Source organism: Podarcis cretensis (genome assembly GCF_951804945.1).
Source record: "Podarcis cretensis genome assembly, chromosome: 14".
NCBI classification, from domain to species: domain Eukaryota; kingdom Metazoa; phylum Chordata; class Lepidosauria; order Squamata; family Lacertidae; genus Podarcis; species Podarcis cretensis.
The window spans coordinates 12,188,852-12,260,391 of NC_137183.1; the positions used below are offsets into that span (position 1 = coordinate 12,188,852).

General features: G+C 46.4%; 1 protein-coding gene and 2 long non-coding RNA genes across 5 annotated transcripts; 1 reads left to right on the forward strand and 2 right to left on the reverse strand.

The window, feature by feature from the left end:
- Positions 1-1,296: 1,296 nt before the first annotated feature.
- TNFAIP8L3 (TNF alpha induced protein 8 like 3) lies at positions 1,297-59,149 on the reverse strand. 3 transcript variants are annotated; one of them, XM_079953516.1, is made up of 3 exons: positions 24,289-24,775; positions 22,664-22,770; positions 1,297-4,017 (listed from the first exon to the last, which is right to left on the reverse strand). In XM_079953516.1, the coding sequence occupies exon 3, from the start codon at positions 3,953-3,955 to the stop codon at positions 3,455-3,457; it is 501 nt and encodes a 166-aa protein (XP_079809642.1). In that variant the 5' UTR covers positions 3,956-4,017; positions 22,664-22,770; positions 24,289-24,775; the 3' UTR covers positions 1,297-3,454. The 3 variants fall into 3 exon arrangements, with proteins under 3 accessions (XP_079809642.1, XP_079809643.1, XP_079809641.1); XM_079953517.1 differs by having other exon boundaries at positions 24,259-24,775; XM_079953515.1 differs by lacking the exons at positions 22,664-22,770; positions 24,289-24,775 and adding an exon at positions 58,809-59,149.
- Positions 12,518-15,077, forward strand: LOC307203042. Its single transcript, XR_013833096.1, has 3 exons — positions 12,518-13,021; positions 14,314-14,727; positions 15,035-15,077. It is a non-coding gene; the product is annotated as an uncharacterized lncRNA (long non-coding RNA).
- On the reverse strand, positions 14,506-20,612 carry LOC307203066. Its single transcript, XR_013833123.1, has 2 exons — positions 19,316-20,612; positions 14,506-16,147 (listed from the first exon to the last, which is right to left on the reverse strand). It is a non-coding gene; the product is annotated as an uncharacterized lncRNA (long non-coding RNA).
- Positions 59,150-71,540: the final 12,391 nt, after the last annotated feature.

Consider the following 71,540-nt stretch of genomic DNA (forward strand, 5'->3'; position numbering starts at 1 on the left):
GGATGGAGGTTCACGACGGGAAATCTACGCAGGAGCATTACCGGTGTATATCGGCTTAAGGAGACCATCAGGAGAGACCATAAAGGACAAAGAGAAAATATTTGATTAAGAAGTGATGTGGAAACAGCAAGATAAGACCGGAAAGAACTATGAATATGTGTTTGGACTGTTTGAACATCTATTTGGACTTATTTGGACTGATTTGGACATTAATGCAGAAGTAATGATTAGATCAGAATCCCTCCTCGAATCTGGAAGTATGGGACCCCCCAACAAAATTTAAAAATTCGGCACTGTAATTTGGAATCTATGTGATGTGGTTTGATTCGATGTGATTGGCCGGTTAATAAAAATTTATTAAAAAAAAAAAAGATGGCAAGGGGTGTGGCCTGTGGAAATGGGGGTGTGGCTGACATGGGGGTATAGCTTGGGGAGAGTCCCACGATTCCTCACTCCTGAACGAGGGCCACAAATGAATGACAAGTAGCCGGCTATGATTATGTCAAGGGTGGAAAGTGTTTTGTTGGATTCGATAGGCAGCTATCGAGATCCCATCCCCTTAGAAGGTCCTCTGTAACAACACCAGGCATATGCTGTTGCTCCTCTCACTGGTGTAGCCTCCTCTTGTTCACCTGCCAGCCCTCCAAGCAAGCAAGGAGATGGCTGTAAGAAGGTGGAAATGGAAGAAGCCACCCCTGGAGTTTCCCCTCGTTGTTTTCAGGCAGATTTCCCAGTGACCAGGAACAAGACAGCAGTGGATTGCTCGACAAAGATGTCAGCCCACTGTGCAGCTGCTATGACAAAGGTGAATTTCGTGTTGGGGAATCATTAGGGTTGGAAATCAAATGGTCAATATCAAAATACACATTGTCAAATATATGGCCTGATGTATACAGCTCTGGCTGCTGTCTACGCCTCAAAAAGGATATTAGAGAGCTAGAAAGGAGCAACCCAAAATGGGTTGAAACAGCTCCACTATGAGGACAGAGTGTAATGTTAGGGACTCTCTAGCTTAGAAAAAATGATGAGTAAAAGGGAAGGCAAGATAGTGGTATAGAAGATTATGCATACAGAAAGTGGATAACAGAACTTGGGGCCGCCCAAGAATTTTTGGAAGATTTGGGACTGACGAAAGAGACTGCATAGTTAAAATTACGAAATTTGTTTCCACAAGATGTAGCAAAGGTCACCAGCTCAGACCACTTGCAGAGAGGACTGGACAAATTCTTGGAGGAATTTGGCTACTGTTCACTCACCGCGGTGAGAGGCAGCATGGCTCTGAATGGCAGTTTCGGAGGGGGGGCAGTGGGGAGGGTGCTGTTGCTAGTGGGCTTTCTTCCTGTAAACGTTTGGTTGGCTGCCGTGAGAACAGGATGCTGGACCAGATGGGCCTTGGGCCTGATCCACCAGGGCGCTTATACTTTTTGCAGATTAATATGGAAATGGGATGGAACAGATAAGCCAAACCGTGCAAACTGACTAAGGATCAGAAACATAGCTGTCAACTTACAGATTTGAAAAGAAGGGACCAGCAGCCTCAAAAATAAGGGATCAGCAGCCAAAATAAGGGATTTTCCGGGCACGGGTATGTTCAACTTCTGAGCCCCTCCGAGCCAAAGGCCGAAAGCCCAGCCAGCAGCCAAACGAAGCCTCAAGTGGTGGTTCCCACAGCGCAGCAACCCGGCAAAGGGGATGCAGCAAGGGAAACCACCGTCACCTCTCCGCTGGGAAGCGCTGAGAAAAGGCAAGTCCCCAGGCAACGCAGCCAATTTGATCAGCACAAGGCATGCAAGCTCCACCCCCCAGTCGTTCTTAGACTCCTTATTGGGTGAGCAACGCAGCCAAGCAACACAGTTGGAGCCTCCCTCCTCCCTGGCCGGGAGGGAGGGAGAGGAGTTGCTTCCTTTGAAACCGGGGAAATTTAAGGGACATCATCAATCCTGGACAGCAGCGAGACACAGCGCTGGGATAAGGGACTGTCCCGCCAAATAAGGGACGCTTGACAGCTATGATCAGAAATAGACGGATCCATCCATTCCTAGTGGGTGCAGGCCTTCAACGATATCGGTTGCCAGTTTAAGGCAGAGGATTGTAGGGGTTTTGGGGTTTTGTTTTTATCAAATGAAGCTTTTGAAACTGAGTGTAGTGTCTATTTCTATGCTTTGACAAGCAACAATCACGAGCTCTTCGGGCAACATTTTGGACAGCCTCATTCCTCGCAAAGCCCAAGGACCTAGAGAAACATAGATATATAGGAAAACACAGAGCTGTATATGGTACAGAAACAACAGAGAGACACCAGGCTTTGTGGGGACTCTGATTCAACTGTGGGGAGGTTACTGACATCATGCTTAAATTCAGGAGTGGAGGGACGAGCCCCAAAATCACCCCAGTTCACTGTGTTCTTCACCCCCTGTTAATGCACTCCCTTATGAATAATAGCTTCGACAATGCAGAATCTGCACAATCTTTCTGCAGCTCCCCATTTAAGAGTCTTTAAGAGATTGGCACAACTTTTTCATTCCTTTCTTGGTATAAAATGCTGACACCTTAAAAGAAGCAATATTCCTGCTTTTGTTGTGCTTTGCCCTCATTCCTGGCATATGGAATTATTCTCTGTTTGGATCATGTGCTATAAAGAGATTTTCAGTTTTAAAAATAATGATATTCAGAGCCCATTCTTTCCACTTCACCTTATAGGTTCCATTCTTCTACAATATAAACATGGGCATATTTGCTCAATGTCATGGAACTTCAGGTTTCATTTTTGGCACATCAAACTGTAACCACAACACAGCAATAATGAGATCATGGTATGTAATCATTTCCCTCCCCGTCACAAATGGCCTTGCATCATAAAATGCTCAGTATATTTGTGGTCTGAAGTGTGGCTTGCTTTGCTTTCCATTACAAATGCTCTGGAATGGCCTGGTTCACACATAACACTAAACCATGGTTAATGTTAAATGTTGAACCATGGTTAGCACTAACCGTCATTAATAAAACCATCATTAAAGTGGAAACATCTTAAGCCTTAGTTTATTACATCTCTCTATCAAAGAGACACAAGCCCAGAAGAGCTGCTATTTAGTTACAGCTGTGTACCTTTTGAGCGGTGATAACTCCATAAGCAGCATTAAGGAGGAGGTGTTGGGCTGCGTCCACATGTAACACTAAGCTATGATTTACAGTAACCATGGTTTATAAACCAACTACAAACCTTGCTTAACAAACAACTTTTAACCATAGTTAAGCTGCTGGGGTGATCCATAACACTAAGCCATGGTTAAAGAAACTGTAGTTTAACAAACCATGGTTTAGTGTGCAAACCAGGCCATTCTCTTTTGGGATTATGCACAGGAAGCTAACAGTTGGTCCCAACTCTCTGGTTACATTTCTTAAGTGAAACTTGTATAGTTGTGTTTTGTTTTGTTTTTTTAAAAAGGGCAAAGTTTCAAAGGATTTTCTCATCTAGCAGTTTGTTGATTCCATCACAGATCTTTTTGAGGTGTGGTCGGCATTCCCCATCAAGGCTATAGAGGGCAGTGAGGAACTCCACATTTGCGAAATGGTCGAAGACGTGATTGATTCGCGCATGAGACCTGGCTGTCAGGTGCCGTTCCACGAGTTCGTGAACAAGGTCTTTGCACTCGTTCAGGAGTTCCGAGAGGACATTTTTATCGAAAGTGTACTCCACCTCGTAAAAGCTAACAATCGTCATGGCCGCTTGGTTCAGCTTCTTGCGGAACTTCTCGACAATTTCCAGCTCTTCGGAATTGAACTGATTGTTTCGGTAGAGGATCCCGATTTTGATGGCCACTTTGATCAAGTCCCTCATGATTTTGTGGGCTTCCTTCTTGTTCTTCATGTGCTCCGTGGTCACTTTGTATAACTCGTCGAAGATTTCGCTGCTGGTGTCATCAATCAGCATGTTAGCCATGGTCTTGGTGGCCATTTTACTCAAGATCTTTTTCTGGGCTTGCAGTGCAAGGCTCTTTGAACTGAAGTTTTCGGGACCTAAGGGTAGTGGGCAGGGTGGGTGAGTGGGGGGGGGATGGGGAGAGATGGAAAAGGGGGAGAGAAGAAAGGAGAGAAAGAAAGGGGGGAAGGTATCTTTGAATAAATTGCAATGAACATTTCACAGTTCAAAGTGCCATTTACTAAATCATCTATCTATATCTATAGCTATCTATCATCTCTCTCTCTCTCTCTCTCTCTCTCTCTCTCTCTCTCTCTCTCTCTCTATCATCTATCTATTTATCTATCATCTATCATCTATCATCTATCATCTATCTATATCTATATCTATCTATCTATCTATCATCATCATCATCTATCTATCTATCTATATCTGTATCTGTATCTGTATCTGTATCTGTATCTGTATCTGTATCTATTTCTATTTCTATATTTATATCCACATTGTTTTGTAATTTATAATTATTATTAGAACAGATTTTGTCAGGTGGCACAAGATCCAAGCCCCATGGCAGGTTGCCAGGAACAGATAAGACAAGTGAATGTAACGTACAAAACTGTAACTCTTATTAGGGGGAACTGCTTGCAAAAATGTGTGCAAAAGGGGGAAATGCGCCTTTGGGGAAATATACCCTCAATGTGGAGGGTTTGATTCAATGAGCTGTGGGGTCCCTTCCAACTCTACCATTCTATGAGAAATTCACATTAACGTTTTCATGAGAACTAAAAAAAACTGATCTGGAAATGTGCAAAACTGAACTTAAAAGACTGGAAAAGTGAGAAATTGAGAGATAACTGAAATTCACAGATCCATCCATCCACCCCTAGTTTATACTATGCTAGCGTTGCAGAAGGATAAAGGGGGGGGGGAGGAAATACATTGGCTCTTCAAGCCATATGCTCTCCCTCCTCTTCAAAGAGCAGCAAAAGCTTCTGGAGAAGTAAAAATAAAAAAGCTGCAGTAGGCGGTGAGAATTGGCTCAGAAGCAGCAGAACGGGCCAAAAGCCTGTCACAGACAGCATGCTGACCCTGCTTGCTGAGAGGAGAAGTCTGTTTTGGTCACGGGGAGTCACTGTTGAGTGGCAGGTAGCTGCGTTGGGTCTGTTAGGAGGAGTTGGGTCTGGGGAGCAGCATGGTGGAGTGTGTTTGTGAGGCTATCCAAGAAGTCACAATACGGCACTGCTTCTGTCAGAAGCACCTAAAATGTTTCAAAGTCAGGAGCGAGTTCCTGAATTCCCACAAAACAATATTAATAGAGCATCTGATCAGATGTTAAAAATCAGATGTTAAAAACAGCTGGGAATGTGGGACCTGCAATTCAGAATGCAGTTTGAGCCTCCCAGTCTGATGGCTGTGCAGTCCCTGCTTCAATGCCCCTTAGGCATGGGTAGGCAAACTAAGGGTCGTGGGGCAGATCAGGCCCAATTGCCTTTTGGATCCGGCCTGCGGACGGTCCGGGAATCGCTGCATGGCTCACCAGTGCGTATGCATTCCTTCCCTCTCCCTCCCTCTCCCTTCCACGGCAGTGCCTCCTCCTCCTCCCTCCCTCCTCCTGGCTTCTCCCTGCCCTGCCTAGAGGAGGAAAGGGGCTGGGCTTTGTTGGTGCCAGCAGCAGCAGCGCTCGAGCGTCCGCCATTTTAAGCAGCCCCTCTCCGGAGCCCTTTCGTGCGCTGCTCATCGTCCGTCCGCTGCCACCACCAGCCCCTTTCACTCGCAAGACACAGGTAAGCAGCCTCTGGGGTTCGTGGTGCTCTTGAATCATCCCCCCCCTCAAAATATAGTCCGGCCCCCCACAAGGTCTGAGGGACAGTGGACCAGCCCCCTGCTGAAAAAGTTTTCTGACCCCTGCCCTCAGGGATGGAGAGCTCACCCCCTTGCCTTGCAAATCCCTCTTGAGAATACAGTGGTACGTTGGGTTAAGAACTTAATTCGTTCTGGAGGTCTGTTCTTAACTTGAAACTGTTCTTAACCTGAAGCACCACTTTAGCTAATGGGGCCTCCTGCTGCTGTTGCGCCGCTGCTGCATGATTTCTGTTCTCATCCTGAAGCAAAGTTCTTAACCCGAGGTGCTATTTCTGGGTTAGCGGAGTCTGTAACCTGAAGCGTCTGTAACCTGAAGTGTCTGTAACCCGAGGTACCACTGTAGTATGCATGGAAGTGCCCTTGCAACTTCTTTAAGAAAGCTGAGAAGCTTCAGACACCGGCTGTGCTTTGCTTCTCCAACACAGCTGCAAAGTTCTGCCTGGAGAATTCCAATGGAGAGGCCAATTTTGCGTTTACTGCCTGTTAATTCTAAAATAGCCCAGTATCTTTTTTTTGACTAGGGGGTTGGGGGTGGAGTGGGATGCAGACACAGCTATGGTTGAAATGATTCATCTTCAGCACATCTTTGACAATCTTAAAACAACGAGGGGAATTCTTTTCTTTTTTTAAGAATCAACTGCTGTCATTAATAAATGGTGTGCTCCAACCATGAATGCAAATTAGTTTCAATCAAACAATCCTAATCTTACAACTTTTTGTCACGTTCTCAGCACTGCACTAGTAATGGCAATTCTGTTTTGTTTGGGAGAAGGAACAGGTCTGCTAAGAAAAAATGTCTTAAGAGAGCAGCAATGGATGTACTAAACCACTCTGTGGATAGCTGGATCAAGGTAGGCCTATGGCTAATGGTTTTTATCCAATGCTAATCTCACTCTGCTCCTTCATGAATCACTGCCTTGTCGTGGCGAAAGCGCCTGAATAACTCCAAGAAGCAATGAGCTATGCTGTGCAGGACCACCCAAGACGGAACAGGTCACAGCTGAGAGTTTAGATTAAATGTGACCCACCTGGAGAAGGAACTGGCAAACCACTCCAGTATTTTGCCAAGAAAACTCCATGGACATAAAAAAAGGAGAAGCTTTGAGAAGAAAGAGTCTCCAAGGCATGCTCTGGTTCATGGGGTCATGGAGAGCTGAACACAACTAAGATGACTAAACAACAAAAAATTGCACTCAGAGTAAACATAACTGAAATTAATGGGCCTAAGTTAGTCATGCAATGTGCTCTTTGTGGAGCTACCTTTGAAGGTGACCTGGAAACTACAATTAATCCAGAATGTGGCAGCTAAACTGGTGGCTGGGAGTGGCCACCAAGACCATATAACACTGGTCCTGAAAGACCTACGTTGGCTCCCAGTATGGTTCCGAGCACAATTCAAAGTGTTGGTGCTGACCTTTAAAGCCCTCAAAGGCCTCGGGCCAGTATACCTGAAGGAGCGTCTCCACCCCCATCGTTCAGCCCAGACACTGAGATCCACCTCCAAGGGCCTTCTGGTGGTTCCCTCATTGCGAGAAGTGAGGTTACAGGGAACCAGGCAGAGGGCCTTCCCTGTGGAACGCCATCAGATGTCAAGGAAATAAACAACTATATGACTTTTAGAAGACATCTGAAGGCAGCCCTGTTTGGGGATTTTTTTTTTTAAATGTTTGATGTTTTATTGTGTTTTTAATATTCTGTTGGGAGCTGCCCAAAGTGGCTGGAAACCCCAGCCAGATGGGTGAGGCATAAACAAACAAAAAACAAACAAACAAACAAACAAACAAACAAACATGCCCATTAATTCCAATGAGTCTACTCCGAGTAGGACTAGCATTGGCTACAACCCAATAGCTACAAGTTTCCATTCTGTTCAATTTTCATTATGGTCAGCAGGAGAGTTATTTCTAGGAGAGTCCAGTCCATAAGGGCGTGGTAGTCCATAAGACAGGGCATTCTTGGTTAAGATACCTCCTTGACGTAACTCCCTGCTGGGGAGTATTTGATGTTTTCTCAACAGCAGACATTTTAAACAAAAGTCGATTTTTTTTTATTTCTCCAGGCATTTGGATCATAAAGGGAAATTGCTTTGGGTACAGTTCCACAGATACATGTCATTTCCTGTGTTGTGGTCTGATTTTTATGGTCCTGATGATGCTTTTATTATTGTGCGATTGCTTTATTGAATTTGTGTTGTCATTTGTCCTGTTCTCCTGACTGGAGAACAGTCATTTATCCCTTTCTCCACCACATTCTGAAGCAGTCCATTCTACTGTTGAAAAGCTCTTGCCATCAGAAAGTTCTTCCTAATGTTTAGTTGAAATCCCCTTTTTTGTAATTTGAATCCATTGTTTTGGGTTGTACCCTCTGGAGCAGCAGAAAACAAGCTTGCCCGGTCTTCCATGTGATGGCCCTTCAGATATTTGAAGATGGCCAATGTTGTTGGACTCCATCTCTCATCAGCCCAAATTGACAAGGCCAACGGTAATAGAATCTGAAGTCTAACACCACCTGGAGGACCACAGCGCCTCGTTCATCCCAGAGCTACAGGCATATTTTTCTATACTCCTGTCCTTTCCATCTGTGTAAATTTTGGCCTGGACTTCCACCAGCCACGATGAAGCCCAAAAGCTCAGAAAATGCATGCCAGATACGCTCGGAGTTATCATGGACACAGGAGCTACCGTCCCTGTATAATTATAGAAAGGCCAGAAATAATATGCAGTCTTCTTAAAATTCTCATCTTGAAATGGAATCTTCTTAAAATGTCTTCCTCCTCTCCCCCACCTCGGATTGTAAATGCAAACTCTGTGAGCATCTGCAAGATTCTCAAAATATTTTGCTTCCAGATGGCGAGAAGGGAACGTACCAAATTGTTGCCGATCTGGGGAGGGGCAATTGGGGCTCGACTATATTATCTGCATGCAAATATGCTTTTAATAAATGCAGGTCCTGCACGTATGCAGAAAAATGTGATGCACAATGCGAGTCCTGGGTTTCTATTCCTAGATAGGAAAATAAGACTTGAACCCTTGTACTGTGAGCTATGTGCATTTGGAACATCTGTTAGGCTAGATGGTTTCTAGAATTATTTTTGGATGCTAGGCATAAGCTATTGGCAGATGTAAATTGCTTATAGCAGAGAGGAGAATGCAAGATAAGCCCTGGATCACCTCCTTGTCCACTCATTCAATAACCACAAAACGTCCAACACTTGGGGCTTTGCAGAGAGGTTAAATTATAAATGGGAATAATAATAATAATAATAATAATAATAATAATAATAATAAGAAGAAGAAGAAGAAGAAGTTGTTATTACTTATAGCACACCCATCTGACTGGGTTGCCCAAGCCACTCTGGGTGGCTTCCAACATAATATACAGAAACATAATGAAATATCAGACATTAAAAACTTAACGGCTTGTTTTCACCAGATAAGAATCTTTCAGAGACTTGCATAGTCTACAAAGACTTTCAGAGACTTCATTTGGTTCTATGCTTTCAAGAGAATCCATCAAGAGTGCGTATTTTGTGACTTTCAGAGATTTATAGATTTTTGTTTAGTTGGTTTTGCAAGGAGTACATTTCATATATTTCATACTGTTCAATGCTCTGTATAGATTATATAAAGAGTTTACATTGACATCGTATTGTTGTACTTGGTCATCGTGTTGCTTTGGATATTACTGATTGTGCTAAACTGCCTGCATGTGCTTATTTATGTATATCCTGCTCATCCTCTCATTGGAGTGATAAAAAAATTAAAACATCTTAACAACAATTCTAGTGACAACAATAGTGATGCCAACTGAGAAAGATCTCAGAAGGCTTGCTGAAAGAGGAAAGTCTTCAGCAGAGGCTGAAAAGACAAGCAAAATGGTACATGTGTAATAGTCAACAGGCTTATATGACTGGTTCTGTCCCCGCACCTCCATTCTGGCAGACCTGTTTAGGGAAGTTTTTAGTTTGATGTTTTATCATGTTTTTAATTTTCTGTTGGGAGCTGCCCAGAGTGGCTGGGGAAACCCAGACAGATGGGCGGGGTATAAATAATAAAATTATTATTATTATTATTATTATTATTATTATTATTATTATTACTATTACTATCTGACAACTGATGGGAGGGCTTTCCACAAGGTGGGTGCCACTACTGAGAAGGCCCCCTGCCTGGTTCCCTGTATCCTTACTTCTCATCCTTGGAGCTGGACCTCAGTGTCTCGGCTGCTGGATGAGTTTATGAAAAGTGAACATGGCTGTTTTTTATTAATAAGGGATCATTTCTCTGCATTCCAGATACTTGCCGTTTTGACCATGCTTTCCTTTGCATTAAATGGAAAAATGCAAAAGGTGTACGTGCGGCGGATTCTGACCACTTCTGCCTGATCCGTTTATTGAATATTTTTCCTGGTTTGGTTGCAGGGAGGTTAGCTGAGAAAATATTATCTCACAACTTCCAGAGTGTTTCCCCATCACATTCCTTGTTGCAAAAAGTCTGATCTTGGAGGGAAATGGTTTCGTTGCACAAGACTGCTAAATCAACCCTAACTGTCCAACCTGATTTTGCTATTATATGGTTGAATCCCACCTGAAAATTGCAACAGCCTGAAACTGCCCAAATGTTGAGGCAACAAAGGGTACATCCAGCTCATTCTTGGCCTTTACCCGTCATTGGGTATTTACAGAGAACACATAAGATAAACAGAGATGATTTACTCTCGCCTCTTTGGCTGGAAATATACAATTATTGTCATGGCGACAATTGGCAATTGCCGCCTAGTCTGTTAGTTGACTAAAACTATCCACCCTTGGCTGAAAATAACCTGTTTTAATAGCTGAATCCTGCTCTTTGTGAAAATATTTAAATGCTTTTAACATTGCTGTAACTCGATGTTGATTTGGAGAGTAAACAAACGTCCGGAAGAAATATGTCCCTCAAAAGAACAGAGTGCAATAATTTTAACTAGAGTAAATAATGTTGATGAAACCTTTCTCGGTGCACTGGGAGGAAAGGCCCAGGCAATGGCTTGCAGTAGACTAAACACACCACCCACAAGCCTGTGTGTAAATTGGGAGCAGGGTGCTGTCGCTAGAAAGTTGGGCAGTAACCTGTGGGGAAAAAACAGGGTTCAAATGACTGTCATGTAGCTTAATTGGTGCTCTTGGGCCTGTCTAGAGATACACAGATTTGCCCATTTTGGTTTCTCTCCATTTCTGATTTTTCCCAGTCTTATGTCCAGTTCTCCACATTTCTGCATCAGTTTGCAAAAAAACAAAAAATCCTCATGAAAATGGGTCAGCATTTTAGCATAATTCCCCCCTTATATGCACATTTTTGTATGCAATTCTAACGCATTTTGGCAAGCAGATTTCCTTAACGAAATGCATTATTTGCACGTTAACTTCACTGATAAATGCTTTTCCCTGCACACTTTTCTCTGCTGTGTGGATTTTTGTAGATGTCTACTTGGAACTGCATCACAAAATTCAAAGAAGGGCTAATTTCAAAGGATGGCTGCGGTTTGATTTGCGCATTGTTTCGGAAAGTGCTGACTGAATTCTACTCCATCCCTCCATCTGTTATACCATCTCAGGGCCAAACTGCATGAGATGCCTGTGACCAACTGCACAGTTGGCTTTGAAAAAGTATATTTCAGATGCAAAGGGGGGCTCTGATCCAAATCGGGACCTTGGTGTGGAGTTAGAAATGTACGGTAATTCCTGCAATTCCTGTTGTGAAAGCTGACTTTATCTGCACTTTCCTGGCTAATTAATTATCCTTCAGATGTCATACATCCCCAGATTTTCTGATACAGTTCTTGGCTCAAGGAACATACCAAGATGCATTAAAGGTGAAATACATACATGGAAAAAACCTGGCATTTATATATCTATTTAAATACAATTTTTCATGCAGATTTTCCTCTCAATTTAGATTAATGAGGAAATGGAACTTATGACTAGAGGAAACAAACAACTATCTGACTTTTAGAAGACAACTGAAGGCAGCTCTGTTTAGGGAAGTTTTTAATGTTTGATGTTTTATTCTGCTTTTAATATTCTGTTGGGAGCTGTGCCCAGAGTGGCTGGGGAAACCCAGCCAGATGGGCAGGGTATCATCATCATCATCATCATCAAACCTTTTATTGGCAGTTGGATCAGTTAGCAGCCTATAAAGCAGCAATCCTTCTTTTGTGGTCTTGAAAGCTGCTTGACTGACTTTCTGGACCTTTTTGGTTCTGAAGATCTTTGTGCCGCTGGTAGCGTAGAAGGTAAAGTCATGGGAAAGAGGGGGGGCACAGTGGCGGAGGAAGGGGGTGGGGTGGGGGTGCGGTCCACCCCAGGTGTCATCACTGAATGGGGGGGCGGGGGCGGGGCGGACAATATTTTTTTTTAAAGGGCTCACGAAACTTTTTAGGAGTGATGTGGGATCTTAGGCGCCTGCAGGTTCCGCCAGTGGCGTAGCGTGGGTTGTCAGCACCCGGGGCAAGGCAAGTAATTTGCGCCCCCTAACCCGTGGATTTGCGCCCCCTAACCCTAACCCCCAGATGTTGCACCCGGTGCGGCCGGCCCCCCTGCACCCCCCACGCTACGCCACTGGGTTCTGCGCTGCCTGAAACAGCACCGTGGGACTTGCGTCTGCCTACTGCCTCTCCCTCAGCCACCTTACAGCTGTGGAATCCTGGGGAATGTTTTGTTTCCTAGGAGGCCAGGTGAGTTACTTGAAAGGATCCCTGGCTAAGTTGAAAGCCCAGTCAGTTGGAGCAGTTAGCAGCCATTCAGATCACTTCTTCTGTTCTTGTCTTGAAAGCTGTGCAGATGGATTGACTGACTTTCTGGACATCTTCGGTTTTCTACCCCTATGAAACAATGTGCCGCTGGTTGCACAGAAGGTAAAGTCATGGGCAAGGGGGGAGACATCCTGAAGATTTGTGCCCCCACCACATGCCCAGTTTTTAAAGATGCTTTTTGGTTATTTGACCTTTCTAAATCCCATGCTGGGTGTTACGTGAGCCAGCAATTTTCCCAGGGAGTTTTCTGATGATTTTTCTGAGTTTCCTTTTTTGTCATCATCCAAATTGCAGCAGAATTACCACTCCCCATCCCAAATATTCAGGACAATACTTCCCCACCCCCAATTTCACCACCCACAAATAGGATGGGGAATTCTGGGAGATCATTTTTCACTCAACCCTAAAATACACACCCCACCTCTTTAGGGATCCTACCTGCACCCTTGGGTGCTTTCTTCCTCAGCTACATCTCCAGGGTCTTGAATTAGTTTCCCAAGTCCCATCAGCCCCAGACAGCAGGTCCAGGGGGGCAGGGAGAGGGGGGAGGGGAGTTGGAGTCCCGCAGCAACATCTGGAGGGCGCCAGGTTTGGGGAGGCTTGATGTAGAAAACATCAGGGTAATTTAGCATCATAACACTGGGTGACTAGGGGACGCAGGTGGCGCTGTGGGTTAAAGCCTCAGCGCCTAGGACTTGCCGATCGAAAGGTCGGCGGTTCGAATCCCTGCGGCGGGGTGCGCTCCCGCTGCTCGGTCCCAGCGCCTGCCAACCTAGCAGCTCGAAAGCACCTCCGGGTGCAAGTAGATAAATAGGGACCGCTTACCAGCGGGAAGGTAAACGGCGTTTCCGTGTGCGGCTCTGGCTCTGGCTCTGGCTCTGGCCAGAGCAGCGATGTCACGCTGGCCACGTGACCCGGAAGTGTCTCCGGACAGCGCTGGCCCCTGGCCTCTTAAGTGAGATGGGCGCACAACCCCAGAGTCTGTCAAGACTGGCCCGTATGGGCAGGGGTACCTTTACCTTTTTACTGGGTGACTGGCCAGGAGTTTATTTTGGCACTGATCAGGTGAAGCCAGATTTAGCTACTTGCTGTCCAATGTGGAAAATGGAGCAAATGGTCTTGTTAGTCATCTGCAGGAGAGCAGCCCTGGGGATCAGCTCTGCACTCTTTGCAAAATGAGAAGTAACTGGCAGTGCCTTTTGTCTGTTTAAAAAGTTGTCGTGACTTGGCACAGAGTTAGTTAGGTGAGTTTGTGCTTGAGGAGTGGCGAAATCCCCTCAAAGTGTGTGACTGATGGGCCCTTAATCTGCAAGGAGGATGGAGAAGGAGGTGGTCCTCGCTTGCACTTGGAGATCTTCCTCTCTCTTCCAAATCTACAATGTCCACCGCTGGCTGAGGTCATTCGAGCAGCCTCAGAGGGGCTGAAAGGCAGCATTAAAGCTTTGTGCAGAAGAGCCAGAATCTCAGATTTGACACCGAAGGCAGACTCCTCCCTCCCCTCCCAACTGGAAGACGATCTCGTCTATTCTGACAGCCAGGCCTCTAAGCAGTGGAGAGACACAGTCGGCCGGAATATCGCCTCTTCTCTGCTGCCACGTGAGGTCCTCCACCAGGAAGCCATCCACGGTGGGGAGGGTCTTTCTGTAGCTTTTACCTCAGGTCTCCCTCAGAAAGATTGGGCAAGGGAGTCCAGTGGGATCTACACTTTCTTAAAGCAGGGGGAGGGAGAGAGTGTCTGGGAGATCGGCTAGGAAGTGGGTCCTTCTCCCTCCCAAGGGGAGCCTGGAATTTTTGAGTTCTCAAAAATGGCCAGGGGAGAATTTCTCTCCAAACAAGACCCAGAATGGCAGTGATGGACTTCGGGGTCTCAAATTTCAGTGGCCCTGTGCAACAAAGGCACACCTGCCACTTGCACTCTTATCTACAGAGCCCTAGAAAGAACAACCCGTTTTAGCTGCATGTTTTCCAGACTCCACCGGGATTCGGCTGCTCCCTGACGTTCCTCCCCTTCTGCCCTCTTTGCACAGAGCTGCTTATGATGGAAGCCTCCCACCTGAGATCGCTGCACGTTCTTACTGTATTATTTTACCAGCAAATGTATAAAGAGAAACTCCTTTCGCAGGAGGAGCTGGCCCTCACCTCCCCCAACCAAAGAGGTCCAGCGCTGAGGGCCTTCTGGTGGTTCCCTCACTACAAGAAGCCAAGTTACAGGGAACCAGGCAGAGGGCCTTCTCGGTAGTGGCACCCGCCCTGTGGAACGCCCTCCCACCAGATGTCAAAGAGAAAAATAACTACCAAACTTTTAGAAGACATCTGAAGGCAGCCCTGTTTAGGGAAGCTTTTAATGTTTAATAGGTTATTGTATTTTAGTGTTTTGTTGGAAGCCGCCCAGAGTGGCTGGGGAAACCCGGCCAGATGGGCGGGGTATAAATAATAAATTATTATTATTATTATATTAAAGAGAACATCTTAAGATCCACAGAAAGGGTGCTTCCCCTCCAGACCGGCCCCCATTCTGTGGCTTGCGCTGGCCTCTGCTTCTTCCTGGGTGGGCCACGAGCAGTGGGAGACATCTCTGGCCTTGCCCCCGGTGCCCCCACTCAGGGAAGGGTTGACAGTCGGAGCACAGCCTCCCAAGAGCTCTGCAGCAGGATCAGGCCCAAGGGGCCCAGCCAGACTTGCAGCCTGTTCTCAGGGCAGCCCACAAGCAGCAGGGCAGGAGCGCAAGAGAAACGCCCCCCAGGAACGGGGATTGTTCAGAGGCACCCACTGCCTTGAGCACTGGACGACTGAGGTGGTGACCAGCTGCTGCCTCTCAACCTAACCTACCTCACAGGCTTGTTGTGAGGATTAAATGAGGAGGGAATCCATGGACACCCTCCTAAGCTCCTTGGAGGAAAAGGTGGGGTGTAAATGACATAAATAAATGAGACGCCTGGTCTCTCCACCACTGAGAAAGTGGGATTCAAAAAAGAGCAGGCCATCTCTGTCCCCCTCCTGTCCCTGCTGGGGTTATTCTTTATTACCCCCACTCTCGTTGCCTTTCTCACCCTCCCCTCCTGTGTATCTCTCCCCCCCCCCCGGTTCTCTGTCAGGGCCAATGAAGGAACTCCAAGAGCAAGGGCCCCTCATTCAATAGCCTTGAACTATTCCATATCATCAGAGATGATGCCTTCTGCTCTGCAAATCTCACAACTAAAATCTTCAACTGGGTTATAGAAATAAAGATAGAACAAGACAGAAGTACTGTTTTTGGGGGACGGAGCGGGCAGGTGTGGATGACTCCCTAGTCCTGAATGGGGTAACTGTGCCCCTGAAGGACCAGGTGTGCAGCCTGGGAGTCATTTTGGACTCACAGCTGCCCATGGAGGCACAGGTCAATTCTGTCTACCAGCTCCATCTGGTACGCAGGCTGAGACCCTACCTGCCCGCAGACTGTCTCGCCAGAGTGGTGCATGTTTTGGTTATCTCCTGCTTGGACTACTGCAATGCGCTCTACGTGGGGCTACCTTTGAAGGTGACCCGGAAACTACAACTAATCCAGAATGCGGCAGCTAGACTGCTGATTGGGAGTGGCTGCCGAGACCATATAAGACCGGTCCTGAAAGAATTAAATGGCCTTGGCCTGGTATACCTGAAGAATTGTCTCCACCCCCACTGTCCAGCCTGGACACTGAGGTTCCAGCTCTGAGGGCCTTCTGGCGGTTCCCTCACTGCGAGAAGTGAGGTTGCAGGGAACGAGGCAGAGGGCCTTCTCGGTGGTGGCGCCTGCCCTGTGGAATGCCCTCTCATCAGATGTCCAGGAAATAAACAACTATCTGATTTTTAGAAGACATTTTAGACGGGAGCCCTGTTTAGGGAAGTTTTTAATGTTTTACCTTGTTTTAATTTTCTGTTGGGAGCTGCCCAGAGTGGCTGGGGAAACCCAGCCAGATGGGCGGGGTGTAAATAAATAATAATAATAATAATAATAATTATTATTATTATTATTATTATTATTATTATCCACCGACTTCAACCCATCCCATTCAGGGGGTGGGTCTGCAGAGGAGTTAAATGCCCCCTGACTTTTTTTTTCTGGCTGAAAACTGTACCTCTGAAGTTGCTTTTTACTGCCCCTTCAGAAGGACGATTCTCAGGGGGGAAATGGAGCAGGAGGAAAGCATTAACCCTTCTCCCCCCAGATTCCCAAACATGGGATTAAAATATGTGTTTGACGTCAGTGTCTAGGGTGATACATACTGGCAGGATATCAAAGATGGAGCAGCAGCACCTGCCAACATTATGTTGCTAGGCTGGTGGTGTATTTTTCGTAGGATATAAAAAGCGGCCTTATAGTGAGTCAGGCCATTGCTCAGTGTTGCCTACAATGCCTGGTTTTCAAACAAGGGCGTTTCCTGCCCCTAGCTGGAGATGCTACAGACTGGGCTTGGAACCTTTTTCATGCAATGCTGTACCAATGCACGACCTTTAAAGCCCTAAACGGCCTCAGTCCAGTATACCTGAAGGAGCGTCTCCACCTCCATCATTCTGCCCGGACACTGAGCAGGGCTGAGGGCCTTCTGGCAATTCCCTTGCTGCGAGAAGCCAAGTTACAGGGAACCAGGCAGAGGGCCTTCTCGGTAGTGGCGCCCGCCCTGTGGAACGCCCTCCCACCAGATGTCAAAGAGAAAAATAACTACCAAACTTTTAGAAGACATCTAAAGGCAGCCCTGTTTAGGGAAGCTTTTAATGTTTAATAGGTCATTGTATTTTAGTGTTTTGTTGGAAGCCGCCCAGAGTGGCTGGGGAAACCCAGCCAGATGGGCGGGGTATAAATAATAATAATAATAATAATAATAATAATAATAATAATAATAATAATTATCCTTCCCTGATAGCCCGACTTATACATAGGGATGGAGGAGACGTTCAGTTCACATTTAAAGCAGGGTAATTTCTAAGATTTGCAGTTTCCAAAACAACATGAGCACTGAAATACAATATGAAAATGCAAAGAAGATAAAGTCCTTGCCAGAGAAGAACGGCAAATCAAGTTGATGGATTATGCCAAAATGGCTAAAACAGGCTTAGGCAAACTTGGCCCTCCAGATGTTTTGGGACTACAACTCCCATCATCCCTAGCTAGCAGGACCAGTGGTCAGGGATGATGGGAACTGTAGCCTCAAAACATCTGGAGGGCCAAGTTTGCCTATGCCTGGGCTAAAATGACCAGAAGAATCAGAAATCAGGACAACCAAATTTTCAATAAGGAATGGGGGAAATTTATAATTTATCTTAAAAACCATTGTTAGTAGTAGTTAAAATTGTTAGTAGGATTGGAATGACACTTGTAGTTTAATTGTGAAGTTTGGACACAATGGAGAGGTAAAAGATTTGGATTATTATAAAAGATGCAGGAGGAAATGATTAACAATAGGACCCAGAAAGGGGAGAAGGGAAGTCCAAGAGATTCTTTGGAATCTTATTTCTATGTTGTATGTTGTATATGTGGCTGTAAGATTTTAATCTTAAAAACCAAATAAATTTATTTTTTAAAAAACCCAATATGAACAATATGACACACAAGATACTTCAAAACTCACACCTATCTGATTTTTTATGTGCAGTTCTCCAACCAAGGCTTATAGGACTGCACATATTAGTGGGAAATGTGTATGAAAATGAATGCATTTGTGAAAATAATATACAAGAAATGCATTACATTAGAAGCCGCTTGCAAAAATGCACGCCCTAGTAGAAACCACAGAAAAAAACGTGTCTTTTAGCGATTGTGAAGATCTCTGAAAGGATGTCTCCAAACGGTGAGAATGGAAGATGGAGTATCAAATGCAATTCAATGCAAACAGGTGAAAAGTGATGCATGTTGGGACAAAAACAACTTAATTTCACAGTGGTACCTCAGGTTAAGTACTTAATTCGTTCCGGAGGTCCGTTCTTAACCTGAAACTGTTCTTAACCTGAAGCACCACTTTAGCTAATGGGGCCTCCCGCTGCTGCTGCACCGCCGCCACGCGATTTCTGTTCTCATCCTGAAGCAAAGTTCTTAACCTGAAGCACTATTTCTGGGTTAGCGGAGTCTTTAACCTGAAGCGTATGTAACCCGAGGTACCACTGTATATGCTTATAAGGGTCTAAACTGGCAGTGCCTGCGCAGGAACGAGACCTTGGACAGCTCTGTGAATATGTCGCCCAAATGTGCGGCTAGGAATCAGATCTCAACCCTCTCTTGTAGAACGGGCAAGAACGGACGCTGCTTTCTGCCCACACATACTGTAAGTGCTCTTAAAAGTTCCGTTGCCTTTTAAGGAATGGAAATGAACCTTTTTTAAAAAGAAAAAAAAATGGTCTTGCAATGGCACCAGCAAGGGTATCATTTATCAGTTGCAATCCAAACCCCGGAAAGAATCTTGAGACAATCTTACTAATGTTGGAAAGTGGAATATTTCTTCAAGGCTCAGAAAATATATCCGGATCTGCAAAAGTATTACAACATCCCCCCCACACCCCTAATATAAGCAATAAACCTTTTACAAATCTAATTTAAATACATTTCAGCCAAGTAATAAGTCAGCAGGCAGCAGGTTTTCTAAGGCTTTGCAAGCAGTAAAACTGCCACATTCTGTGGGCAAAGACCCTCAGTTTTTAACAAGGCTTAATGGGCAGAAGTTCATACAGCTACAACTACAACTAATCCAGAATGCGGCTGCTGGATTGGCGATTGGGAGCGGCCGCCAGGACCACATAACACCAGTCCTGAAAGACCTCCATTGGCTCCCAGTACGTTTCCAAGCACAATTCAAAGTGATGGTGCTGACCTGTAAAGCCCTCGGCCCTGTATACCTAAAAGAACATCTCCACCCCTGTCACCAGCCCCTCTTCCTTGTTTTAACTGGATTATCCAGGGACTGTGGGACCTTTTGCAAAATGCCTTAAATAAATACACAAATAACAAAAGAACACGCACTGTGTCATGTTGCCCTAAGATGCTTTTATTTTTTTTTATCACTGCACGACCCCATCCATTGCATCATGTCTGTTAGACTGCTTGCCTGTAGGCAGCCGAGAACTGCTTATCTTTTAATGTACGAACAGTGCTCAGAGATGTTTTACAAGTGTTTAGCAGTGAGGACAAGTGGAAGTGCAAAGTACATGAGGAAATTCGGGCAGACTGCAATGCTCTCAGGCTTTTCTCCCCTCTTTCAGGGGAGCTGTTCTGTCCTATTTGGAATCTGGAAGGAAACTTTGAAAAGTAGCAAAAATAGCGAATTTTCCTTAGGCCTGGAGCTTGAACAAAGCAGCGACAGGCAAGCTGACAGAAAGGAGGTGGCAGCCCATCGCTTCCAAAACAAACTTTGAAAGGAGCAGGCATTGAAAAAAGGGCGGCTCTGATTCTGTCAGCAGCCTGGGCAGCAACGCTGAGCTTCAGTTTTCCACCCTGCAAGCCAGAGAGAGGCTCAGCCTCTTCTCTCCCCCAAATAAAAGTCACCAGGTTCTTTACAGGATCAGCTTCAAAGGGAACTCGCTGAATAGGGCAGCAAAAACCAAGGAGCAAACAGCTCCCAGAGTTTGGCAAGGAAAGGAGGAAGGGACGACCAGAGCAACTTGGTAACAAATCTCTCAGCCCCACTCACCTCACAGAGTGTTTGTTGTGGGGGAGGAAGGGAAAGGAGAATATTAGCCACTTTGAGACTCCTTTGGGTAGTGATAAAGTGGGATATCAAATCCAAACTCCTCCTCCTCCTCCTCTCCTCTAGTATTGGGTTAGACACAATCCCACTTTCTTTGCTAGCCTGCAAAGGTTTGCAGGCAGTTGTACTGCTCTGATTCTATCAGTGCATGCCCTGTCCTTTTCCACTGAATCTGCATGTTCCATAAGGCTTTGGGAAACGGATTGCTTTTAATGTGAAGGTAAAGGTAAAGGGACCCCTGACCATTAGGTCCAGTTGTGACCGACTCTGGGGTTGTGGCGCTCATCTTGCTTTATTAGCCGAGGGAGCCGGCGTACAGCTTCCGGGTCATGTGGCCAGCATGACTAAGTCTCTTCTGGCAAACCAGAGCAGTGCACGGAAACGCCGTTTGCCTTCCCGCCAGAGTGGTACCTATTTATCTACTTGCAGTTTGATGTGCTTTTGAACTGCTAGGTTGGCAGGAGCAGGGACTGAGCAACGGGAGCTCACCCCGTCGCGGGAATTCGAACCGTGACCTTCTGATTGGCAAGTCCTAGGCTCTGTGGTTTAACCCACAGCGCCACCCGCATCCCTTTTAATGTGAAAGGGCTGGATAATTGTAATTATCTGATCCTCCTAAACTCCCGCTGCCTTGCGGGAGATAATAATAATAATAATAATAATAATAATAATAATAATAATAATTTATACCCCGCCCATCTGGCTGGGCCTCCCCAGCCACTCTGGGCGGCTTCCATAGATACCAAAAATACAGTAAAATATCACACGTTAAAAACTTCCCTGAACAGGGCTGCCTTAAGATGTCTTCTGAATGTCAGGTAGTTGTTTATCGCTTTGACATCTGCTGGAAGGGCATTCCACAGGGCGGGCGCCACTACCGAGAAGGCCCTCTGCCTGGTTCCCTGTAGCTTTGCTTCTCGCAATGAGGGAACTGCCAGAAGGTCCTCGGCGCTGGACCTCAGCGTCCGGGCAGAATGATGGGGGTGGAGACGCTCCTTCAGTTATACTGGATATTCGGAAGACTCCAATTCGGGACTGCAATTCCCAATGACCTCTGGAGGGCCACAGATCCCACACCCTTGGTTCAATTCCTGTTTTCAAACTTGAAAAAACTCCTGAAAGAGTCAAACCTTGGTTCTCAAACTGCTCCGTTGCCGAATGTTTCAGCTTCCGAACGCCGAAAAGCCAGAAGCAAATGCTTCTGTTTCCGAATGCGCCTCAGAGGTCAAACGGCTTCTGAGGCGTGTTTCTCAGTTTCCCCCATTGAACTTGTTGACAGACCTTTGATCGTCGGTTTTCGAATGTTTTGGAAGTCGAATGGACATCTGCAATGGATTACATTCAAAAACTGAGGTTCCACTGTATATGGTTTTACTTCTATCAATGTCCGATTGTTTTTTAACAAATGTCCCCCACCCCCTGTGTTTTTAGCAGTTCTCAGTTTTACCTGTAAGCCACCGTGAGTCCAGTGAGGGAAAAAGGTGGAGCATAAATAAATATATGATAAAAAGGTAAAGGTAAAGGGATCCTTGACCGTTAGGTCCAATTGCGGACGACTCTGGGGTTGCGGCGCTCATCTTGCTTTACTGGCCGAGGGAGCCGGTGTACAGCTTCCGGGTCATGTGGCCAGAATGACTAAGCCGCTTCTGGCGAACCAGAGCAGTGCACAGAAACACCGTTTACCTTCCTGCCTATTTATCTACTTGCACTGTTGTGCTTTCAAACTGCTAGACGGGCAGGAGCACAGACCGAGCAACGGGAGTTCACCCCGTCATGGGGATTCAAACCATCGATTCAAGCCCTAGGCTCTGTGGTTTAACCCACAGTGCCACAATGTTCTGCAAATGTTCTGGTTTATTTATTTTCCTGTCCCACTTTCACTGTGCTGCAGCACCAGAGTGGTAACTTTGGAGGGAAATAAAGCAGAACGGCAGGGTCTGTGTGTGTCCAGTATAAATCTGTCCCTAAAGCACCATTATTATATCAATGATATGTTCCAGAATGTACATCTGCAAAACAACCCAGAACACCAGTTTTGGAGGAACCCCACACCAGTAGCAGAAATTCTAAAACCCAAACTCATTCAGGTTTTATTTTTTATCCCTTTCTAATAAATCCCCAGATTGTAGGGATAATATATGCAGAATACGGCAAACGCTAAAAAAAGGTTTTTAAAAAAGAGCACAGGAAAGCTCAAATCCAGAATCCAACTTTCAGGGAACCTTGTCCCCCTCCCAATTCCTACCCAGAAAGTTTTCCCTCAGAACAGTATCCATGTCTTATGACATTATTCACCTGGTCCCCTGATATCTGCTCACCCCCCCCCCCCTTTCGTTAAGCCTCAATGATAATTGTACATATTTGACTAAACAGCTATGCTTGGTTTTTTCCTAAACCAAACCTTATTAGGCCATGTTTATACCGAACACCCTCTAGAAGACGCTATGCCGTTTTCATTCGCCTCAATCTATGTCTTGTTTCCGTGATCAAGAAGCTAAACAGAGACATCTGAAAGGGAGAAGAGGGAAAAAACCCCATCCCATTTAAAAGAACTACAGCCAAGTTCAAAGTTTTCATACTAACATATCCTCTATTTGCATTTTCTGGAAACAACTGAAGACATTACTGAAGACAACGAGCTTTTCCCGATAGATGAATGAATGAATGAATGGGTCTCTGACATTCCCTGTATTGTTTTTTAATGTATCTCATGTTCTTTTAAATGCTGTTTTAGTTAATCGAGGCAGGTCTGTGGAAGGCATTAATAATCATAATATTTTGGTGATTGTCCACCTTGTGGGAATGATTTCCACCTTAACCCACCTGTGGATTGGCCCTTGTGCAAGAAACAGGCAGGCTTTGGGCTCGTGAGGTGTGCTCAGATTGGCTTTCCTTTCCCTTTTTGTTTCCATGCAGGATGCGCCTGCTACAAGGAGAGATATGGTGCAAAGCCAATTTGCAAAACAGGACGGGGAAAAAACAAATTCTATTTAACGTTAAAGATTGCAAGATGAGAGCCGGAGGAGGAGGAGGAGGAAGAGGAAAAGCCCCAAGCGATGGGGGCAGAAATTATAGTACCATAAAAGATATCGAGGAACACTGGAAGTTGAGAAAAACAAACGCAGACCACAAGGACAATTCGAGCATCGTGAACGGAAGCCGGAAGGCCTACTCAAAGGGAAGCGAGATGGAAAAGGGACTGAGGTCTCTGCAGATCCTCACTTACAGGGTGGGGAGGGACAGAAGGAGATCCTGCCCCAGTAAATTTTATTATGTCCCCCCCCACCTCCACCCACTCACAGGGCCATCTTTGGCATAATGCGTTGCCCCATCCAGTGCCCCCAAATTTAGTTTAACCCCGCCCCAGTGCCGTTGTGATTGACAAGCGCTGCTGCCACTGTGTGTGTGTGTTTAGTGGGTGTGGGGGAGGGTTGTGCTGCTCTCTCCCCCGCCTCCCCTCCCCTCTCCCACCCTGTGCGCCCCTTCCTGCCCCCAGCCAGGCCGAGCTAGTAATACAGTACAGACAACAGTAAGCTTTTCTTGACACGGTTCATGGTGGAACTCTGGGATTACCCCCAGAAACTGTAGTGATGGCCACCAACTCGGATGGATTTGAAAGGTGTTTAGACGGAATCATTTAGGACAAGACTATCAGAATGGCAAGGGACGCGGGTGGCGCTGTGGGTTAAACCACAGAGCCTAGGACTTGCCGATCAGAAGGTTGGCGGTTCGAATCCCCGTGACAGGGTCAGCTCCCATTGTTCTGTCCCTGCTCCTGCCCACCTAGCAGTTCGAAAGTACGTCAAAGTGCAAGTAGATAAATAGGTACCACTCTGGCGGGAAGGTAAATGGCATTTCCGTGCGCTGCTCTGGTTCGCCAGAAGTGGCTTAGTCATGCTGGCCACATGACCCGGAAGCTGTACACTGGCTCCCTCAGCCAGTAAAGCGAGATGAGAGTCGGCCACGACTGGACCTAATGGTCAGGGGTCCCTTTACCTTTACTTTATCAGAATGGCTATGCTCTACCTCCACATTCAGAGGCAGCAAGGCTTCTCAATGCTGGAAACCAGAGGAGGGAAGAAAGTGCTCTTGCGTCGGGTCCTGTTTGCAGGTTTCTCAAAGGCATCTGGCTGGCCATTGTGAGAACAAGATGGGAAGAAGTTCCCTACTTAAATGTGTCACCTGACGCCATTGTGAGGTCAGGTGATTGACAGGTGGGTGACCCTATCCACTTGCCAAACTTGTGTATTAGGATAATACCTGGGAAGACAGGCAAACAAATGCCAGTGTACTGGAAGAAGCAAAGATCCCCAGTGTTGAAGTAATGATTCTTCAACATCAAATTTGTTGGACTGGTCTTGTTGTTCAGATGCCTGATTATCGTCTTCCAAAGCAACTACTCTATTCCAAACTTTAAAATGGAAAGCGTAATGCTGGTGGTCAACAAAAAAGGTTTAAATATTCTCTCAAGGCAAATCTCAAAAAATGTAGTATAAACACCGACAACTGGGAAACACTGGCCTGCGAGTGCTCCAATTGGAGAACAGCCTTTACCAAAGGGCAAACCCTCACCTTGATCAACTCCCGCCCGGAAACCTATGTCCTCACTGTGGAAGGATGTGAGGATCCAGAATTGGCCTCCACAGTCACTTACGGATTCACGTTTAAAACCGTGTTTATGGAAGACAATCTTACAGGGCTATGAGTGAGAAGATGAAGATTAGGATAATGACACAAACACCGGCATTTTATTTTATTTTCCCCCCATCCTCAGTCCCTTTTTTTCTTATTTTGTCACTATAGAATCATAGAATCATAGAGTTGGAAGAGACCACAAGGGCCATCGAGTCCAACCCCCTGCCAAGCAGGAAACACCATCAGAGCACTCCTGACATATGGTTGTCAAGCCTCTGCTTAAAGACCTCCAAAGAAGGAGACTCCACCACACTCCTTGGCAGCAAATTCCACTGTCGAACAGCTCTTACTGTCAGGAAGTTCTTCCTAATGCTTAGGTGGAATCTTCTTTCTTGTAGTTTGGATCCATTGCTCTGTGTCCGCTTCTCTGGAGCAGCAGAAAACAACCTTTCTCCCTCCTCTATGTGACATCCTTTTATATATTTGAACATGGCTATCATATCACCCCTTAACCTCCTCTTCTCCAGGCTAAACATGCCCAGCTCCCTTAGCCGTTCCTCATAAGGCATCGTTTCCAGGCCTTTAACCATTTTGGTTGCCCTCCTCTGGACACGTTCCAGTTTGCCAGTGTCCTATCTTTTTATAAATGAAATATTAACGACAACAACAGTTGGGTGGGTGGGTGGAGAGGCAGGTCAAATCTAATTCTCCACCACCTCTGATTTCCCATGATAGAAGCAGGCTAGCAAAAAACAGGGCTTGGCTCAGCACCCTTCCTCCTGTGAATCATTGCTCCACAAACGCTTTCCGATTAGCTTCTTGCGATTCAGAGGTAGGACACAAATAAACGTTGACGGGGAGGGAGGCGAGAGACGCCCAGAACTGTGAGCGCTCTGGCCTGCCAGCTAGCCAAAGCAGAGAAAGCTGTGGGGAGGGGGAGCGAAATGGGGTGGGTGCTTTGAAAACGTTGTATGGGGAACTGGCTTTGAAAAAAAGAAATGGTTATTCATTGGTTCATTCATGAACTTGCCCCGCCATTCAGAAGATTTGGCAGGGGAAGCGGAGGGCAGAATAGGGCCTCGGCTCGGCCGCTGCATAACGATGACCAAAAATCTGTTTCCATCTTCTCGAAGCCAGTGGGTCTATTTCACCTTCATCTCTCTTGCAGTATTTCGAGACTACCCAAATGCCAAGAGAAAACAAAAAATCCTGACCTGCGGTTCTAAAGAGAGAAGCAGCCTTTCCTACAAAGGCACAGGCAGTTGCTAAGTTGCTCCCTAGACCCCCCAAGATAGATCAGGTTTCGGGTTTTCTTAGTAACTGGGCATGTGTGTTGGAATAAGACTTGGATTGTTCTTGAAGGCAAGCTGCCAGCCCATTTCCCTACACTATAGTCACCTTTTTTGGCCAACAGAGGCTCTTTGCTTGTAGCAGCTGCCTACCAGGCAGAAATCCAACAGGACCAGCTTCCCCAACCCAGCGATGGGGCAAATCTGGATTTCCTGCATGGTGGGGCTGTTTGCTTGTGTTTAAGAAGCAGCATCTGTTTCAGAGAAGTGGTGGTCTTTCCCTACAGGATGACCAGGCAGAGAAGCCAAAGCAGAAAATGAGGGTAAACAGATGCAATCAAAAGCTCCTGCACATTTTAAAGTATTTATGCTGAAGACAGAATTTTAATGGGTGCAGCTGGGAAGGCTGAGATATTATCTCCTGCAAGGCTATTGAAATATACAAGAACCTCTGCATTGGGTCCCTCTAGATTTGAAACCAGGGTTTTGGACTCATGGCCAAGGTAGCCAAAATAAAAGTAATAAATAAATAAATAACAGTGCAGACCTTCCATGCGTTCCTATTTTCCAGGGACAGTCCTGGATTTACAGAAACCATCCCGGTTTCTGATTTGATCAAAGAATGTCCTGCTTTCCCTTTGGACGTCCCTATTTTCACTGGGGAAATGTTGGAGGGTATGGAGTTATGTGACCCCCAAGCCAAGGGTATAAGTAGCTATACAGTTGGACCTTGGAAGGCAAACAGAATCTGTTCCAGAAATCCGTTCAACCTCCAAAACGTTCGGAAACCAAAACACGGCTTCTGATTGGCTGTAGGAAGCTCCTGCAGCCAATTGGAAGCTGTGGAAGCACCATCGGATGTTTGGCTTCCAAAAGTAGTTCACAAACCGGAACAGTCACTTCCGGGTTTGCGGCATTTGGGAGCCAAAACTAAGCTGTTCAAAAACCAAGGTATGACTGTACAGTGGTACCTCGGGTTACAGACGCTTCAGGTTACAGACGCTTCAGGTTACAGACTCTGCTAACCCAGAAATAGTACCCTGGGTTAAGAACTTTGCTTCAGGATGAGAACAGAAATCGCACGGTGGTGGTGCGGCAGCAGCGGGAGGCCCCATTAGCTAAAGTGGTACCTCAGGTTAAGAACAGTTTCAGGTTAAGAACGGACCTCCAGAACAAATTAAGTTCTTAACCCGAGGTATCACTGTACATTCTTTGGAAGACGTCAGAAAGCAGCCTTTTATAGAGAAGGTTTCTTTTAATTTTTTTATTTTTTTAAATGTTTTATTTTGTTTTTATATATGTTGGAAGCTGCCCAGAGTGGACAGGGTATTATTATTATTATTATTATTATTAGACATACCTATTTTCATTGAAGAAATGTTGCTGGGTCACCTTTAAGGCCAGCATTTGCTGGAATGATTGATGCACATACCACAAACTTAGGCATGTACGATTAAGGAGGCTTAAAGTGAGGGGGATAAATGCATGTCTCTCTTATCCTAGATTACATTTCAACCACCCAAAATTCAGAGGGTTCCATACATACACAAACCCTTTTCTATCTAGGCAACGAAGAGGCATGGTCCCGATCCAAGAATACATTCCTCCCAGACCGAACACTCTAGGAGCGTGTCGATCAGGGTGGCCCAGGTAGAGTTTCCATGGCCACACAGAGAGGCCCAGACAGGCCTACTCCTGTCCTAGTGTCACAGGAGACAACGAGGAAGCCATCTTGGATGAGCAAAATCATTCTGTCTCTCTCACTCGCAGCCAGTTTGCTAACAACTGCTGAGGGTTTGAGGTCAGAGACCGAAGAGAGCAAGAAGCAGGACATGGCTTTTATTGAAAGGGTATTAATAGATTTCCACGTTACGGTTTTGATTCCCCGTCAGGTCTGTTTTCCTTCCTCCGCTTAATGATGTAAAAGCAGGAGAATCTTAAAGAAAATCAATGACTATTCCATTCTGCATCTGATTATAATGTCAAATAGCTTTTAGGCGCTGTGCAACGAAGCCGCCCGAAGTCGTTTTCGTTGGCTATGGCCCAAAAAGGAAGAGTTTGCAAGAAATATTAGAAGCAGATAAGTAACCTCTTGGGACAGCTTTCAGAACACATGTTGGGCATGCATAAGCACCCAAATTCTATCCCCTTTAGTAGAATTGGGAAAGATTCACTTCTGAAACACTAGAGTGTCAATACCAATCAGCATAGAACAGAGGTGGAGGACCTTTGGCTCTCCAGATATGGCTGAACTACAACTCCCAATAGCCCCAGTCAGCATGGCCAATGGCTGGGGATGGTGGGAATTGTAGTTTAGCGGCTGCAAGGGTTTCCTGCAAGCAGCATAGATGATACTAAGCCAGATGGACCAGTGAGCCAACCTGATATGAGACAGCTTCCTACAGGCCATGAGAAAGTGGAAAGTTGTTGTCCTTAAGGCTCTGGAGAAGAATGCAGCACAGGGGGAAGGCACAGCTGTAGCTTGACTTCCCCCATGCAATACTCCTGGGCTTGCCGGTCAGAAGGTTAGCGGTTTGAATCCCTGCGATGGGGTGAGCTCCCGTTGCTCTGTCCCAGCTCCGGCCAACCTAGCAGTTCGAAAGCCCACCAGTGCAAGTAGATAAACAGGTACTGCTGAGGTGGGAATGTAAACGGCGTTTCTGTGCACTCTAGTTTCTGTCACGGTGTCCCATTGCACCAGAAGCGGTTTAGTCCTGCTGGCCACATAACCCGGAAAGCTGTCTGTGGACAAACGCCGGCTCCCTTGGCCTGAAAGCGAGATGAGTGCCACAACCCCATAGTCGCCTTTGACTGGATTTAACCATCCAGGGGTCCTTTACCTTTTACCTTTTGTCCAACCACCACTCGCAGGGCTCTTAGCCTTCTTTCCTGGGGGTTCTCTAGCTGAGAATTCCTCTGAGTCCAACCAGTCTGTGAGAACAGGTGATATCCCCAAGCCTACTTGGGACTGGTCATTGGGAGGAAGAAGAGGAAGGCAGCATAGATTTACAACAGGGGCTTGCAGGAGGTTACAGCTCAGAGGCAGATGAGGGGGAAAGTTTGGAAATAATGGGAGAACCAAAGCAGCAGCTGGTTGACACGTTGTCACTAGAAAGCATTCCAGACCCTCCATCTCCCAGAAACCGGCGAGCCTTAAAAGTAGGAGAACAAAGAGCTCAAAGACAGAGGGCATATAGCAGCACCCGAAGAGGAGATGATGATGATGAATGAGGAAGTGGAGAGACGGGTGTGTGTGTGGAGATTCACACGGGACACCACCATTATCCAACAGGCTGCATTCTATAGCCTTTCTCTGTAAAGATTGAAATGAAAAAGGACGGTAGGAAACTCTTCCTTTTCTTTATACTTTCCTGGGCAACCAGCCAGGAGCCACTGACAGCATCCTGGAGATTGTGAAGATTGAACCTGAGATCTTCTGACCATGCCAACTGCAGCCAATGGACAAGGCAGAAAGGCACAGGGTTATGTGCAAAGTAGCCCCAAGTGTAACACCCCATTTCCAGCTTGTGCAATGGGCCTTCTCCCTCTCTCCTAGCCAACCCCTGCAAGATATTCTAAGGGGACCCCGGAAAAAAAATCCCCTGGAGCAGAATTGGTGAGAAGGAGAGGCACATACAGGCAGGAAAGCTGGGAGGGACGTTCCATGGAAATTCTTAGACTGTTGGGACATGTGAGTTGGCTACCATCCATGATTCCCTTCCTGCCTTGTGCAGTTCTGCGCATTCAGTAGCCTCATCTGAAAAAGTCACCAGATGTGATGAGTTCTGGTTTCATGTAATGAACAGTGGGACTGCTGCTCTCTGAACCTGTTTGGCCTTTTGGCTCCGTTCTTTTCTTTTTTCCGAAAAAGAAAGAAAAGAAAGTAGTCTTTTTAAATGTGTTTGTGGGAGTGGGGGGCGGGGGCGGGGGCGGTTATTGGTTGGTTCTTGTTTGTATTATGTACTTTGTGGTTTTATTCTGTATTTTATGCTGCGAGCCACCCCGAGAGCTTTGGATGAAAAGCAATATATAACTTTAATAGATAATTATAATAACAATAGTCACCCTCATTTGCAGAAGAGGCTTTTTCAAAACGACAAGTTTGCAAAAAGGCCATGCAACTGCCAATTGTTCCTTTCCCTACAGAAAAGGCTGTGTTAAAAAACAAAAAAAAAAGCAGGAAAGCAGGAAAATATGAACAGACCCACTCGAACTTACTTAATGGCTCTTTCAAATGACCTTCTGGAAAGATATTGACGAACGCTAATAATGTCAGTCATAAAATGTGAAGTAGATTCAATCCCACCCCCCTGGCAAAACAGAGTATCAGGCTTCCCCCACACACTTGGCAATCAAACCAAACACCCCATCTTCTTGCTCTCGATGCTTCTCTGCCCACACTCTCATGCGCACAAATCAAACTACAGAGATTCCCTTGGGCGAATCAATCTGGCTGTATTTTATTCTCTGACTAGAAATACACCAATCTGCTTTCCCCAGGTAAACATGCATTGTGGGAACAGTAACACATGAAATGGCCCCAGCTTAGTGCCAGAGCAACTGCTTGGCATGGAGAACGTCACAGGTTCAACCCCTGCTGTCCCCTGTTAGAAATCCTGGAGGGACACTTTGACCACAGGGGAGGAGAGAAAGCAGATTCACTGCATTTAAAGCCAGACCTACCAAAGCCTAGGGCTTGCAGATCAGAAGGTCGGAGGTTCGAATCCCCGTGACGGGGTGAGCTCCCGTTGCTTGGTCCCTGCTCCTGGCCACCTAGCAGTTCAAAAGCATGTCAAGTGCAAGTAGATAAATAGGTACCACTCCAGCAGGAAGGTAAACGGTGTTTCCGTGTGCTGCTCTGGTTTGCCAAAAGCGGCTTAGTCATGCCGACCACATGACCCGGAAGCTGTACGCCGGCTCCCTCGGCTAGTAAAGTGAGATGAGCGCTGCAACCCCAGAGTTGTCCACGACTGGACCTAACGGTCAGGGGTTCCTTTACCTTTACCTTACCAAAGCCACAGTTTCAGAAACAGAGTGATAACAGAAACACAGGCATCCTGCAAAATCTGTGGTTCCTCGAATTTAGCAATGCAGTTCTCTAGTCAAGTAATGCGTACAAAGAGGCACATTGTGGGGTAAAGTCTGCAGACCAATGTATGCAACAACAAGCAAAAAACAAACATTAAATGAGAGGCAATTGCTTTGCAAAAATGGGTATCTGCTTCAGAAGGTGTCAATGGATCGACGCCTGGCGGAATGCATAGCACTGCAAATTGATCTTCTGAAATGTTCACAGTCACCTTTGCTGATCTGCCAAGTTGGTGGAGACAGCACCAAACTAGATGGACCAGAGATCTGACTCAGTCTAAGGCTTAATAGCTCAGAATAAAGGAAGAAGATGAAATGCTTTTTTCATACATCGCCTCTCCCCACTGCACCATGCACTCGATCTGTGGCCCTTTTTCTTTGCTGCCATCATTCCCGCTTCCCACTTTCGATCTAAATTATTTCAGTCCACCTACGCAGGGAAGAAATGTGTTGACTGGGTGTGCTCCATCAAAAGCTCTTCCCGCACTACCGTCTCTGACGTCAGGACGAAAGTGCACCTGACTTTGAATGTGTATCTGCATCAAATGCGCAGAGAGCTGTACTTTTAAAATGCAAATTCTATCAGCTCAAAGGTGGAAGGGGCTGATAATTAATGGGGTCAGAACAGGCATGGGTTGGGGTTGAGGGGGGATTTAAACCTCCCTTCCTTTGCAAAAGTCCTGAATCCATCTGCTGAAGCTGACTTTGGGGTGAAATCCACAAATAGTTATTATTAAGCCTGCAAGGTTTAGTTGACTAATTAAGTCAGATGAATAAGTTAACAGTTGTGCAGTTAGGGAATCTCTAAGACAGGCATAGGCAACCTCAGCCCTCCAGATGTTTTGGGACTGCAACTCCCATGATCCCTAGCTAACAGGACCAGTGGTCAGGGATAATGGGAATTGTAGTCCCAAAACATCTGGAGGGCCGAGGTTGCCTACTTTATAATAATTATAAATGAGCCTCTTATAGATGTACCTTAAGTATGTGTACAAACTCAACGAAAAGTTATATTCGGTCTAATTTGAGACAAATGAACTCTCATCTCCTCATCAACGTAAAGAAGCCATGGTCTTGCTTTCATTTTGAAAAGGTATCTATCCATATTCTGCATATATATATATGATACAGGTAAAGGACCCCTGGATGGTTAAGTCCAGTTAAAGATGACTATGGGGTTGTGGCACACATCTCGCTTTCAGGCTGAGGGAGCCGGTGTTTGTCCACAGACAGCTTTCTGGGTCATGTGGCCAACAGGACTGAACCACTTCTGGCGCAACGGAACACTGTGACGGAAACCAGAGCACACGGAAACTTCCTGCCGCAGCGGTACCTATTTATCTACTTGCACTGATGTGCTTTCGAACTGCTAGGTTGGCAGGAGCTGGGATAAAGCAACAGGAGCTCACCCCATAGCACAGATTTGAACCGCCGACCTTCTGATCAGCAAGCCCAAGAGGCTCAGTGGTTTAGACCAGTGTTTCCCAACCTTTGGTCTACAGCTCTTTTTGGACTACAACTCCCATCACCCCTAGCTATCAAGACCAGTGGTCAGGGGTGATGGGAATGGTAGTCTGAAAACAGCTAGAGACCAAAGGTTGGGAAACATTGGTTTAGACCACAGCGCCACATATTATACAATACAATACTAGGGCTGAGCAATATTTGGTTTTCAGCATCACGATATATCACCAGCTAAACATCACGACAAACTGATATATCACAATGTCTGAAAGAAGGATGGAGTTCTGTAGAAGCATGGGCTGGCTTCACTGTTTCCCCCTCACATTGCGATTTTTGCATAGCACACAAACACACACATCATGATTGGCGATATATTGCCAGTTCAAAAAATTATGAAACTGATATCACAATACGGACTTCAAACCGATTTTGGACGAGGCATCGATATATCACACAGCCCTATACTATACTGTACTGTACTATATTATACTGAAATGTTTAAATCAGGGGTCAGCAACCTTTTCAAGCCGTAGGCCAGTCCACCGTCCCTCAGACCATGTGGTGAGCCGGACTATATTTTGAAAAAATAATAATGAACAAATTCCTATTGTTATGTACTGAAGTTCTCATCCTGGGCCAGCAGGGGGATACTGTAGGTAGTTTTCACTCAGGTCCACATATGCAAATAAGGAATTGAAAGTGATGTTCAGTGATTGGATAGTTACAGAAGGTTGTTACTGTTGCTTTGTAGTTGAGCTCTATATAAGCAGGTTGGCTGAACTCTTCAGCCCAGTTCTGTTCTGGGCCTGTGAATAAACAAGAGCTGTTTGAAGAATCGCTGTGTTGTCTGATATGTTCACCCACAACTTAACACATGTTGTTGTTGTTGTTGTTTAGTCATTTAGTCATGTCCGACTCTTCGTGACCCCATGGACCAGCGCACGCCAGGCACTCCTGTCTTCCACTGCCTCCCGCAGTTTGGTCAATCTCATGCTAGTAGCTTCGAAAACACTACCCAGCCATCTCTGTCTTCCCCTTCTCCTTGTGCCCTCAGTCTTTCCCATCAGGGTCTTTTCCAGGGAGTCTTCTCTTCTCATGAGGTGGCCAAAGTATTGGAGCCTCAGCTTCAGGATCTGTCCTTCCAGTGAGCACTCAGGGCTGATTTCCTTCAGAATGGATGCAGTCCATGGGACTCTCAAGAGTCTCCTCCAGCACCATAATTCAAAAGCATCAATTCTTCGGCGATCAGCCTTCTTTATGGTCCAGCTCTCACTTCCATACATCACTACTGGGAAAACCATAGCTTGAACAATACGGACCTTTGTTGGCAAGGTGATGTCTCTACTTTTTTTTTTTTTAACTTAACACATATGCCCCACAAATAACCCAGAGATAAAAGGACACATTCTACTCATGTAAAGACACGCTGATTCCTGGACCACCCGCGAGCTGGATTGAGAAGGCGATTGGGCTGCATCCGGCCCCCGGGCCTTAGGTTGCCTACCCCTGGTTTAAATGTTTTTTTGATTGTCCTTGAATCTTCCTGCCACACTTGCCATCCTCTCCTGCCACACCAGTGTGGCAGGCCACTCCCTGAGAACCACTACTCTTGACTTTGCGCTCAACAGTCTTACTGCCTTTACCTTCTTTAGAAGGTAATAGTGCATAAGTTAAATCAAAAGGCAGTGAACATTCCCCATGGCTTCTGCAATAACAGTACCACCACAGATTCAATTCTGCATGTGTATGTGTTGGAATAAAGAGGGGCTGCCAAGGAAGAGGGCAGCGACCGCCCCCCATACTGCTAACACATATAAAAACTGCAGGTGCCAAGCGCTATCAAGGCCACATCTGCACCTATACAGTGGTGCCTCGCAAGACAAAATTAATCCGTTCCGCGAGTCTCTTCGTCTAGGGTTTTTTCGTCTTGCGAAGCAAGCCCATTGACGGCTTAGCGGATTAGCGCTATCAGCGGCTTTTAGCGGCTTATCGGCTTAGCGGATAAGCAGATAAGCAGCTTAGAAAAAGGGGGGGGGGGAAGGAAAAAAACCCCGCAGGAACCCGCAAGACATTTTCGTCTTGCGAAGCAAGCCCATAGGAAATTCGTTTTGCGAAGCACCTCCAAAACGGAAAATCCTTTCGTCTAGCGGGTTTTCCGTCTTGCGAGGCATTCGTCTTGCGGGGCACCACTGTATCTAAAACATTAACACAACACTTTAAACAATGATGGCTCCCCGCAAAGCATTCTGGGAGCTATAATTTGCTCAGGGAGCTGAGAGTCGTTAGGAGACCCCTATTTCCCTCTTGGAGCTACAATTCCCTGAGCTGTTAAGCACCCAGTCCATACCCCCAGGGAACCAATTCCCAGGGAATTGGAAAGGACAATTGCAACGATGTACATAAAGCGCTTCAAAGAGTAAAAGAAGAAAAGAGGATCTATAAATGCTGCGTGTTATTAAACAACCATGAGCAAATTGTTTAATATCTGTTTCTGGGACGCTTACTGCGGAATGAAAAAATATATCTCTTTACAATAGACAAATGAGCACTTCTTCTTCTTTTTTTTTTAAAAAAAGGGGGGGAATTGTTGAAGTTTTGAATTATGGCTTCTATTTTTAATGCCAGAGTTGCAGTTAGTGCCAAAGAGCTAAACAGCCTGAATCAGAAGCAAATGAGAGGGCTGGAAAAACATTACTCATTCCTCTTTAGCTGCATTGTTCAAAGGGGAAACAGGAATTCCTTCTTGTTCCTTTCACCGCTCCCCATCTGACGCGGCACGATTCACGGTGTCAGAACTCATCTAAATTGTCTTCAGCACAGTTCGCGAAAAGATGTCAACAGTGATTAAGGTAACCTAGCTTTTAATCCTGCAATGTCCTTCTCAAAGGGGTTTCTCTAGTATCAAATGCCTACAGTGCCAGGGGGTTGTGGCTAGTGCACTCACCCCTGGGGGGGGTACCACATTGGCACAACCCCCCCCCACAGTGTGACCCCTCCATTTATGAGATATTAGCAGTACATCTTTAGAAATGGTTCTGCTCTTTTTAAAGAGATTGCCTTCTATTTTTTTTTATCTCATAAAGGTCCATTAGGTCCAGTCGTGGCCGACTGGGGTTGCTGTGCTCATCTCGCTTTATTGGCCAAGGGAGCCGGCGTACAGCTTCCGGGTCATGTGGCCAGCATGACTAAGCCACTTCCGGCGAACCAGAGCAGTGCGCGGAAATGCCATTTACCTTCCTGCCGGAGCAGTACCTATTTATCTACTTGCACTTCGTGCTTTTGAACTGCTAGATTGGCAGGAGCAGGGACCGAGCAATGGGAGCTCACCCCGTCGTGGGGATTCGAACCGCCGACCTTCTGATTGGCAAGTCCTAGGCTCTGTGGTTTAACCCACAGCGCCATTGCCCCAAACTGTGCAGCAGCTTACACATCTGTTAAATGAATAAACAACTTTTGCTCAGAGTAGACCCAATGAAATGCATGGGCATGACTCACTTAGCCCCATTAACTTCAGTGCGTCTACTTTGAGTACAACTTAATTGGGTACCGCCTGTGATCAGTGACTGGGCAAAATCTGGTCTGTGGATGGTCACCTCTTGCCCTACTGAGTACTAACAGGGAGAAGGAATAGAAGAATTGTGTCACTGACATCTATTTATAACTTTCTCTTCAAGAAGATAATCTTCTGTTCTTTCTTTTTTTGTTACAGGCGCCACCAAAACGAACAAGATTATAAGGGTTCATACTGGTTAAAGGAGAGACCTGAAATTTGCAGTATTATAGGTGGTAACAGAATTAACTGGATATTTCGTAACAATACGACTATTTGGACTAATATAACAATAACAGCTGGTGTGGTATAGTGTTGAGGGTTTTGGACTGGGATTAGGGTTAAAATCCCCACTCAGCCACAAAGCACACCAGTCATTGCCTCTAAGCCCAGCCTACCGCATGGGCTAGTTGCAGGAATCAAAATGAGGAGGGGGTGAGGTAAAGGGACCCCTGACCATTAGGTCCAGTCGTGGCCGACTCTGGGGTTGTGGCGCTCATCTCGCTTTACTGGCCAAGGGAGCCGGCGTACAGCTTCTGGGTCATGTGGCCAGCATGACTAAGCTGCTTCTGGCAAACCAGAGCAGCGCACGAAAACGGCATTTACCTTCCCGCCAGAGCGGTACCTATTTATCTACTTGCACTCTGATGTGCTTTCGAACTGCTAGGTTGGCAGGAGCAGGGACCGAGCAACTGAAGCTCACCCCATCGCGGGGATTCGAACCACCAACCTTCTGATTGGCAAGTCCTAGGCTTTGTGGTTTAACCCACAGCGCCACCCGCGTCATCCGCGGGGGGGAGAACCATGTAAATAATAAAACAAACATTTTTTTTGTCGTCCCCCCTTTCCTCCTTCTTTCCCTTCTCTCCTCTGCTCTTGCTAATGAATCTTTATTCTCTAATGTGCTAATGAATCTTCACTGTCAGATGGCTGATGTATTTCCTTACTTGCAGATGGTGGTGTGATGATTAATTTTATGCTCCTACAGTATATTAGCTTATACGTACCAAGTACTTATTTAACTATTTAATTTACAGTTTTGTTTCAATCCCCTTTAAGTGAGTGAGCAGAACTAGTTCTCTGAAAGGAAACGCACACAAAAAACAACACATTTTGGGCCCCCATAAACAGATTAAGGAAGCTGAGTCCTAACTAGAAGGGGAAAAGATGGGGAAATCTAGGAATATGAATCTTACATGGTAAAACAGGGATAGGGAATATGTTTCAGCCTGAGGGCCACAAGGAAAGAAGCATTCTCAGAGTTCAAATACATATTTTCAGCCAGGCAAAAGCACTTGGGAGACAATGAAGGGTCAGTGAAGGCTGTGGCTGGGGAGAATTCCAGGGCCAGACAGTGTCTTGGGGGCCACCTTTGGGCCCTGGGTCTGAGGTTCCCTGCACCTGTAGTCTTCAGGAATTGCAGACCTTTAAGAGATATGTGGGGGACGCAGGTGGCACTGTGGCTTAAACCACAGAGTCTAGGACTTGCCAATCAGAAGGTTGGCGATTCGAATCCCTGTGATGGGGTGAGCTCCCGTTGTTCGGTCCCTGCTCCTGCCCACCTAGCAGTTCGAAAGCACGTCAAAGTGCAAGTAGATCAATAGGTACCGCTCCAGCGGGAAGGTAAACGGCGTTTCTGTGCACCGCTCTGGTTTGCCAGAAGCGGCTTAGTCATGCTGGCCACATGACCCGGAATCTGTACGCCGGCTCCCTTGGCCAATAAAGTGAGATGAGCGCCGCAACCCCAGAGTCGTCCGTGACTGGACCTAATGGTCAGGGGTTCCTTTACCTTTTAAGAGATATGTGGACATATGGAGAAAATGTGGGACAAGGCGGGAAAGAAATCTTAAACTAGGATCACAGTAGAAGAAAAGACAATGAATGGACAGGCAAAAAGGAGAAAAGATCAAAAGTTAGAAGGAGGAGGAACCTAGAATTTCCACAATAAAATACAAATGTAAAATAGCAGATGAAAGCAGTCTGTCACGCTTGTACAACAAATCCACTTTTATAGAACAAAATGGGACATTTGCAGTTAGGAAAGTGATGGGGAAATCCACTGAAAAGCATTGGGCTGAATGAATGATTGATGGTACGACCTGAGGGCAAATCAGGATGGATGCTCCTTGTCATATAATTTGCCTCTAAACAGATCAGAATGAATGTTCAGGAAAGACCGGATGTGGTCCAATTGCCCGGCAAGCGTTGTACAAGCAAATCTGGATGAATGCTCATGTCAGCTGGAGGAGTCCTTAATGGTAACACAGAGAGGCAAACTACCCCCAGGAATGCATTTGTTTCTTTAAAATGGAATGTGAGGATTACGAACCTCCGAGAGCAAAAGGGTCTTCTGCGGTTATTCAACTGCTCGGCAGAATCTATTTGCTGGAGAACAGCCTGCGGTGGCTTATGAAACTTTCCCCTCAATATGCTGCCCACATATTTTACAAAACACTTTTGAATTGTTGTGCGGCGCTAAGTCAATTCCTTTCAGCCAGGCTTCCCCTCCCTCCTAACTCCTTTGCTGACTCATGTGGTTGAATGTTAACAGAAAGTAAGTGTAGAAAAATAAATAAGAGAGTGATCAAAATGCAAACATGCGGAGGCACCCCCCCCCCTTTTTAAATTGCCACCATGAAACATGAATAAACAACCATAAACCTCCCATAAAGCTTGGAGTTGCTCCCTTTTGAAGAAAGGTTACAAATTTGAGGCTTTTTGTTTGTTGAGAGAAAGGGCAAGTATCCCATGTGGGGAGAACACTGTTGAACTGGGTTGCAGCTTGCAGGCTTCGCATAGGCTGGGTTCCATCCTGCGAGAATAGATGCTGGCTGATGAGCCTTTGACTTGGTTTAGAGTCTAGACCATGGGTAGGCAAACTAAGGCCTGGGGGCCGGATCCGGCCCAATCGCCTTCTAAATCTGGCCTGCGGATGGTCCACGAATCAGCGTGTTTTTACATGAGTAGAATGTGTCCTTTTATTTAAAATGCATCTCTGGGTTATTTGTGGGGCCTGCCTGGTATTTTCACATGAGTAGAATGTGTGCTTTTATTTAAAATGCATCTCTGGGTTATTTGTGGGGCATAGGAATTCGTTCATCCCCCCCCCTCAAAATATAGTCTGGCCCACCACAAGATCTGAGGGACAGTGGACTGGCCCCCTGCTGAAAAAGTTTGCTGACCCCTGGTCTAGACTCTTCTAATGTTGCTTCCCTCCCAGGACTAACAACTGATTTCCAGTGGCAACACAGTTTGTGTGACAGGGTTTAGAGGGAGAGCATTTACCCCCCTCCTCTGTAGGCTGAGGCCTGATTAAATGCTCTAGTATTAATAATAATAATAATAATAATAATAATAATAATAATAATTAGAATTTATATACCACACTATACCCAGGGGTCTCAGGGCGGTTCACAGAATAAAATCAAGATATAAAACCACAAAATACCTAATAGAAATAAAAACAACAACCCAAAAGCACACCTCCCTCACACAAAAAAACACATTTTAAAAGGGCATAGGATGTCAATCGGATCAACAAAAGGCTTTGTTAAAAAGGAACGTTTTTGCCTGGCGCCTAAAGGTGTATAATGAAGGCGCCATGTGAACTTCCCTGAGGAGAGCATTCCACAGAGGGGAGCCACTGCAGAGAAGACCCCGTTCTCGTGCTGCCAGCCGCTGGACCTCTCAAGGAGGTGACACATGAAGAAGTCTTGCTCTGGTGAACAACCTGGCTACTGAATTCTGCACCAGCTGAAGTTTCTGAACCGTCTTCAGAGGCTGATACATTAAATGCAAACATACACATACACACGTCACCCCCTATATTTCTCACGTACAAGAGAAAGGTATCCGTAGAAAAGAAACTCTGGTGAGGAAAATACTCTGTGGGGGGGTAGGATCTTCAAAACGGCCTACTGTGGACTGAGCAACACATTTCTCCAGAAATGTCTGGGAGAACAATCACAAACATTGCTAGGACCACTGATATGCAGGGATGGGAGGGGGCGAGGTCAAATTCAGATTGTATTTTTGAAGGCGAACCAACCTAATTTGCACTTTCCTAGAAGAACGCACAAACCTGAACTCAGCCTTTCCAAGTTGCACTTGGATTTTACAGGGCTGTTCTACAGCCAAGTAATGTGCATATATGTGTGTTAGGAGGGGGAAGGAATAGAAAAAATTAGTTAAGTTTGGGAGAATAACATACAAAAAATACAGGATGGGTATTCTGTGGCACCTGTAAAAGGGCGACTGAAGTGAGCAGGTCAGTGCATCTGGCTGCTAACCAGAAGGTTAGTGGTTCAAGCCCACCCAGGCTTATCAAAAAATAGATAAGTTGGGGAGAAGAATAACATACAAAAATACAGGATGGGCGGGTGGCACTGTGGGTTAAACCACAGAGCCTAGGACTTGCCAATCAGAAGGTTGGCGGTTCGAATCCCCGCGATGGGGTGAGCTCCCATTGCTCAGTCCCTGCTCCTGCCAACCTAGCAGTTTGAAAGCACGTCAAAGTGCAAGTAGATAAATAGGTACCACTCCGGCGGGAAGGTAAACGGCGTTTCCATGCGCTGCTCTCGTTCGCCAGAAGCGGCTTAGTCATGCTGGCCACATGGCCCAGAAGCTGTATGCCGGCTCCCTCGGCCAATAAAGCGAGATGAACGCCGCAACCCCAGAGTTGGCCACGACTGGACCTAATGATCCGGCATCCCTTTACCTTTACCTATTTTGTGGCACCTGTAAAAGGGCAAGTGAAGGTATCAGGTCAATGTGTCTGGCTCCTAACCAGAAGGTTGGTGGTTCAAGCCCACCAAGGCTTACCACCCTTCCAGCTCTATAATTCTATGATTCTACAGTTCATACAGAAGAGGGTGATAAACCACTGGCTCTGCCGATGTTCCTGAACACCAGCTCCCATTAAGACCCAGCCAGCACGGCCAGTTTTCAGCTAGGATGGGTGTTGAAAGGACAGGGGTTCGCCACCCCTCTACTAGAATTGCTGGATTCACAGACTCACAGAATTGTAGAGTGATTCTGGCCATCTAGTCCAACCCCCCTGCAATGCAGAAATCTTTGGCCAAAACATGGGACTTGAATCCACAACCCTGCCTTGAAGAGTGGAATGCTCTACCAACTGAGCTACCCCCAACTGGATTGTCACCCCCCCCCCCAAAAAAAAACCCTTTGCTGCTGGCAAACAAGATGTCAAAGTCGAGTGGAATTTAACTAAGCACTTTTTAAATTTATCCCAATAACTTAAACATAGCTCTCTAGAGGGACACGCCATCCCAGGAAAGGAAATTCTTACACATGGGGAGGGAAATTTGGTAAAGAAAAGCCGCAAGTGTCCGTTCTGCGTAAGAGATAGACATAATTCGAAACTGGTTTCAATTACAACCCCCCCCCATTCAAGAAAAAAAGGGACGATGAGAATGCTGGTCATAAAGCATGTTAAATGGTTTAAAGAAAAATGATTTCTTAGGCATTGCAAATTAGATAATAAAAAGCACTGGACAAAACAAATAAATTATACTGTGGCTTTAGAGCCTTAGTTATGATAATAAATAACGTATAAATCCGATACTGTGTTTACTGGCAACCTTTTTCTTCCCTTCCCCCTCGCCCCCCCCCCGCCCTCTGATCAAGATGAGATGATCCATCATGTAATTTAATCACCGTCATCATCATCGCCGTTTTTCGTGCCAGAAGGAAAGAGACAAAAATTGCTCGGAAGGCTGAGGCTGACAATGGACAGAATCCTGGGACAAGGCAGATAATGGGTTGAGACAACTCTGCTGCTGTGTGCAAACTCTGTCTAGGCTTCCAGCTGTCAGGCTGTCACGGGCTTCATGTCCATGGACTTTGGCTGAAGTTCTCCCAAACCCGTCTCTCTGTGTGTGTGTGGGGGGGGGGTAAGGGGTGGCGGCGGTGGGTGGCAGGGCACGGGGCCAGGATGAAGCCATTCCAGCTCCGAGATGCGATGCAGCTGAAACGCTAATTACATGCAAGCTCTCCCCGACTTACACAGCAATTTTGTAATTTGAGCACCGGGTTTCGTAAGGGCAGGAGAAGCGCCGTAACATAAGGCTTCTCCTCCCTCCCTTGTGCCTGCACACACAAACGGTAAGCTCTTTTCAGATACCACGCTTCACACTTTGCCGGGACAGCGTGGGTGTCGCCGGGTTAGCAAATACGCAAAGCGTATCATGATATATGCAACGGTTGCCTAAGCATCTCTTAGCCACGCTTTAGCAGAGGCAAGAGGCAATTTTAAAACAAGAGACACATGCCAATCGAAAGCAGAGCTGGATGGGGTCAGGCCTGGCTCTCCACCCTTGAAACACTTTGCTGTCATTTTCCTGGGTGGCAATGAAGAACCCCCACGTGCAAAATCTGCATTAGGTAGAGCCAAGCTACACAGTAAGTGCTTGCTTTTAAAAGGGCCCTTACAAGCACCCTTTCCCTGGGAAAAGTAGCTATATGGGATAGCAGACTCTCCAAATGTCCCTATCTTCCAGGAACAGTCCCAGATTTACAGAAGCTGTCCCGGTTTCTGATTTGATCCCGGAATGTCCCGCTTTTCCTTAAGACGTCTCTATCTGCACTGGAGAACTGTTGGAGGGTATGGAGTTACGTGACCCCCAAGCCAAGGTGATAAGTAACTATCCCCCATTGTTCTACCCGGACACTGAGGTCCAGCGCCAAGGGCTTTCTGGCAGTTGCCTCGCTGCGATAAGCCAAGTTACAGGGAACCAGGCAGAGGGCCTTCTCGGTGGTGGCACCCGCCCTGTGGAACGCCCTCCCACCAGAGAACAACAACTACCAGACTTTTAGAAGACATCTGAATGCAGCCCTGTTTAGGGAAGCTTTTAATGTTTGATGCATTATTGTATTTTAATATTTTGTTCGAAGCTGCCCAGAGTGGCTGGGGAAACCCAGCCAGATGGGTGGGGGTATAAATAATAGAATTATTAAAGAGCATGTCTCTATTTTCATCGGAGAACATGTTGGAGGGTTCGGGATTCTCTGTCTGTTCCCTGGCACTCTCCTCAGCCCATTCCCGCCAGGTCAGAACCCCTCACTGATCCTGCTCCACAAACTGTTCTGGGAGAAAAATAACGCCTCTTGCTTGCCTAGAAGAATGAGGAGGGGTGTGTGTGTAAAAAGCTGTCTTTTGCATGACTGGAATGCAGCCTCCCGTACAAAGTCATCCACCTCCCCCCATAGCTGCTGGCAAGGAATATTGCAGGTGACGCAGGTGAGCTAGGAGAAGCAGGAGCCCAGGTGTTTCTGGCAGGAGACAGACGCCGCCTTGAAGCTGGCACTCCCATGAAAGTGTTGGGTATGTGGTGACGCAGTTTTACGCAGTGGGAGCCTTTCCAGAGGTTTGATATGGGGCAACAGCTTCCTTAGGCTCAGGCAAGCAAACTCCACAAGCCAAGGTGAGCTTTTGAGGTCGAGGTCTCAAGCCACTCCATCAGAAGAAGAGTTTGGATTTGATATCCCTTTTTATCACTACCCGAGGGAGTCTCAAAGCGGCTAACATTCTCCTTTCCCTTCCTCCCCCACAACAAACACCCTGTGAGGTGAGTGGGGCTGAGAGACTTCAGAGAAGTGTGATTAGCCCAAGGTCACCCAGCAGCTGCATGTGGAGGACCGGGGAAGCGAACCCAGTTCACCAGATTACGAGTCCACTGCTCTTAACCACTACACCACACTGGCTCCAGTTGGTGGAACTACCTGCCAATGCATCTAGCTTGGAGACTGTCTAGCTGCCACCTCTGCATTCGCTGCTGTGGTAGTGGTGTTTCGTAGTGGCACAGTGGGGGGGGAGCATGGGGGCCGTGGCTCAGGGCACAAACTTCTGATGGGGCGCAACCAGGTGCCCCCACACAGGTGCCGGCTTCCATGAGTATCCTCACCCTTCCCTGGCAAACGGTGAGAGGGTGCAGACAGAGGGACACAGGCGAGGGGCAACCCCAGCGTGGCCTGGCCCATGCTCTTCTCCCTGGGTGTCAGGGAGATTTGCCTGCCAAGGGCCACGTCGGCCAGCCAGGCTCCCCCCTGCCCACAGGCAGGCAGATAGTGCAGCTTGGTCCCACGTGGCTCAGGTGCAGGGGTGTTTAGGTGGCATCGGCGGGTTGTCTGCCCCGGGCTCCAGCAACCCACGCTACGCCACTTGTGTTTCACATGTTGCGGCCTTGGTGGATGACCCTGCAGAGGCATCACCGCTTCCAAGGGTGGGCCAATTCACACTCCACAGAGTGATGCATGATGGGGATGAGGGGTTTCAATATCTGTGTGATTGGGTGTTGCTGGCACCACATGTGTTTGTTCTGGCTGTCGTCCTGGAGCATGTGCTGTGTGCTTGGGTCCCTGATTGGCTGCCCTGAGGTGGGCGGGGCCGGTGGGCCTGCCAGGAGCCGTGCGTGTGGATTGTGCGGTGCGGCAGAATTGCTGGACTTGGGTGCAAGTTCTGCGGCACTTGTAGCTCCTTGGATGCTGTGGATTTTGCACTGACGGATCTATCTCCCTGCTTTGGGCTCCTCTGTAAATGAACAAACTGCAATCCATGCTGCCTTTCTGCCAAAGCACTCAAGGTCGTGTGCAATTTCAGATAATGGCTTCTAGTCTGAGAGACACGATGTAAAAGTGTGGGTGGCTGGGAAGGAACGGGAAGAGAAGAGGAAATTAAGCGAAAGGCGGGTGCCACATCTTTCATGCGCTTACATAAGAAAAGCATGTCATGGTCAGGAGTAACGTTCAGCGCTGGGAGTCAATTCTAGGGCAGGAAGAGTCAAATGGCAGGTGGGCTCAACCAGGTTTGTCCTGCCATTTGTTTTGGAGTTTTGGTTGCCATGGAGTGCTTAGGGGAAAGGACGATTTGTTGTTGTTGAAAAGAAATATGAGAGAGAGAGCGAGAGAGAGAGAGAGAGCGCACACTAGCTTGTGCCTGGGAAGCTGCTAAAGAGCCACAATATGGATAGTCACATTTTCCTCAAGGATGCCCTTGAAAACAATGTTGGGTCATGATACTGCCCTGTTCCCAGGGGCATCCTGTGCCAGGAACGCAATGCGGCTTAGCCAACATGAAGCGGTGGCAAGGTTTTTCGTTGAAGGAAAAGAAGAAAAGTCCTTTTAGAGGCCATCCAAAAACCAGAGGTCCTTAAAATTTGTCCACTCTGGGCATTAATGGGTCAGATAAGCCCCGCTTTATCCAGCCCATCTAGTCCAGCATCCTATTCACAAAGCAGCCAACCTGATGACTCCTGGAAGCTCATAAACATGACATGAAGCAATAGGAATTCTCAACAACTGGTATTCAGAGGCATTCTGACATAGCCACCGCAGCTAGTAGCCTTTGATAGCACTAACCTCCGCGAATTTGCCTAAAACTCTTTTAAAGCCATCTGAGTTGGGAGCCATCACTAGTTTTTGAGGGAGTGAATTCCATGCAATGTGTGAAGAAGTCCTGTCCTGAATCTTCCAATATCCAGCTTCATTGGTACGCCCCTAGTTCTCCTATTAGGAGAGTACAGTCATGCCTTGGTTCTCAAACTGAATCTGTTCCAGAAGTCCGTTTGACTTCCGAAAACGTTCGTAAACCAAGGCGCGGCTTCTGATTGGCTGCAGGAGCTTCCTGCACTCAATTGGAAGCCGCAGAAGCCGCGTCGGACGTTCGGCTTCCAAAAATAGTTCACAAACCGGAACAGTCACTTCAGAGTTTGAGGCGTTCGGGAGCCAAAATGTTCGAGAACTGAGCTTTTCAAAAACCAAGGCATGACTGTAGGAGCAAAGGACCTCCTTTCTCCACTTTCTCCACACAGTGCAGACAATTTTCCAGGGGAAGGGGCATTTTTGCCACACCCAAAACCTTAAGAAATCTGGCACGGCTGAATACAGTGGTACCTCGGGTTAAGTACCGTATTTTTCGCTCCGTAAGATGCACCAGACCACAAGACGCACCTAGTTTTTGAAGGAGGAAAACAAGAAAAAAAATATTCTGAATCTCAGAAGCCAGAACAGCAAGAGGGATTGCTGCGCAGCGAAAGCAGCGATCCCTATTGCTGTTTTGGCTTCTGGGATAGCTGCGCAGCCTGCATTCTCTCCATAAGACACACACATTTCCCCTTACTTTTTAGGAGGGAAAAAGTGAGTCTTATAGAGCAAAAAATATGGTACTTAATTCGATCTGGAGGTCCGTTCTTAACCTGAAACTGTTCCTAACCTGAAGCACCACTTTAGCTAATTGGGCCTCCTGCTGCCGCTGCGCCGCCGGAGCACGATTTCTGTTCTCATCCTGAAGCAAAGTTCTTAACCTGAAGCACTATTTCTGGGTTAGCAGAGTCTGTAACCTGAAGCGCATGTAACCTGTACTTCAGCCTGACACCAAAGAAGGCTTAAGATGCACAAAAGGAGCTATGCTCATGAGAAGTCTTGTATCCTCAAGTCACTTGGGAGGCTCTTAGGCTAATCCACCTCTGACCTCGCAGGCTAAAAGCCTCCAGCATCTGACAGAGGAATGCTGCTCTCAGTCTCTCGGCCTATGGGCTCCTACATATTGAGCATTCCTCTGGATTTGCTTGCACAAAAGTTTCCGTGGAAGTTAGATTATATCCGGTCTTCCCTGAGCATTCCTTTCTGACCTGCTTACAGGGCAGTTGGACGACAAGCACAGTGCCGGGTTTACGTATAAGCTAAACAAATTATAACTTAGGGCCCCACTCTCTTGGGGGCCCCCAAAAATTAAAGGGAAAAAAACCTGGAAGTACAGTTCCAAAATATAAGATAAAAAACAAATAAAATAAAAATAAAATAAAACCTACATACAGCAACAGTGTTTTGTGTTGTGTAGGCTCCTATTTGTTATGTGCAAATGGCTTTAGATACCTATTAGATCCATAAATTACCTAATAATAATAATAATTATAAATTTTATTTATACCCCGCCCTCGCTAGCCAGAGCCGGGCTCAGGGCGGCTAGCACCATTAAAATTACAGTAAAAACATAATAATAATAATAATAATAATAATAATAATAATAACAACAACAACAACAATAACAATAATTATAACCAATTTAAAATACAGGTTAAAATGCAATTTAAAATGCAGCCTCATTTTAAAAGTAGCCCATAGATCAAAACCATAAGGGGAGGGAAACATAAGGGTCAGACTGAGTCCAAACCAAAGGCCAGGCGGAACAGCTCTGTCTTGCAGGCCCTGCAGAAAGATGTCAAGTCCCACATATAGCATATATTCAACACAAAAAACAGTGACAATTTGCTGTTGACAAAGGACAGCTGGACATATAAAGGGCCCCATTACCTTCAGTAGCTGAGGGCCTCATCAAACCTAAATTCGGCCCTGGACAAGTATCGTTCACCCCGACTCGTTTGAAGGGTGCTTCCAGAACTTCCCTTTAACGTTTCATTCATCCCAACAATTTTGGGTGCATTTTCCTTGCCACTTTCCAAACCACAAAAGTTTTTTATTGCGCAGATTTGATGACATGATGCTTGAATCCACTTCAGCTCTCCAAACCTGTGTTCCCGAACCCCTCCCTCCTAGTGACTCTGCCACGGTAGTTCTGGCTATTATTCCAGAAACCAGCTCTCAAGGATCTTTTTGTCCCTTTTTTCTGTTTTTGCCTTCAAGCAATGACTGACAGCATAACAATCAAACATTCCCAGAAACCCGCGTATTGTACTGAGTATAGTAAAGACGTGGGCGAGCAGAGAGCAGAGTAAAAAACCTGCTCTCAGAGAAACCTGCTGTGTGGTGGCAAACGAATAACAAGCAGTTAGCAAAACCATTGCTTTATTTTATTTCGATGAAGGAAGAGTAAAACGATTTAACAACATGTGCTGCTCCAGACTAAATAAACACTTAAGGGTCAAACCGGACATGACGTTAAGTTGTTGTTGTTGTTGTTGTTGTTGTTGTTGTTGTTGTTAATTTAATTTATATACTGCCCTATCCCCAGAGGTTTCAGGGCGGTTCATGGGGGAAAAAACCAAAATATAAAACCACAAAATATATAATAAAAATGTAAACAAAAACCCAATAACTTCCTCCCCCGAAAAAAACCTATTTTAAAAGGGCATAGGATGTCAATTGGATCAACCAAAGGCCTAGTTAAAAAGGAATTTTGCCTGGCACCTAAAGGTGTATAATGAAGGCGTCTGGCGAACTTCCCTGGGGAGAGCATTCCACAGACGGGGAGCCACTGCAGAGAAGGCCCCGTTCTCTTGTTGCCACCCTCTGGACCTCTCGAGGAGGTGACACATGAAGAAAAGTCTCAGAAGATGATCTCAGGGTCCGGGGTAGGTTCATATGGAAAGAGAGGGTCCTTGAGGTATGGCGGTTCTGAGCCATTTAAGGCCTTATAGGTCAAAACCAGCACTTTGAATTGGGCCCGGAAACTAATTGGTAGCCAGTGCAGTCAGACCAGGATCGGTGTAATAGGCTCAAACCGTCTTGAGCAACCTGGCCGCTGAATTCTGCACTAGCTAAAGTTTCTGAACCGTCTTCAGAGGCAGCCTTACATATAACGCATTGCAATAATCTAGCCTTGAGGTTACCAGAGCATAGACAACAGTAGTTAGGCTATTCCTGTCCAGATAGGGGCGTAGCTGGGTCACCAGCCAAAGCTGATAGAAGGCACTCCAGGCCACCTGAGCCTTGCGCAACAGCAAAGGATCCAAGAGGACACCCAAGCTACGAACCGGCTCCTTCGGAGGAACTGTAGCCCCATCAAATGGAGGCAAGCGCCCACCCATCTGGTCTAGGGAACCACCCACTAACTGCCTCTATCTGGATTGAGTTTCAGTCTGTTGGCTCTCATCCAGTCCATTACCGAGGCAAGACACTGGTCCAGCACTTCCACTGCCTCACCTGCAGACGTAAAGAAGAAATAGAGCTGAGTGTCATCAGCTTACTGCTGACAACGTACTCTGAACCTCCGGATAACCCCATCCATTACTTTCATGTAGATGTTAAGCAACGTGGAGGATAGGATTGAGCCCTGTGGAACCCCACATTGACGGGGCTGAAAAGCATTCCCCAAGCAACACCCTCTGGGAACCAGCAGTGTCACACACCCATAGTTCAGATAGCCACTTCAGAAGGACACCATGGTTGACGGTATAGAAAGCCTCCGAGAGGTCGAGGAGAATTAACAGGGACATGTTTCCCTTCTCTCTCTCTCGACAGAGGTCATCACACAGGGGGAGCAAAGCAGTTTCTGTGCCAAAACCGGGCCTGAACCCTGATTGAAATGGATGCAGAAAATCAGTTTCTTCAAAAGGCGCCTAGATCTGGTCTGCGGCCATTCGCTCCAGAACCTTGCCCAGGAAAGGGAGATTAGCAACTGGCCGGTAGCAGTGGCGTAGCGTGGGTTGGCAGCACCCGGGGCAAGGCAAGTAATTTGTGCCCCCTAACCCATGGATTTGCGCCCCCTAACCCGTGGATTTGCACCCCCTAACCCTAACCCCCAGATGTTGCGCCCGGTGCGGCTGGCCCCCCTGCACCCCCCATGCTACGCCGCTGGCCGGTAGTTAGTTAGGTTTCTTAAGGAGTGGTTTTACCACTGCCTCCGTCAAACAGGCAGGGACCATCCCCTCTCATAAAGAGGCATTGAACACCCCCCTGACCCAGCCAGCTGTTCCCTCCCTGCTGGTTTTTATCAGCCAAGAGGGGCAAGGGTCCAGGGTGCAAGCAGTCGTCCTGACCGATCCAAGCCCCTTGTCCACATCCTTGAGCGTTTAACAGGCAAGATTTAAGATATGCAAAGATCAATTGGGTTGTAGCAGGCAGAGAGGTCCTGCTGAGGTCCTAAGGAAAACTGTGCCTGGTAGTTGTATTGGGAGGCAATCTCCCATTGGCACCATGCTGGTGGGTGGCAAAAATGGGAGGGGGAAATGGCGTGAGTGTGGGACGGACCGAAATCTGAAGAGGAGGAAGGGGAGAAAAGCTCTCTGCAAGTGAGGAGTTCAGCCCTTCAGAAAGAGCTACCTCTTCCTTCCTTCTTCAGTCATCCTTCCTGGGAAACCCTAGGAATTTTCTCTGAGGGGAACAAGTGGTCTACTAACAAGCCACAGTTCCCAGGATCCTTTGCAATAAGACACAACTGTTTAAAGTGGGGTGCTACGTCATTAAATCTACAGTGTCAACGGGGCTTTACAGCTCCAGGCTCCAGCCCCAAAGCTCTCTGAATCTTCATTGTGTGGTTCAAACAATAAGACTGTGTGACAGGATGAATATATTTCCCCCTCTAGTATTATTATTATTAGTAGTAGTAGTAGTAGTAGTAGTACAGTGGTACCTCAGGTTAAGTACTTAATTCGTTCTGGAGGTCCGTTCTTAACCTGAAACTGTTCTTAACCTGAAGCACCACTTTAGCTAATGGGGCCTCCCGCTGCCGCTGCACCGCCAGAGCATGATTTCTGTTCTTATCCTGAAACAAAGTTCTTAACCTGAAGCACTATTTCTGGGTTAGTGGAGTTTGTAACCTGAAGCGTATGTAACCTGAAGCGTATGTAACCCGAGGTACTACTGTAGTAGTAATAGTATTAATTTTATTTCTATACTGCCCTATACCCAAAGGTTTCAGGGCGGATCACATAAAGTATATCTTTAACTGGAAGAACACACTCGCTTTTGGTTATGCAGCCGGTGGGCAGCCGGTAATGGCAGAGTGAAGGCCCAATTGTGGGACAGAGCCAACACTAAAGTACAATAGCAGTGTGTGTATGTCTATGTGTTTGAATGCTTGCTATGGAAATTGTAGTGTCACGAGTACCTATTTTCATCTTTGAAATGTCAGAAAGCCTGCTACGCATGCCGAGGTACCATGACAGACCCAACAGGGAGATTTTATGAGAAATTCTATCCCACTGCCAATGTGTTAACAGTGACTCATTTGATTTGTTCACTACACAGGGAACTGACCTGGGAGGAAAAACACATTTCTCCATCCGCTGGCTTTCCCCCCAACCTTATCTGTTTTCCATCCATGGAAAACAGCTGGTTTATAGTCTCTCTGTGAAACAGAGTTCCGTCGTCGCACCATGCCCATGCCCACTTTTCATCTGTTCCAAATTAGCTGGAAGAGTCAGAATACCACCCATGATAAAGGATTTAGCACCAGTGGAATTTGTTCTTCCTTGGGGACGTTTACCACAAGACTGAACAAAGGGAGCTATATCCCATTCTAGCTTAGGGAAACACTAGAGTACAATTAGTGAGATCTCAACTATTTCCACTATTGAATTCAATGGGGTTTACTCCCAGGCAAGTAGGGTTACGATTGCAGCCTAACCAATGTTTAAATTCATGGACACAACTAACTGGGGCCCATTCATGTCAATGGGGATACTCTGAGTAGGACTTAGCAGGATACAATCCTAAGAGAGAGAATCAGGCTTTCATTTCTTATTTATTTAAGGCATGTTTCTTTTTCTTGTTGTTTAGATGAGTCCATTTATTGGCGCAAATGTTTATTTAGCTAACAAGAAACCGCCTTTCTAAATCTGAATCCTTGCAATTGACAGTGTCTTAGCCATATGCAAGATTTTTTTTGCCCTACAAGGGAGTTCTCAACATTTATCTGTAAGTGTAAAGAGTCCCTTCTTTGGTCACCTATGGTGAGTAAGAATCACTCTCAGGGAGGAGGCAAAGAAGGTGAAGACATCTTTTTTATCCTACATCTTTTGAGACTTTATGAAGGTGAAGAAAAAGAGTCTAAATGTACCGGAAGTCGGTTTTTGTTTTGTTGTTAACTTTCAACACTTCTTTTCTGGGCCCTGAAAAGAAAAGAAAAACTGCAATATCGGCAATATGAGAAACTGCACACTGATTCAAATCAATGGCCCATATAACCCAAAAGTGTCAACACTGAATCGAGATGGGGGGCCACTAGGTGGCGCAGCGGAAGATGGCTGACAATAACATCTCTCCGACCCACACGAGGTAATTTGGAGGCTATGATGGGGGTAATTAGCCTCCTTAACCCCCCCAGGATTATGGGGGGGACGGCCCTTGCCTGCTGTGCCCTATACCACCCCCGAATTTGTGGGGGTGGGGGCACTAGGCACAAAGCCCTCCTGTGGGATTTTCGGCACTCCTCGACGCCGTCCCCGATTCGCGCCGCTGGTTGCAATGATCTTTAAAAGAAATAATTTGGACATGATTAATTGCACATACATCAAGGAAAAAGGGGAGTAAATACTGCTGACAGAAGAGATCTCTGATAACAAGACAACAATAAAATACGAGAAGAACGTCAAGATACGGTAATGACTGAGGGGGGAGGGGGGGAAAAACCTGCCTCTACCTTTTTATGTGATTTAACAAGAATCCCCCTCCCCTAATGAGTCAGAAATTAAGGACTTAAGCTGTGGATTTAAGGCTGTGTGGAGATAAACTTTCGATCCAAAGCAATGTTTCAAGATGAAGCTGGAAAGCTAAGAGTTTTGGAGTGACGCAGTCAGGAAAAAATGCCGTTCGCCATTTTGTGAGGCATTGTGGGAGCTCTTGGGTCTGGGAGGAGAAAGAGAGAAATAGAGTTGTTTACATATCGTGAATCAACTCCTCGGTGGGACTTAAGAGCGACAAATGCCAAAATTTACGATGGATAAAGTGATGTTATCTACGAAGGAGATATATGGAAACCATCTGGACTTAGTGAAGGAACGGGAAATCCACACAGGATTATTACATTTGCTATCGGCTTAAGGAGACTAACAGAAGAGATCGTAAAGGAAAAAGAGAAATTATACGAACAAGATATGATGTGGCAACACCAAGATAAGACTGGATAGAATTATGAACTTTGTTTGGACTGATTGGGACTGATTTGGACATTAACGCAGTAATAAGAAGATGATCTGAATTCCCCTTTGGATCTTGAAGTATGGGTTCCCCCAACAAAATTTAAAAATTTGGCTTTGTAATTCGGAATTTTTATGATGTGATTTAATTTGATGTTATTGGTCAGTTAATAAAAATTATTAAAAAAAAACAAAAAACACTGAATCGAGATGGAGGGCCAAAATGTCACTTTGGTGCAATTTTGCCCATTTTTTGGCATAGGTTCAGCTGCCTCTCATTGCCAAACTCAGCATGAGAGTTCCTGAGGTGAAGCCACAGCTTTTATCAACGTTTGGATGCTGGGCGCCATTTTGAACCAAGTTGGTGGTCCCAAATGTGAATTTATCCATTTTTCGCAAAGTTCTGGCTGCCTCTTAAGATATTCTCGCCAAACTCAGCACAAGGATTCCAAGGTGGGTGGGGGGCCTGTTTTAGTTGCTGTCTGGGTGTTGAGTTCCATTTTGAATCAAGATGGAGGACCAAAACATGGTTTCGGCGGACTTTGCCCAAATTTTGGCGTGATGGGTCAAAACTCACAAATTGTGCTACCCTTTTAAAACTCACAATATTCAACAAATTCCTGGGCAGTGTTAAACACCCCTCACTAGTAGGAACTATAACAAGGTGGTGTGCAACATAACAATAACACAACCATAACAACATTGGTAAAAACATTAATAACAATAAAAACAAGTATCCAAACTTGGAGTAGAGCCACTGAAATAAATACACCCGAGATAGTCATGCCCATTAATTTCAATGGGTCTACTTTGAGTAGGACTTGCGCTGGATTAAACCCACTGGTTAAAAAAAAGAGAAACATTCCAAAGACCTGTCTGAACAATACATTTTAAAAAAGTAAATAGGGATTATTCCTGCTGAACGTCTATTGGCAAGGAGTTCCACAGGGCAGGGTTTGCCATGCTGAAGGCTCAGACCCTGGTAAAGGATGACTGAACCTCAGGGGCATTGGGGAGCACCAAAAGTCTTCCACCAGAAGATCTCAGTGATGAAGATGGAACGTGAAGAACCAATTTGCCTAAATTGTTTAAGGCTTTGTGAATTAACACAAGAACTTTGTGTTACAGTTGGCAACCAGTGAAGCTCTCCCAGCAAAGGGAGTGACATGTTGCTGGTGACCTGATCCTTTGAGGATCCTGGCCGCTGGCTTCCACACTAGTTGCAGATTCCGGACCAGATTCCACTGCAGTCTATAACCCTGTCTTTTATTCTGGGCTGTCAACATCTAACAAAATGGCAAGCACATGGAGAGCCTTTAAATCAGGGGTTGTCAACCTGGCTCCTACCGCCCACTAGTGGGAGTTTCAAGATTCTAGGTGGGCGGTAGAGGGTTCTACGGCACAAGCTGAATCCTCCTTCCATCGAGCACTGGTGGGCGGTAAGGAACGTTTACCATCAATAAAGATGCATTAGTGGGTATAAAAAGGTTGACTACCCCGCTTTAAATGGTGGCCAATATTGGTAACCTTAGAACTAGACTACTGCAACATGCTGTACCTGGTTTGGAAGCTGCAGTTTGCGCAAAACTCATCTGCTAGGGTGCTTAGCGGGGCACCCAGTTCTACACCAGCATCGAAAGATCTGCACTGGCTGTCTGTTATACAGTGGTACCTCGGGTTACGATCTTAATTCGTTTCGGAAGTCCGTTCTTAACCTGAAGCATTCTTAACCCGAGACGTACATTCCCTACATAGGCCTCTCATGGCTCCGGAAGAGGAATTGCATTTGTATCCTGGGGCAAAGTTTGCAACCTGGGACACCTACTTCCAGGTTTGTGGAGTTTGTAACCCAAAGGTTTGTAACCCGAAGCGTTCGTAACCCAAGGTACCACTGTAGTGACATGGACCGACACTCAGGCTGGTTGAAGCCTTGTAGAAGACAAAACCACCCCAAGTTAGCTATGCTCTTGTTAAACACAAATCTTCACTAAGCCACCTTCACAACATATCTGAGGGCACTTGCACATCACACCCAACTGCGAGACACTCTTTCAGTGCCAATGAGCCAAATCCCCAACATTATAGCCCAGTTTGTACAGCAAGAGAATCTTGATCTCAGGGCTGCAGGTTCCAGCCCAGCTTTGGGCAAAAGCTTCCCGAATTTCAGAGAGTTGGACTAGATGAGTGTCCTGGTCCCTTCCGACTTTACAATTCTATGATTCTATGAGCAGCCTTTGTAGTAGGCCACCTTCCTTTAGAGTCGGCCCTAGAATTGCTCATTTCAAACTCTTGGCTGACTTAAAGGTAAAGGTAAAGGGACCCTGACCATTAGGTCCAGTTGTGGCTGACTCTGGGGTTGCGGCGCTCATCTTGCTTTATTGGCCAAGGGAGCCGGTGTACAGCTTCCAGGTCATGTGACCAGCATGACTAAGCCGCTTCTGGCAAACCAGAGTAGCGCACGGAAACGCCGTTTACCTTCCTGCTGGAGTGGTACCTATTTATCTACTTGCACTTTGACGTGTTTTCGAACTGCTAGGTTGGCAGGAGCAGGGACCGAGCAACAGGAGCTCACCCCGTCACGGGGATTTGAACTGCTGACCTTCTGATCGGCAAGTCCTAGGCTCTGTGGTTTAACCCACAGCGCCGCCTGCGTCCCCACCTTGGCTGACTGACACCTTGCTTTATTCCTTTATTACAGCATCGTCCTCAGCGTTCAAAATTCACCAGGCGCCAGGGTGCCAGGATAGCAGCGTCTGATGTCTCCACCATCTGGAGTTCCATGCCTGGGGATCCTTGGAACCCTGACTGTTTTCACACACTGGCAACACATCCTGTAGAATTCCACCCATTATATTTTATCTGCCCAATCAGACTGAATTTCAGAAACAAAAAAAGTTGTATTGAAAAATACGGCTTTTGGGCTGCCTGGCCCCCAAATGGCAACTAGACATTCCATGTTGGTGACTGCAACCCTGGTTTAAGGAGCCATTTCTCACCTAGCTTATATATATCTGAGTTTCTAGCACTGCCACAAGGCCATAGCTGAATGGCAACATCAACTTTGCATGCATAAGGTCTCAGACTCCATTCCTGGCACCTCCAGGTAGGCCTGGCACAGACCTCCATTTGAAACCCTGAAGAGCCACTGCCAGCCAGTGCATGCAGCACTGAGCTATATGGACCAATGGTCTGACTCTCTAGAAAGGCAGCTTTCTAAATCCCACCTGTTTATTATTACATTTCTATCCCACCTTTTTTCTCCAAGGAGTTGGAGGTGGTGTACATAGTTATCTCGGCCTCCTCATTTAATCCCCACAACAACCCTGCAAGGTAGGTCACTGACTGAGCTTTGCGGCAGAGGGGGGATTCGAACCCTAGTCTGCCAGGTCCTAGTCCAGCCCTCTAACCACTACACCACACTGGCACGTGGATGATCGACAGGACCAACTGGGAGTGGGGGAAGACTACCTCAGTCAGGCTGCAAGGCAGCCGAATCATGGAGTAAGCATGGAGAGGTTTTGAGGGCAAGGATGGCTAATCTGTGGCTCTCCAGGTGTTGCAGGACTCCAAAAGTCATCAGCCACAGCCAGCAAGGCTCAGGCATGAGGGAAGCTGCAGTCCAGTGAGATCTGAAGGACTGTAGGTTCCCCAACTGCCTAAGCGGTCAGATTCAGAACAGGTTACATGAAAGCAGGCGGTTGTGGGGAGTCTCTCTCAAACTGCCAAGGAACCGCCAACATCCCCCACATCTGGAATCACTGAATTGTAGAGTTGGATGGGACCCCACGAATCATTTAGTCCAACCCCTGCAGGGCAGGAAGCACAGGTAAAAATTTTGCCACAAGAAGTGGGGCTTCCAGGCACCTCTCAAACAAATGCTGACACTGCTCAGGGATAGAGCAGATGTTTCGGATGTCTCCTTGCCTGATGCCGGTCAGTGCAAGACAATACTCAGTTAGATGGAACAATGGTCTGAGTCTGTTTAAGGCTTCTTCTCCCTTTGTTGCTTGTGCCTAAGTTGTGAAGTACAACACGAAGCAGCAACTTCCAGCCAGGGAACATATTTGTGGTGTTGTTGTTGTTGTTCTTAAAAACCCCCACTACCACCCATCTTCTTTCCAAACAGTCCAAGGCAGCACACATTTTCCACATCACAACAGCCCTGCAAAGTAGGCCAGGCAGAGACATTGTGACAAGCCGAGGCTCACCCACTAAGCTTCATAACTGAGTCGGGATTTGAATCCAGGGTTCCATATTAGGTACAAAGTAGGTAGCTCAGCCTGGATAGCTCGGCTGGTTACAGCATGGTGCTGATAACGCCAAGCTGGATGGGACATATTCCTGCCTTGTGAGGGGTTGGACTAGATTCTATGAGATTGCCATGCAGTGATGGTCACCGACCTGAATGGCTTTAAGAGGGGAACAGACACGTCATGGAAGAGGAAGCTTCAATGGCTGCTACGGTCATGAAGGCTATGTTCTCCTTCCATTGTTAGAAGCGCTATATGCCTCTGTAGTAGGGACTTTTTATCATATGTGGTGGGAATGTAAAGAAGTTTTAAAGTTTTGGGAAATGATATATAATGAACTGAAGAAAATGTTCAAAATGACATCTGTTAAAAAACCAGAAGCATTTTTGTTAGGGATTGTAGGACAAGACCTGCCAAGGAAAATAAAGAATTAATTTATGTATGCAACAACAGCGGCAAGAGTCTTGATAGCACAAGGATGGAAGAAGAATGAGGAAACCCCCTACAAAAGAAGAGTGGCAAGAGAAACTGATGGATTATGCAGAACTGGCTAAATTGACATACAAACTACGAGATAAGGACAACTGTGACTTTAAACAAGAACGGGAACTTTTTACAAATTACTTAAAAAGACAACAAAATGAATTGGACTCCTTGGCAGGTTTTGAATAAACACACACAAATTTATTGATTGATAACATGGCAGATAGATAACGTAGGAGTTGCATAATTTTATAACATGCAGAGAATAATATGTGTTGAGAAATCAGAGAGAGGAGCTCAGGGAAGTCTCTGGGGGAGGGGGGAGGTTTTGGGGATGGAAAAAGGGGGGAAATAATGAATATGATATGTTTTGATAAGTTGTTATGTTGAAATTGCTGCTGTTCCACCAGAGACAACTAATTGCATATCCGGCAGAAATTCATTCTGGAGGCAACGGGTTGCTCACATATCAGAATATATCCTCCTGTTAACACAGCCTCCACCCCGTCCTTTCAAAACCCTCTGTCACCGCGCCACTAATAACAACACCGTGCCTCTCTGAGCATGCACAGAGTACGTTCCTCCTCCCAACCCAGCCGCCAAAGACCATGCAGGAACTCTGAAGAGATGCAACCTTCCACAGAAGACCCGCCCACGTCCAACTGAACGCGGTGGTGATGGATATGATTCATTCAGGGTGCAAAAGAGCCGGGGGTAAAGGTACGAGTGCCGCTTCCAAGCCCCTCTTCTTTCTAGCAATAACCCGACCCCCCTCCCTAGATCTTCCCAGTTTGCGGTGGCTTGGAAGCGGGCAAGGAAACGCGCGCGCCCCAGCGCCAAATCAACTGCCTGCCCTTTTCCTCCCTGGTCCTCCCTCGTGGCAGCAGCCCGGGCTAGGCAAGAGCCTCTCTCTCTTCCCAAAAAAGTGTCGGCCTCTTTCTCTCTCTTTTTTTACCTGCTGAAGAGACCAGCTCCCCCTCGCTCAGCTCTCCGGAATCCGAATCCATGGTGACGCGGCGGAGCAGCTGCCCGGGTTCCGCGTCTCCAAGAGCGCAAACGCCTCGTCTCGGCCGCTTGCGAGAAGTCGGGCGCCCAGATTACTTGGAGAAGGAGGGAGGGACAAGGAGGGCGGTCCGGTCCGGTCCGGTCCGCCTCCTCCTCCTCCTCCTCCTCCCAGCCCAGTGCCGGGTCAGCTCCGCCACATGCAGTAGCAAACCGCCGCCTCCTCCTCCTTTTCCTAGCAGCGAAACGCGTCGGGCTGCTGGCACAGGCGGAGCCAAGAGGCTGGCCGGCCGGCGGCGCTGGCTCGTCTAGGGGCAGCCTGGGGAGGGGAGAAGGAAGAGGGGCTGGGGGTGGGGGAAGAGCTCAAGAAGCAGGAACAGTATTTTCTCCCTGGTTCTCCTCGCTGCCCCTTGATGTGAGATCCAGCTGGATCGTTTTCCAGCAACTCCCTCCTCCTCTCTCTGGGCGTCTCCACATTACTTCCCCGTGCATTCCCTTATACCGAGCGCGTAACTCAAAGGATTGGGAGGACCCGAGGATCGCGCTCCCTCGTGGGGAACCTTTGTGGGGCGGCGGGGGGTGGGGAGAAGAGAGGGATGGCCAGTGGAGGGATGGAGGGGCCATAGGTGTGCAAGGGAGGGCAGAACTTAAAAGGCAGGCCAGCGAGTAAGAAGCAGAATAAGCCGTGCAGGGGACTTGAGAGCGCGGAGCAAAGGCCAGTGGGGTGTGTGGTCTGGAGTCAATGGTGCAAGTAAGGAGTCAAAGAGCTTGCTGGATCAGGCCCATCTAGTCCAGCATCCTTTTTCTCACAGTGGCCAAGCAGATGCTTCACTGGGAAACTTGCAAGCAGGATTCAAGCACAAGCACCCTCCAAGATTTCTCCAGTGAAAACAGGGAGATTGCCCCAGCCACTCTGAGCAGCTTCCAACATATATAAAAACATAATACAGTGGTACTCTGGTTAAGAACTTAATTCGTTCTGGAGGTCTGTTCTTAACCTGAAACTGTTCTTAACCTGAAGCACCACTTTAGCTAATGGGGCCTCCCGCTGCCGCGGCACAATTTCTGTTCTCATCCTGAAGCAAAGTTCTTAACCTGAGGTAATATTTCTGGGTTAGCGGAGTCTGTAACCTGAAGCGTATGTAACCCGAGGTACCACTGTAAAACTTTTTAAAAACCTTCCCTATACAAGGCTGCCTTCAGATGTCTTCCAATGGTTGTGTAGTTACTTAACTCCTTGCCTCGGGGGTTGCATAACTCCATACATACCCTCCCACATTTCTCTGATGAAAATAGGGACATCCAAAGGAAAAGCGGAGGGACGTGGGTGGCACTGTGGGTTAAACCACAGAGCCTAGGACTTGCCAATTGGAAGGTCAGCGGTTTGAATCCCCACGACGGGGTGAGCTCCCGTTGCTCGGTTCCTGCTCCTGCCAACCTAGCAGTTCAAAAGTAGGTCAAAGTGCAAGTAGATAAATAGGTACTGCTCTGGCAGGAAGGTAAACAGCATTTCCGTGCCCTGCTCTGGTTCGCCAGAAGCGGCTTAGTCATGCTGGCCACAAGACCCGGAAGCTGTACGCCGGCTCCCTCGGCCAATAAAGCGAGACGAGCGCCGCAACCCCAGAATCAGCCACGACTGGACCTAATGGTCAGGGGTCCCTTTACCTTTTAAGGAAAAGCAGAGCATTCCAGGGTCAAGTCAGAAACTGGGACAGCTTCTGTAAATCTGGGACTGTCCCTGGAAAATAGGGACACCTGGGGGTCTGAGCACAAGAGCACTTTCTCCTGTGGTTTCCAGCAACTGGTAATCAGAAGCATTGCTGATTCCAAGTTGAGCATAGCGAAGATAGCCCTCTCCTCCAGGAATTTCTCTAATCCTCTTTCAATGCTATCGAGGTTGGTAGCCGGCCCTGCTGAGCAGGTTCCAGAGTTCAGCTGTGTGCTGTGTGTTGGAGCACTTTTCCTTCCCTCTCTTTCTGATGCTCTGCTTTGTGTCAGTTGCTTAAGCAGCCAAAATGGTACCACCTGCACACTCAACAGTGAGGAGCAGCCTAGAACCTGGTAGGCAGGAGAATGGGGTGTGTGTGCAAATTAGAATCAGTTGGTTCTGCCTGTTGTTGGCTTTGGCTCCACCTGCTGTTGGCATCTTAGCCTTCCAGTCTCGATGGTCGGCTGCCACTGCCAGGGACACCATTGTTCTTCTTCCTTCTTTTCAAAGCATAGCTCCGCATGTCCAAAGGCAAGTGAGCAGAGCAGGATATTAGTCACCATAGCATTTCAATGATTTGCAGGGAGCAAAGTGCTGATCTCAATTTGTTAAGACTTTAATGACTGCGCTGGGGCTAAAGAGGAAAACATACTGTAAACCAAACGCTAATAATTAGGACTTGCTGGTTCCATAAGTGCTTTTGATTTGCTGTCCTGATGCTGGTGCATGGAGATTTCTGGTCCAGACCAAGCTCTCCACATGAACCAAAGCAAGTGTTAACAGCTGTTAATGACAATTAACACCATTGATTTAACTTCATGATGATGATTATTATTCTCTCTCTGTGCTTTTTAACCAGAATGACTTCACAATTCAAGGTGATTCATGACAAGAGTGGCCAACATTTTAAAAAACCTCCTGTGTTGGGACTTTTAACAGGAGCTTAATTTGCAGACCTTAGCTGGTGATGATGGGAGATACTTATCTCCATTCCGCAGTGGTGTAACATGGGTTGCAAGCACCCGGGGCAAGACAAGTATTGTGCCCTGTAACATATGACAGCACTGGTGTGGCAATTGCAGCCCACCCACCTCCTGGATCAGCTCCCCACCCATTTCTTCCTTTTCACCTTCCATTAAATGCAGATCACAGCAACTATCCCCCCCAGCGCCCCCCCCCCCATATAAACAGCCCAACAAAATATGTGCCTTTCACCTGATGGAAGAAGCGAAGGAAATAAAGCACGGCAGTGCAATTGTGAGACCACGGTGGGTGGGATTTGAGGCGTTCCCTGCCTCTTGAGAGAGGCACAGACTGAGGGGGATGGCATGCTATTTTTTTTATTTTGAAATTTTGTGCCCCTAATACTTTTTCACCTGGGGCAACCACCCCTGTGCCCCTGTGCACACACTACACAACTGCCATGCTGGGAAAAGTTTCCCTTCTTAGTTTATACCATCCTGAATTACTATGGAAGGCCCAAGTATAGTCCAGGGAAGGGGGTTATTTGGTCAGGTAGGAGCAGAACCACCATCCTACACAGCCCCGCTCACTACTGTGATCCAGAAGGATGTCACAGTTGGTGACCTCAGAAGCTGCTCAAAGATCCAGGAGAACCAAGAGGAGTGTGCTCCTTCCTACTCCTGTCCTGTTAGAGCAGCGGTTCTCAGCTTGGTCACCAGATGTTGTTGGACTACAACTCCCATCATCCCTGAGCCTTGCTAGCTAGGGATGATGGGAGTTGTAGTCCAACAACATCTGGGGACCCACAGGTTGAGAACCGCTGTGTTAAAGGACATCAGTCAGGGCAATCAGGCCATTTCAATGCCAAAACGGGGCCTTATGCCAGACTGAAATGGGTTTGGATAGATAATCAGCTTCATCCAGGTATCCCTGAAGTTGCCTGGTAACCAGTTTCTCCATCACTTTGCCCAGACATGGGATGGCTTGCTCTTATAAGTCAAGATGGGCAAAGGTCAATAGAACAACAATTGGCTTACACACTTGTAGGTGCCCTGTCCACATCTTCAGGTTGCAACAACTGAATCTGATCCTAAGTGAACTGGGGATCCTGTGAATGGTGAGGGTAAAGGGTGCAGAGAGTTGCTAGGAGACCCCTCTTCCCCTTCCAAGACTACAATTCCCAGAGTGGTTTCATGATCCACCTCTCTTCACAGGGAACACTGGGGATGGTATGCCTTTGAAGGGATTTCCTAACAACTCTCAGCAGCCTTAACAAACTACAGTTCCCATGATTCTTTGGGGGAGCCATGGCTGTTTAAAGTGCCCTGATATTGCTTTCAGCGTATAGTGCTTTCATCTTTATTTGAAGATAAAGTTGCTCACCCAATGTATCACAGCAAGCATCTGAAGAGTTAGTTGTTCTGGTGTTTGGATCTTTCTAACCAATCCACTCACTAATCCAGGCTTCGTCAACCTTGGCCCTCCAGATGTTTTTGGCCTACAACTCCCATGCTCCCTAGCTAGCAGGACCAGTGCTCAGGGATGATGGGAATTGGAGTCTCAAAACACCTGGAGGGCCGAGATTGAGGAAGCCTGCACTAATCCATATCCCCATCATGGGGAAGAATGCGACCAGGTAATCAGTCTGTCTTCTCAGTCTGCTGCCTAGGTGCTGCAAATGGTTGCTGGGCAACTTCAGAGTTCCTGTTCTCTCCCCGTATGGTTGTCTCTAAATGAAACCTGGGGCTACACAGCCATGAATGTAGAAGACACCTTCAACATGAGGCTCTTAATCACAGGTTGTGGGTTTGAGCCCCATGCTGGGCAAAAAGATTCCTGAATTACAGGGGGTTGGATCCGTGTGATCCTTTCCGACTCTACAATTCTAGCATTCTATGGAAGATCAAGGGCTCTAAAGCAAGACACAGGGTCACCCTTGCTCTCTACTTGTCATGCGTCATGGGACGCAGGTGGCACTGTGTTCTAAACCACTGAGCCTCTTGGGCCTGCCGATCAGAAGGTTGGAGGTTCAAATCCCTGCGACGGGGTGAGCTCCCGTTGCTCTGTCCCAGCTCCGGCCAACCTAGCAGTTCGAAAGCCCACCAGTGCAAGTAGATAAATAGGTACCACTGTGGCAGGAAAGTAAACGGCATTTCTATGCGCTCTGGTTTCCATCACGGTGTTCCGTTGCACCAGAAGCGGTTTAGTCCTGCTGGCCACATGACCTGGAAAGCTGTCTGTGGACAGACGCCGGCTCCCTCGGCCTGAAAGCGAGATGAGCACCATAACCCCATAGTCGCCTTTGACTGCACTTAACCGCCCAGGGGTCCTTTACCTTTACTTAACAGGGGGGCAGTGGGTCTAGTGCCCTTTGGGACTAGTAGGGGCAGGGAGGTCACCAGTAGGTGGAGGCAGAGACAGGCAGAGCAAGGACCAATGGCAGTGCCAACAGAGGGCAGATCCATGCAATTTAATGCACATTGAATGCGCAATGATCTCCCAACAGACTCACTTGGCATCCATATAGCTGCCGTTTTAGTGCCAGTCTGAGCTTCCTTTGTTGTCCCAGCCCATTTAAGACTGTGGTGTTTTATCAAAGTTTGGGAAATATGTAAAGAAATCACCAGGGGTATCCCAGCTGGCTCAGGAAATTAATTGTTTTGTATTTACAGAAGGGAGGGGCATGGCAAACTACTTCTGCTTATAAGAAAGTGATGTGATAAAGTTTAAAGAATTTTACTTGATTGAAGGCGTATTTAAGTCACATGACCAAACAGTAGAGAAGATGGTGGCGCCAGTTTCTCGTTTTATCAATATTTACAATTAAGAAATTATATTTTAAAAAGCTATTTTGATTTTAACAGGGGTCTTAGGCCATTCAGGAAAAGGCTACTATTTATGCAGCAGAAAGCCCAATTATAGAAATGTATATAATTTTAAGGGAAGCAGATCATGATAACGACAATTGGGGGTGGGGAATCCAAATGAGAAAAATAAGTTAATTGGGTTATATTTAGTGTTCCACCCCCCATTCTTACTACAACCAAAAAACAATTACCTGCTGATATTTTCCAGTTTCTTTCATCTTTTAAAAAACCTTTACAAAATACATTTCTAGTGGAATGCTCCTTACTGACAGATTTATTGCCTTTGTACAATGCTCTCTTGTTCCAGACTGTAGTATGTAAAAGGAGATATATTTAGATGTAACGATATTGTGCCCGTATTTTTAAACTCCCCAACTTTCCAAACTAGGAATCACAGCCTGGCATGTTGTGTTGTTACTTATTCATATAAATCAGTCTCTTTGTACTAAACACCTCGCTCCGGTTCTTAAAATTCCTTCTGTGCGTGTGGTGTGATTTGTTTGTGATCCATCATTCATTAAAAGGTTTGGCTTGCTCTACTGCAAGAGATGGAGCTGTTGCTAAATGCAAATGAGGCAGCCCACACAGACTTCCTCTTTGCCTGTTCCAAATATCTGAGACTGGCCAGCTTTAGCTGGAGATGGGGTTCTACATCAGCTGTCTGAAGACTCAGATCTAGAAATACACTGCACATCTTGGATGATACAGGAAATCACAGAGAGCCCTAAAATTTCTCCTCAGTGTTCTGCTGCCCCTAAAAATGCAGCATGTTGTAGAGCTGGACCCTAATCCTTACAAAAGTGAGTCTGGCAATATAATCAAGCCAGTGTGGTGTTGTTCAGAGGGACTTCTGGGTAGGTTTGCCAGCTCTCCAGTATCCCAATGCCTAAATAGGAAGTAGTGATCTCTGTTAGAGAGGTTTGGAAGAGAGCTTCTTTACTCTCCCAATGCTGCAACACATGAAAACTTGGTTAGATTTACATCTGTCCTCACCCATCTTTAAACAAATGTTCCCTACAAAAATACCTAGGCTAGAATAAATCACAGACAGTTACTTTTGCAAATAAGGGAATATTCTACACAGAGTCTCAGGAGTTACAGCAGACATGTCTCCATCCATTGGCAGAAAAATTAAAGAAGAAAAGGTTCCAAGCAACTTTTTAAAAAATAACTTGGTTTCCTTAAAGAAGAATCATGCCATCTGCAGGCAGTAAAAATATTCTTTTAGAGAAGTATTTCACTTGGTTTTTCTACATGACCTGGGAACCATTCCACATGGCTTCTTACTCATTCCAGGAAGCAGGAGAGGCAGGGAGAGAAAGAGGGAAAGAAAAGGCTGATGGGAGCCTGCTAAGCCACACTCACTGGATACGAGCTCCGGGGTCAGGTTAACCCTTTCATGCATGCAAGTGTGAATCAGTAACGGTATATTACAACAATAACATGGGGCAGGGTATAGTGATGGCTGGGGGCTGCAAAGGACAAAAATATGATCCCTAGCTGGGTATTAAGGATAGACCATGCAAGCAGAGTAGAGTTAGCCTGGAGCTGGAAGCCTGAAGGCTCAAGTGGACAAGAATTCAAAATGAACCAGAAAGTAAGACTGACGAACAAGCCAGGAATTGAGATGAAGGACCAGTTGGGAGTCCAGAGGTAGGACTGAAGAACAAACCGAGGATCAGGACTGCAGAGTGACTAGGGGTGACTCCAGATGACCTATTTAATGAGTGGATATCCTGATTTGCTTACACAGAGGTTAGATTGCATCCAGTCTGTATTGAGCATTTGTTCTGGTGAAGAGCAGTAGGTGGGTGGAGCTCATACTTTGCTTCATAGATTTCTTCGTAGGCAGAGTTGAGATAAACTTTGTTTTTTTAATGAAAGCTGGCAGTTTGGAGCTCCTGCTAGTTATGGGGTCCAGTACATTTGTGCACCCTTTATCCACCTTCCAGTGGCCCTGCCACCAGAGATACAAGACAAATTTGATTCAGGTCACATTTAAAGGCAAAGCTATCTAATTTGCACTTTTCCAAACAATACACAAAACGAAACTCAACCACCCTCAGAATCTGCTCTTCTACAAATTTTGGAATGCGGTTCTCCTGTCAAGAAATGTGTAGAAAAATGCATATATTAAGGTAAGAGGTACATTAAAATGCAAATATTAGTGAAATGCAAACTAATATGGGAGTGCAGAGAACTGAAATTAAGCTTGTTAAAATGAGAAACAGATAAACTGAAATGAACTGATTCATGATCCCTATGCCTTTCTACAGGGAGGAAGTTCAACATTTTTGGGATAATATAGCTCACATCTCTATATGGTGTGGACTGTGTTCACATTTGGACGGCCATGAGTTGGACTAAAATACTGGTACTTGCAGTTGTGTTTGCTTTTTAAGGGTGGCTTCTTAAGCACACAATTCTTAAGCCTGCAATTCCTGTTATCTCTCCACAAATTTAAGGATAGCTTCTGCCTGGGAGAAACTATTGACAAATTTGCCTGTGTGTCACATTCTGTTATGCCAGTGGCTGATAATGCACCCCCATTGAGCTGTTCCATTTGACACCCCCCCTCAGTTCTGTGCTATCATGTTGGCATGGTGGGTTTCAGCTGGGCTCTGATCTTGTCTTAAATGAACAGCAGCATGCTCGGGAGAAATGGGAATAATTCCCTGAATTGAAAGCGGATGGATGACGAGTCTCCATTGAGGTTTTGCAGAGCTTGACCACGAGCGCCATCACCTCTGCTCTGCTCTCTTTCTTTCTTTTTCTTTCTTTTTGGTAGATGATAAAAATTTAATTTTTTTTCTTCTTACTTGCACTGATGATAGTCATTGTTTGGATGGTGGGCTTTTATCCATTTCCACAGTCACACCATCAATCAGCTGAACGGGGTTCCACAAGGTCACAAAAACAAATTAACCAAAAAAGCCACAAAAACGCAAAATAAATAGCAAAAACAAAAGTGACAAATACAGTGGTACCTTAATTCTCTCTCTCTTTTTAATTTTTTTTAATTCAAAGTTATAGCAAGACATATTATCCAAAAACATATCCTTATTTCCCCCCCATTTTTCCTCCCTCCCCCTCCCCCCACAGAACCCCCACCCCACCCCACCCCCGACCTCTCTCAGTTCCAGTCTTTGTTTTCTCCAATAATGCTGTTTTCTGCATGTTACACAGTTGTATAGATCCTCAAACTGTTTAGCTGATTATTATCAGTAAAAAAATTGTGAATGTTTATTCAAAACCTGCCAAGGAGTCCAGTTCGCTTTGTTGCGTCTTCAGATACTTTGTGAAAGGTTCCCATTCATCCTTAAAGTCACAGTTATCCTTGTCCCGTAGCTTATATGTCAATTTTGCCAGTTCTGACCTCTGCTCTGCTCTCGAGGGGCACCTAGCATTATTACTCTGAATTTTGCGGAGCTCAGATTCGTTTCATCTGCAGTCTACGATCTCCTTGCCTTCCTTCTGTTCCCACATTCAGGGGGTAAATTACTATAATTATGGATTTGTTGAAGTGGAAAGCCATGAAATTTGGTGGAATTGCTTTAATCTTTTCCCAGACAGATATATAAATATATCACAATCAGCAGTCTGCTTCTGTTTCTCTCTCTCTGTAGAGTTTTCAACCAACCAACCAGAAAATACAAACCTAGCAGTTTTCTTGCTGCTGTTTTTAAAAAAGCATCCGGGTCAGTAGCCCAATTTTATTTTATTTTGTCTGAAAGGAAAAGAAGCCTCTTCTCTCTTGAGAGGAAGCCAGAGAAATGAGGTAGGCAGGCCTTGTGTTAAAGCACAACCTTAAAGAGTCAGGTGAGCTCTGCACAGCTGCTTGTGGAATGCTCTCCCAACATAGGCTCATTGGGTGCCATTTTTATCTACATTTGGCACTGGGAAAAACCTTTCCCTTTTTGACCCTTGATTTGAGGGGGTTTTAAGTGCTCGTGGCCTCTTTTAGTTGGGCAGGATCCGCAAGACTGTCTTCTATTTGTATGGATGCACTGCAAAGTTTTTATTGGTTGTGTTTCTTGTAATTGGTTTCAGTGTTTATAATATTTATATAGGGATACGGGTGGTACTGTGGGCTAAACCACTGAGCCTCATGGGCTTGCCGATCGGAAGGTTGGTGGTTCGAATCCCCGCGACGGAGTGAGCTCCCCTTGCTCAGTCCCAGCTCCTGCCAACCTAGCAGTTCGAAAGCATACCAGCATGAGTAGATAAATAGGTACCACTGCAGCGGGAAGGTAAATGGCATTTCCATGCGCTCTGGTTTCTGTCATGGTGTCCTGTTGCACCAGAAGCTGTTTAGTCATGACCCAGAAAACTGTCTGTGGACAAATGCCGGCTCCCTCTATCTGAAGCAAGATGAACGCCGCACTCCATAGTTGCCTTTGACCAGACTTAGCTGTCCAGAGGTCATTTGCCTTTTACCTTTACTTTATATTGTAAATATAGTACTTTACCTGCATAGTTTTTACTGCTACTGTTGCTGAGAACTAACACAAGACTATGCGTAAGTAAACCAATTTTTAAACTTACTTCTCAGTCTGTTGTCTGATTTTTTGTTAAGCAGGGTAGAAACGGGGGAATCAGCTTGAAAATGAGGATGAGCAAATTCACCCTATAGTCAAATTTGACAGGACTTAACCATCCAGGGGTCCTTTAACTTTACCTAATATTTATATATTGTGTTTTAGTGCTTATATTTGACTTTCTGACAAACATACTTCCCAGTCCTTACAGTCATGAATGCTCCAAACTTTAAGCAACCTCTAAGCAGGGCCAGATATAAATGCGATGTAAAAGTCAGAGGTAGCTTAGGCTGAGAGGCAGTGACTGGCCTAAGGTCACCCAGTGAGTTTCCTGCTCGAGTGCGGATTATAACCCTGGTCTCCCAGGTCGGAGTCCAACACTCTAACCCATGGGTAGGCAAACTAAGGCCTGGGGGCCAGATCCCGCCCAATCACCTTCTAAATCCAGCCCACAGATGATCTGGGAATTAGCATGTTTTTACATGAGTAGAATGTGTCCTTTTATTTCAAATGCATCTCTGGGTTATTTGTGGGGCCTGCCTGGTGTTTTTATTTGAGTAGAATGTGTGCTTTTATTTAAAATGCATCTGTGGGTTATTAGGGCAACAGGAATTCATTCATTATTATTTTTTCAACATATAGTCTGGCCCACCACATGGTTTGAGGGACAGTGGACCGGGCCACGGCTGAAAAAGTTTGCTGACTGTTATGTACTGAAGTTCTCACCCTGGGCCAGCAGGGGGATACTGTAGATAATTTCCACTCAGGTCCACATATACAAATAAGGGATTGAAAGTGACGTTCAGTGATTGGATAGTTACAGAAAGTTGTTACAGTTGCGTTGTAGTGGAGCTCTATATAAGCAGGCTGGCTGAACCCTTCAGTTCAGTTCTGTTCTGGCCTGTGAATAAACAAGAGCTGTTGAAGAATCGCTGTGTCATCTGATATGTTCACCCACAACTTAACACTGACCCCTGCTCTAACCGCTGAACCACAATGTGCAGAAACCGTCCTCCTCTTCAAAGGTCAAATGTAGACAAGTTGTTCCACCCATCTTTGCTTCTGGCCCTGCCAGCTGCTGGCATGTGGCCCTGGGAAGGTTGCTGAGAAGGGAATGTGGGCCTCAGTCTGGAAAACTTTCCTCATCCATGGTCTATAATATGCAGGGCATTTTTTTCAGCCAGAACTCTCCAGAACTCAGTTCCGGCACCTTATAGGTGGGTTCCATTGCCATTATAAGAGGCATTCATGTTGAGTTCAAGCACCTCTTTTTCTAGAAAAATGGCACTGCTTATATGTGACTTGTTACCTGTTTCAGCAGATGCGTTTTGCATTTCCAGTTCACTCTCTTTTTTTCATCTCGTAAAGTTTGATTAAAATAAAATGAAATAAAGGGAACCCTAGAGAACTGCAAAGAGTTAACCAAATAGCTGTGGCTAAGTACAAATAAAAATCCCATTAAGCCCTCAGCAGATGCTGCCTGACACTTAGCAATTTTTTACTGGGCTCTGAAACCAATTTCCGTGCGGAGTCTTGATACAGGTCATCCTTGTGGTCAGCCTTCAGATCAGGATATCTATGGGAGGGATGGAAGGCTTCTTTCCAAAAGGCAGAGGAATGCTGATTGCTAGGAGACGGGGGAGGTACTGTTCCTCACTTTCTCTTAAGAACAGTTTCTTGGCTTTCATGCCTTGCTTTGTGGAGTCAGGGCTGTTTCCGTTCTTTCACTCATCTCAGCACCAGCACACAGCACCTTTCGAGAAGCTGACAGGGCTCCAATGTAGGGCTGGCTGATATCTGATTCTCAACATCATGATATATCACCAGCTAAATATCATGATATCATGATATATCATGATATTTGTTGTTGCTTAGTCGTGTCCGACTCTTCGTGACCCCATGGACCAGAGCACGCCGTGATCCACCTGGAACAGGAACCGGCAAGCCACTCCAGTATCCCTGCCAAGAAAACTCCATGGACAAAGACAACAGACATATCACGATATATCACGATATAGATCTGCAGTGGCAGAGGGCCTTACCATATGGTTACCAGATTTTTTTCAATGAATCTGGGGACACTTTTTTTTTGTTGAAGCTGAGTAGCACCAGGGAATCAGTAGTGGGGATGGTGAGGCAAAAGATCCTGGGCCCTAGCACACATGTATGTTGTATAAAGGTGCAAAGCCCTTCTTTCGCACCCTGTGAAACATAAATGCTCAGTTTTTTAAAAACTGGGCAACGGCTGCCCGCCTGCAACTCCCGAGCCTCCCCTGATCAGTCAAAACAAAGGGTGAAGGGGGCAGGAGATCTGTACCGCCGGACGTCCCCGGTTCCCCTTTGGCAGTGGCGGCGGCAGCGGCAATCAGCAGCCCAGAGCCAGCCTGATGGCGCAGTTGGCTCTGGCTGGCTTCAGGAGCTGCTCGCTGCCATGGTGCCCACCATTTTTCCTTGCCAGAAGTCCCCATATGATTTGTTGTGCTCTGGGCGGCTGAGGCTGCCGCTGCCACATTTCCTGGGGACAGATTTGCAAATCCGGGGACTGTCCCCGGGAACTGGAGACATATGGTTATCCTCCCTTACCACACCTCCCTGTGGTGGCAGAAGGT

Excerpts from the sequence above, each read along its gene's own strand:
- TNFAIP8L3 (XM_079953515.1), bottom strand. The coding sequence starts at position 58,860 with ATGGATTCGGATTCCGGAGAGCTGAGCGAGGGGGAGCTGGTCTCTTCA. Across the intron at positions 4,018-58,808 it reads GGAGCTGGTCTCTTCAGCAG|GTCCCGAAAACTTCAGTTCA; the intron begins GTAAAAAAAGAG and ends CACTACCCTTAG.